Source organism: Cupressus sempervirens, chromosome 2 (genome assembly GCF_028749045.1).
Source record: "Cupressus sempervirens isolate cs-2001-9-10 chromosome 2, ASM2874904v1, whole genome shotgun sequence".
Lineage (NCBI taxonomy): Eukaryota > Viridiplantae > Streptophyta > Pinopsida > Cupressales > Cupressaceae > Cupressus > Cupressus sempervirens.
This window is the reverse complement of record NC_143119.1, coordinates 270,206,284-270,278,372: the sequence shown is the minus strand read 5'-3', so window position 1 is coordinate 270,278,372 and position 72,089 is coordinate 270,206,284.

Sequence of the window (72,089 nt, the reverse complement as noted above, 5' to 3'; positions counted from 1 at the left end):
AGGACTCTCCAATTTGTAAAGTGAAATGACTACACAACCATGCTAACTCATGAAACATGGAAATGCACAACTTCTTCTTAGTTTCTGGACATCTTAAGTAAGGATTTGGTGTGAGAAATATTAAAAATTTAAATTAAAACTCACAAACCTAAACCTAAAATCTTTGCTCAACACTTGAAAACTACTCGGTACATGAAGGTGCCGAGTGCCAGTTTTGATCGGCACTTGCTCGGCACTTGAAGGTGCTGAGTCATAGATTGCTCGGCACTTGATGGTGCCAAGTGAAAAGCAATAGTTGCTGAGTAAGATCAGCACACAAAGGAGAAAGCTCAACACCAATGGATGCCGAGTGAGCTTGCCTCACAAAGGAAATGCTCGGCACTTGAAGAGCTTGACACACACAAATGTAGTAGGTGCCAAGTGTTCTATTTCAACTAAAATATTATAACTTATAAAAATTCAACGTGAATGCTTTCACCATTAAAACCAGAAACCCAAAGCTTTAACCTTTCAAACAAACTTGTCAAATACAATGAATAGAAGAGGAAGATAGATTCAAGTATGCATGCTTTCTTTCTAATCAATCTTTCATTAAACTATTACAAAATTTGGGAGCATTCGACTTCAACCAAAAAACCCTAAAATAACCCTAAACTGATAATACTTCAAACTTTAATAAACTTTTAAACTTGCAGCTCTAATGGCTGGATACAATGGTGCCTGGAGCAATCACTACTTCAATAGGATGAATCTAACAACAACAAACTTACAAAGTGAATAGGGGAAACACATGCAACTGCAGGCACAAAATTCTTTCCTTCTTCCTTCTCTACTCAGCTCTGCAACTTCTCTCTGATCTACTTGATCTATCTGAATGAATGAATAATCATTCCTTTTTTTACATTCTATTTTCCCCCTCTTTTTCTAATTTGAAAAATCTCACCTACCCGTATTAATGTTTCTGTCTATTCTGGACGTCAGGGGGGTAGGTGAGCATTTGGCTCCAAGGAGAAACATATGCTACCATAATAAATATTCCAACACTCCCCCTTTGTCCTGAGCCAAACAAAACAAGGATCACAACAGATCCACATCAACTACACCAAGACACTCTCTTAGGTGTACAAAAATTCCAATGCCTAAAGGCTTAGTAAATATGTCTGCTAGCTGCTACATAGACCTACAAAATTCCATCTTGATATCCCCATTCTCCACCAACTCTCTGATGAAGTGATATTTGATCTCTATATGTTTGCTTCTCCCATGGAAGACTGGATTCTTGGACAATGCAATTGATGAGATGTTGTCACAATAAATTGTGGTTCCATCCTCTTGCCTTTCATTCAAATCTGTAAAGATCCTCCTTAACCAAATAGCTTGACATGCTACTACATTTGCTGCTATGTATTCAACTTTTGCTGTAGATTGAGCAACAATAGGTTTCTTCTTGGATGCCCATGAAATTACACCCGATCCCATATGAAACATGTATCCGAAAGTGCTCATCCTATTATCTAAACTTCCAGCCCAATCACTATCAGTGTAACCAACCAACTTGAAATCATAATTTGCAATATATAAAATCCCAAATCCCTTGGTACCTTTCACATACCTTACGATCCTCTTTCTCGCTTGCCAATGGGAATCCTTTGGTGTTTTCATAAATCTAAAAATTAGACTTACTGCATGCATTAGGTCTGGCTGAGTTGCAGTCAAATACATTAGACTTCCAACCATACTCTTGTATAATTTTGGATCCACTCTCTTGCTAGAGTCTTCCTTGCTCAGCTTCAGACCTACTACTATTGGTGTGGGGGCTGCCTTACTGTTCTGCATTTTAAATCTCTCCAAGATTTTTCTTGCATATTTTTCTTGAGAGATGAAGATGCCATTATGCATTTGTTTTACTTCTATGCCTAAAAAATATTTCAAGAGACCTAGGTGTGTCATTTCAAATTCACTTCTCATGGCCTCTTTAAACTTACCAATTAGAGCCTTTTCATTTCTAGTAAAAATTAAGTCATCTACATACAAGACAAAAATCAATACATTACAATCTTCTGCCTTGATGTAAAGAGTGGGCTCACCATTGCTTTTGCTAAAGCCATTTCTCATCAAAGATGAGTCAATCCTACTATACCATGCCTGTGGATCTTGCATGAGCCCATAAAGAGCTCTCTTCAATCTATATACTTTGTGTTCTTTACCTGCAACTTCATAACCGGGTGGCTGCTCCACATATACTTCTTCTTTCAATACATCATTAAGGAAGGCAGACTTCACATCCATTTGAAATACCTTCCATTTGTGTTGAGCTGCAATTGCTATGACAGAATGCATGGTTTCCATTCTTGCAATAGGGGCATATGTCTCATCATAGTCTCTTCCATACTACTATTTGTAGCCCTTAACTACCAACCTTGCCTTATGCCTATCAATCTTGCCTTCAACATTGCATTTGGTCTTGTAGACCCATTTCACTCCAATCAGATTCTTCTTGGGAGGCAATTCAGTTAGCTCCCATGTTTCATTTCTTTCTATGGCATCTATTTCCTCATCCATGGCCTTACACCATTTCTTCTCCTTAATAGCTTCTTCAAAATATATTGGATCACTATGAGAAAATAATGCAAAATTAACACTCTCATCATAATCTTCATACCTTTCATCTTGGTATATCTCCCTAAGACTCTTAGTCTTTCTTGGTAACAGGGAGGAGAGTGTAGGATCAGAATCTTCACTGCTACAGCATTGCCGACTAGCTCGGTCTTCACTGGTACTCAGTACTGACACTCAGTCATGCCTAGAGGAGCTCAACAATGTCTGAATCTACTTGCCTTTTCTTCTATTTGCTCCTTCTTCTTGCTGTTCATCAACATCTTCTTCACTCATTTTTGACACTTTACTTGAAGTGCTTGGTCAATCATTAATTGAACCATACCAAGATTGATTTCAAGAAATTCCACATCTCTTGAAAGAGTCATCTTGTTGTTCAATGGGTCATACAATCTACATGCCTTTGATTCTAAGTTGTATAACTTAGAAAAATTCAATTTGAATGCTTTCACCATTAAAACCAGAAACCCAAAGCTTTAACCTTTCAAAAAAACTTGTCAAATGCAATGAATAGAAGAGGAAGATAGATTCAAGTATGCCTTCTTTCTTTCTATTCAATCTTTCATTAAACTATTACAAAATCTGGGAGCATTTGGCTTCAACTAGAAAACCCTAAAATAACCCTAAACTAATAATACTTCAAACTTCAATAAAAATTTAAACTTGTAGCTCTAATGGCTGCATACAATGGTGCCTAGAGAAATCATTGCTTTAACAGGACGAATCTAACAACAACAAACTTACAGAGTGAATAGGGGAAACACGTGCAATTGCAGGCACAAACTTCTTTCCTTCTTCCTTCTCTGCTAAGCTTTGCAACTTCTCTCTAATCTGCTTGATCTATCTGAACGAATGAATAATCATTCCTTTTTTTACATTCCATTTTCCCCCTCTTTTTTTGATTTGAAAAATCTCACCTACCCGTATTAAGGTTTCTATCTGTTCTGGACGTCAGGGGGGTAGGTGAGCATTTGACTCCAAGGAGAAACATACGCTACCGTAATAAATATTCCAACATTTGGATTACAATTCAAGCTTGTTTATGAGCTCAACCTCAAACAAACTTAGTGCACACCCCAATGTACCGAGCTTGCACAATCATCTTTGCAAGATTGAATTCTTAAAAAGAGAGGAACGTAGATCAGGTTCATACATAGGCATATTATAATATATTGGGTTGATAAAGTAGAGCAGAGCAACATTGTCTATATGGGGCTTTCTCTAATAAAAAATGGCTTGAACTTTGAATAATAATAATACATATATTATTCTTTTTTGGGGGCAAAGTGGTATCTCTGAACGAGGTCCCAGCTGAACAATTTGAAGCAGAGCATGTGAAAAAAGAATTTGTTTAAAATCAAGGCTTAAAGTGCATAGAAAATGGTTGGATTGGACTATAGAAAGTATGAATCCCTTTTAGGGAATTAGTTATAAGCTTCAACATTAAAGAAAATTACTAAGAATAGATGAAAGGATCTTTGCCTTGCTTGGGAAAGGTAAGAGTTATGTACAACTGAGGCTAGACCAAACATCATCACAATTTATCTCCATTTTGTAGCAGTAAAGACATGCCCCTAAAATTTACTGGGTTGGACATTGAAGGTGGACTATTTCTAATCTACAAGATTTTGTTAGCATTCTTAATTCCTCCATCAAAAAATTCCTTTCATAGTCGTATGAGGAAGCAATAATTTACTCATGCCAGACATTGAGTTTGTCAATGATGCCCTACTGAACCTCTTGAAGACCAACATCAGGCCTTACTATAATGTCTAAGGAGAATCTCAATGTGGAAATGAAAAAAATATGAACCTTACTAAAATTGATCAGATTGTAAATGTACTTCAGACTTTAAGAAAGAAAAAAATGAGGGTTTTAAGAAAGTAGAAGTTTGATGATGAGATACCAAGAATGGTTTAGCATCTTTTCTCGTTAACTCAGGGGTTGCATTGTGTTAAATAACAATAGCAAGAAATTGAAGAATATTCTGATGGAAATTAGGAAGTCTAAACTTAATGGTCAATTGTATCCATCTCTATGACTGTTATAACTAATTTATTTCATTCTCTCCTCTGTCTGTTGTTCCATGAGCATGTCCTAAAGCATCCATTTTCAAATTGACCTAAAAGAAAAGATCTATTAATCTGGAAGCTATAAAATTTCAAGTATTAAACTTCTATTGACAAGTATATGTTATGTTAGCCTAATAAAAGAAAGATAAAAAAATCTTATTACAATTTAAATAGTTCTAGGAAGAACATAAAAAAATAGTGAGTAAAAAATTAATACATAAAGTTGTCCAAAGTTGAGATTGATTGTGAACCAAAAAGTGAGTAGTAGATTACAATATACAAGGATTGTACATCCACAACACATGATCATCTGGATACAAGCACATCAGCCCATTTGATATGATCACTATACGAAACCTCATATTTCAAAAAGAACTATCTAAACCCTCTGAAGACAAAGGAACAATGAAAATATTTCCTATTTGGTAATTATAGCAATGGAACTGGTATTGTTTTGGCATCTGTCATTTTGTGATGTCAGTTAGATAGAATATCGATTCTTTCAGACAATTCTTGTAATGGGTAAAAGCAAAACCTGGATAAAAGATGAGGGTGCTCCATCTCTTTCGCACTATAGACATTTTGATCACATCTCATATTGAAAGCCTCAAAAGTATGTTCGTGAACAGCTCATCAAGGCATTCCACCTGCTCTGCACTGCTTCCTGCTTTCAATCTAGAAATGCTCACCATTTTCAGCTTGCCTAGAACAACATTCTCCAAAGGTGGGAAAAGTATGAAAGAGAGTTTATGACAATTTTTTCTACATCTTAAATGAAAATTTGTATATATATTTAAAAATAATTTTTCAAAAGAAAATAAAAAATTATTAACAGTTAAAAATTTGTTATCTAGAATAGTAACAATAGAATGATAAAATGATATGCGATTAATATTACATTTTAAAATGTACAGCATTAACAAAGTTCAAATTATTGAATAGTAATAAGTTAAGTTGAAGATGTTTGTTATTATCAGCTTGTTCAAAATATTGTCTCCATTGACGGTTACAATTTATTAAATTGTCTAGTCTATAAAATAAATCTGAAGATTTGTATAAATTGTATGTACTTTAATCAATCTAAATAATTGTTGAGTTAAATATTAATAATATAGTAAACTAATGTCAAAACTATATTAAAAATACAAAACATTAATAAAGCTAAAAAACCATTATTGAATATAGATTAAAAACTTATTTTATTTTCTATATGTTATTGTGAGGGTTGAAATCGTGAAAATATGTAATTATCTTAATTTTGTTGTATCTAATATATAAAATAAGGTTTATTTTTGTATGCATGTTGACACTATCTTGCCTCCAAACTTAAAACTCAAAACACAAAAATAAAATAGGGAAAAAATTAGATTTGTAATGAATTAGTAAATATTCTTCATGAAATGCAAACATATAGTTCACAAATTGGGTCTTTTGTTGGTCTCTAACAAACTTACAAACAAAACACTCTCTCTACACTTTCCTTAGTATTATATCCATATGCAAAAATTATTTTATCCATTCCTTTGTCTCCATGACCATCATCTTTTTGCATGTCTTCTTTCTATTTTACTACCTATAATCCACCTTGTAACAATGATGCATTACATATCCCTTCTTCTTAGCTCTCCTCATGAGGTCTTCACTCAAGAGGCAACACAATATCTTGTGTGTTCATATTATGGGGTTTAAATGGGAAAAGTGGGGCAATATATTGCCTAAATGAAGAGAGGGGGCTTATGGGGCATGGGAGGTGAGAGTCCATATAGAAAAATTAGTGTGGGGAATAGTGGGTGGGTATTAGAGGAGAGTAGAGAAAAATTGAGGCAATATTTGTGAAAACTAGCTTGGGATTCCTTAGAACACCACAAATGGGTTTGTTATGTTTCAAGTTCATTATGTGAAACCCCTATAGGTCTCCCCTCTATTCATGACAATGTAGCCAACCCCATTTGATGTCCTTTCCACATACTAGCTCGTCAATTCCTCTCCCTTTAATTGAATGAAAGTGTCACAACCCATTTATCTTAAACTAAAATTGCCACTCTTTTCCTATATCTATGCAAAATGTGAGAACTTGGAAGAGAAGACAAGGGAATTGGTCATATATAAAAACATCATTTTGCATGATAATAAAATCCCTACCATTTGTGATGAGTTGGTGTTAAGGATCATTATTATTTAAAAGTTTGATAATTAGTTCAATATAGAGTGGGTATGTAAGACAGGGGGAAAAAACTTTAGTAGACTAACTCTTTTTCATTCCACTACAATGACATGAAATATTTTTTCTATAGGATCAGTGCTATAATTTTCTAACTACTTATTCAACTTCACTCCTTAAGCACTATTCCTTAAAGTGCAGAAAATGCATTAGAGAAAATAATAACACCCAACTAAAATGGGGGGTGGTACAAGGAGATATGCAAGGAGTTTGAGATTAAAAGGGATGGTGGCTACCGTGAAAATATTTGTTTGTTTTTCCCTCAATAATGACCTCTCAAGAGCTCCAAAATTCTTGAACGGAAGGGGGCTTCTCAACTAATTGAAAGTTATGAATCTCTACCACCATAGTTGATCACTATTGATGGAATAGGATAAGATAGAATGAAAATTTCTTATGAAAGGGTTTGTGGAATTGTATTCCTAGTTTTGGGAAATCAACGCCATGTCTAGGAACATGCTAAAGCATGACGGGAATTAGCTCTAAAGGAGAGAAAAAGGACTCTTGGCATTAAAGGAGGGGACTTATTCTAGGTTTCTATCCTTTCTATAATAGGTTCTAAAAAATATGATTGGAAAAAAAAATAGTCTCATCAATGATAATGAAATACTATTTATTTATTGATGTTGGTAGATTATCATTGAACCTAAAAAATGTTTGGAATAAACAAAATAAAATACATCTTTTTGAAAATGGCACAATTTTGTTTTGGTGATCTAGTAAGCTTCTAGAACATAGAATCCTAGTCTTTATTTGTCAAATCCATTCTAATAATGCATTTCTCTATTTAATTTTGTTGATGCTCCTAAACTAATTATGTTCCTAAATTGCCCTCTACCCTATTATCTAGAGTTCATGAGCATATTGTTAGAAATGTTTTAGAATAACTGGGGAGGCAAGGGGTGAATTAGTTATTCAAGGTCCAGATGTCCTATTCAAACTTTTCACTAAGAATAGTGAGCCCATTCAACCATTCATTCATCCAAGCTTAGACTTATCTAATAAGCAAGTTACTGTAAATCAATATGCAAGTATAACACATAAGAAATCAACACATAATACAGTGATTTACGTGGAAACCCAATTTGAGAAAAACCACCAGTAACATGCTACTCAATTCTCACTCTTCTAAAGTGATGCCCTATGAAAGGCCTACCTTATTAAAGGCTTGCAACACACTATTAAATGTGACCTTGTTAGAGGATTTAACCACCCTGTTAGAAGTGGGCCTGGTTAGAGGACTTTAGAACATTCACTTGGAATGTCACCTTGTTAAAGGATTTACAAATGGCTATTAGGCCAACCTAAGTCCAAAGGATTTTATAATCTAATACAATTGCTAGAGAGTATTAGAAAAATCTTGACCTGACTACAACATACAACTTATCTTGCAAATCTCAGATCACTTCTCAGCTCATACCCTTACCTGGTCTTCAATCTCTGCAACTCTGATAGCTTGCCCTCCTTTCAAGCTTAGTCTCCTTGAGTCTCAATACTCAATGTACCAGTACAATCATCTCTCCATGACCACTCATAGAAGTAGAGCCTCCATGCTCTTCCTTCCCCTGGATGTCTCCCCTTTGACACCCTTTCAACCACTTTGCAGACTTGGCTCTTTAGTAGCAACAATATTAGTAGCTCTTTGCTTTTTGGTCTATGACTTCTTAAATAGAAGTCTTGGAGTTCCTTTTCTCACTCAATTCTTTCATTCTTTAATTTTGATTCGTATGGATTAGGTAGGATTCATTGCATCTAACCCATATTTTGTTTCCTCTAGAAACTTCTTGAATAATCTTTTAGGATTCGCCTAAAAACGGTTTACATAGGATTCTATGCCACTAGCTCATCATCCTTATCTTCCAACTCATTCACAAAATTCAATGAAACCATTATGTTGGCTTAGATTAGGTGAATCTTCATCATTTGAAATAATGCAACAACTTAGCACTATTGAAATACTGGTGCTCAGCACATACTGTGTTACTCAACATCAACTATGTTTTTCTTGATGCTCGACACTTGAAGATCACTTGACACCAACTAGAAATTTTTTGATACTTGAAACCTAATCTTCACTTGACACAGATTAGAATTTCCTATTACTTGACTCCTTCTGATAATTTTCTTGGCTTCAACTAACTTGATCGACACCCACTAAAGATCTTAGTTTAAGCTTTGCAATCAACCTTGTTACAACTTCTTTCTCTAATGTTTCTAAGTGTGACCAACATCTATAACTTTGAATATGTCAACAATACATCATTTAACCAATGTCTTAACTAATCCTTGCACTTCATTACAATATCATAACTCAACCTTTCCTTTAGGTTCTCTTGTTACATCTTGTTGATCAAATCCTCTTCATCAATCAACTAAGTGATAGTACTTGGATCTTATAAGAAAATGTCATTCCTACAAGTAGAAAGTTTGACATCAATGACAAAAAAATGACTGAAATCATTATTTTCCTTTTTTCAACAATTTCCCTCTTTGATCTTCAACAATGAGCTTTTTCAATTAGATTTCCAACAATCTCCCTCTTTGGCATTGATGGCAAACCAAACTGATCAACCATCATACTAAACTATTTAAGCACAGGCTAACTAGGTTAGAATAGTAAGCCAAATGCCAAAAAGTAAATTGTAAATTCACATCTCCTTCTACTTATTCTGATTGCTTCATTTCAACTTCTCCCTCTTTGCTATTGTATCCTCCTTTGTCTTTCTCCCTCTGTGTTGCTCATCTTCTACTGTTCTTCTGATCAACCTTTAATTATTCCTATCAACTTCTCCCTCTTTCTTCTAATTCCTTATCTTCAACACTTGTTGATCAATTTCAGACATCTTCTCCCTCTTTGAAAAAAATGTTAAAGACATATAAACATCTTAGTATGCATGTGTAGCTTTTGCAGGTTCATTCAATTTCTCCCTCTGTCACCTTGCTTGTGACTGATCTAGAATTTCAGCACGCCTACTACTTTAGGCATAAATCCCAAAGTAAACATTCTTTGCATCAATGTGTAAGGTCTTCAATAATCAACTTATTTGATGCAGGGCATATTTTCTTGCACTTAAAGTAGCCTTAGCTAGGGGTATCACCCCTAACTAGCTTTTAAGATACTCAAAAGAATCTTTAGGTAGTGCTTTTGTGAACATATCAACAATCTATTCTTTTGAGCTAACATATTCCATCTTCACTTGCTTGTCTTCCACCAACTCTCTTACATAGTGATACTTGATTGCAATATGCTTGATTTTGGCATGCATTACTGGATTCTTTGATATGTTAATAGCACTCATATTATCACAATAAAGTATCATAGGCTCAGTTACTTCTTCCTTCATACCTTGTAGCAAATGTTTGATCCATACAATATTGGTGCAGTTTATAGTAGCTACCACATATTCACCTTCAGCAGTGGACTATGAGGTGCAACTTTGCTTTTTGCTAATCCATGCAATCAACCTTTTTCCCAAGAAAAGTGCTCCTCCACTAGTGCTTTTTCTATCATCAATATTACCTCCCCAGTCTACATCAGTGTAGGCTCTTAGTTCAAATTTCTCATTCCTCTTGTAGTACAAAAGTCATTAGTTCCTTTTAGGTATCTAAATATTCTCTTTACTGCCATTAAGTGAGTTTCTCTTGGATTTGTAAAAAATTTTGCCACTATTCCAATAGCTAATGCCATGTCTAGTCTACTATGTACAATATATTGTAGCTTTCCAATCATTGACCTATACAATGTCTAATTTACTTCAGCAGATTCATCATTCTTGGATAGCTTATGGCCTATTGCCATTGGTGTGCTAATTGGTTTTGATTCATCCAACCCAAATATTTTGAGTACGTCTTTGATGTATTTAGATTGGGTCACAAATATGCCATGCTTCAATTGATGTGCTTGTAATCCAACAAAGAATTTAATTTCTCCAAACATTGACATCTCAAATTCATGCTTCATTTGATCAACAAAGTCTTTGCATAAACCATCTTTTCCTCTAAATATTATATCATCAACAAAGATTTTTGATATCAAAATGTCTTTACCTTCTTCAGCTTTGATGCACAAGTTGTTGTTGTCATCTGTTCTTTCAAATCCAATCTTCGCAAGATATTTGTGCAATCTCTCATACCATGCTTTGGGTGCTTCCTTCAATCCATAAAGTGCTTTGTGCAATTTGTAGACCATGTCCTTGTTCTTCTCATCCACAAATTCCTCTAGTTGTTCTATGTAGACTTTTTCTTCCAGTATACCATTCAGAAAAGTAGACTTAACATCCATTTGGTAGACTTTGAAACCTTTGTATGCAGCATATACAAGTAATGTTCTTACTCCTTCCATTCTTGCAATAGGGGCAAATGTTTCCCCATAATCCAGTCCTTCTTCTTATGCATAGCCTTTGCAAACTAGTCTGGCTTTATTTCTTGTTATCTCTCCATTCTCATCAAGTTTTTTTTCTAAATACCCATTTGGTACCAATCACATTCTTATTAGCTGCTTTAGGAACTAGAGACCATGTTTTGTTCTTCTCAATCTGATCTATCTCTTTTTCCATGGCTTTATACTAGTCATCATCTTGTAGTGCATCTTTCACTATTTTAGGTTTAGCCTTGCTCAACGGACATGATTCATTCCTCAGTCTATTTCTTGACATTGGTCTGGCACCCTTGTCACTAATGATTTGATCTGTAGGGTGATGTCTTCACAGATACTTGGCTAATCTTAGTTCTTTCCTTCTTTCCATGTCTGATCCTTCAACTTCAGAGTCATTTTGTTCTTCTTCATCTGACACTTCATCATTCCTTTCATGTGTATAGTTTTCAGAGTTAGAATGAGCATTTTTTGCATTCTGTAGCTCAGCTTCTGAATGTAGCTCGACATTCACAAGCTGAGACTCGGCAGATACTAAATTTTGTTACTAATTCCCAGCTTGATTTGCAATATTGTCTTCAATAGTCATTCCTTCATAGAAGTATACAAATGATCTATAATCCTTTGATTGCTTGGAATCACCAACCTAAACTTCTACATGCTCATCAAAGTTTTCATTTGCACTTTTCACAATCTTGTTAGTGTTAGTATTCAAACACTTATATGCTTTACTTCTAGTGGAGTATCCAAAGAATATGCCTTCATCACTCTTTGCATCAAACTTTTCATTTCTAGTATCCTTGAGAATATAGCATTTGCAAAAAAAGACTTTGAAATGTTTAACATTGGGTGAGTGACCATACCATAATTCAAAAGCTATTGCATTCATACCTTTCTTGACTTGAACTCTATTCAGTGTGTAAACTGCAGTACTTACAGCTTCTCTCCAGCATTTTAGTGCAACATTTTTCTCCATCATCAAGGTTCTAGCACAATCAATCACTAACCTATTCCTCCTTTCAGCAATACCATTTTGTGGTGGAGTTCTTGGTGTTGATGTTTGCCTTTTGATACCTTTGTCATTGCAAAATATTTCAAATTCTTTTGATGTAAACTCACCTCCTCTGTCTGACCTTAGGCATTTCAAGTTCTTTCCTATTTCCTTCTCAACTCTGGCCAAATACAACTTAAACATTTGAAATGCATCAAATTTTTGCTTCAAGAACATAGCAGTCATCATCCTAGAATAGTCATCTACAAATAGCATTATATATTTGTCTCCTAGGTAGCTTTTCACTTCTGTTGGGCCACATAAGTCTGTATGGACTAACTTTAGTACTTCATTAGAAGTGTATGTTTTTCTTTTGAAACTATACTTAGTCATCTTCCCTAGTTGACATTGTTTGCACATTGTGTTTTTAGGTTTCTTTAACTTGGGCAACCATCTGACCTTCTTCTTCTTGCTGATGCTGATCAGATTATCAAGTTTAACATGACATAGCCATTTATGCCACAACCACACATCATCAAGTCTAACAACAAGACATGTTGCATCTTCCATATCTAGGTAAAATAGATTACTCCTTGTTTGTTCACCCTTTCCTATCAGCTTTCCATCAGTGTCATAGATCTGGGCAGTTTTGTTTCCAAATTCAAATTTGCAACCTACATTACCTAACTATGATACACTCAACAAGTTTTAGTTCAATCCTTCAACATAGTATGCATTATCACATGAAATTTTCTTTGTGAGCTTAATAGAGCCTTTTTCTTTGATTTGACACAGAGCATCATTACCAAATCTAACACTATTTCCATCATATTGAGTAAAGGTAATGAACTTACTTTTATCTCCTATCATGTGATGTGAGCATCCACTGTCAATGATCCACTTGTCATTCTTGTTCACATAGGTAACTAATGTTGTTGCTTCATCTTCATCTAATTCATCCTTCATGGCTACATAGACTACTTCATCATCATTCTCATTAGAATCTTCTTCAAAAATGTAGCATCTCTTGCCTTTCTCTTTGTAATCCTTGCTATCATCTTCTCTCTTGTTCATGTGCTTGTTTCCTTCTTTATAGTTTTTCTTTTGCAAACATCTTGCAACAATATGACCAACTTCATTGCAATTGAAACATATAATAGGGAGCTTACCTTTGAATTTACCTTTGCCTCTCTGGAATCTCCTAGCCAGTAGTGCTTCTAATTGTTTCACATCTTCCTCATCTATGTTGCTATCACTGGATGCATGTTTTCCTTTCCTTCTCTTCTTACTTGATGTGTCTTCCTCAGTTTCTTTTATTGTCATCTTGGCCTTGAAAGTAGATTCAAGGTTCTCAGGTCTGTAGTTGTCAAAATTGGATAGCTCAAATGTAGTAAGTCTTCCCACTATTCTTTCAAAGGTTAGTTTATTCCCTTGTACACACCTCAACACTTGAATGGCTGAAACTCTAATAACATAGATAGGGAGCAGAGTTCTTATGTATTTGTTGATGGATGTATTTTTTTCCAATTGACCACCTAGACTTCTTATTGCACTTACCACTTCTTTCATTCTTGCAGCATACTGAGCATCATTTTCACCTTCCTCCATTTTCATGTCATCAAACTTTCCTCTTAGACTTTCTCTTTTTGCTTTCTGGACATTTTGATCTCCTCCATAGATTTTTGATAAGGTTTTCCACATTATGAATGCAGTATCACAATCTTTGATGTCATCATATTCTACATAGTTAAGTGCAAAGGTAATTTCCAACATTGCTTGATTGTGCTCCTTCTTTTTTTTCAAATCATCTGCAAGAAGAGGTCCTACTGGAGTTACATGTTCTATTCCAATTGAGGTTTATGCATAGTCTCATATTAATCCAAGGTGCAATCTCATTAGAGTTTTCCATACATCAAAGTTATCTTTTTTGAGCTTAGGAACTTCTCTCTTGGACATCTTGATCTTCCTGCTTTTAGTACCTTGAAACTAAATCAGTAGATAGCTCTGATACCAATTGTTAGAAATGCTTTAGATTGACTAAGAGGGGGGGGAGGTGAATTAGTTATTCAAGGTCTAGATGTCCTATTCAAACTTTTCACTAAGAATAGTGAGCCCATTCAACCATTAATTCATCCAAGCTTAGATTTATCTAACCAGCAAGTTACTGTAAACCAATATGCAAGTATAACACATAAGAAATCAACACATAACACAGTAATTTACGTGGAAACCCAATTTGGGAAAAACCACTAGTAACATGCTACTCAATTCTCACCCTTCTAAAGTGATGCCCTATGAAAGGCCTGCCCTATTAAAGGCTTACAACAGACTATTAAATGTGACCTTGTTAGAGGATTTAACCACCCTATTAGAAGTGGGCCTGGTTAGAGGAATTTAGAACATTCACCTAGAATGTCACCCTGTTAAAGGATTTAAAAATGGTTGTTAGGCCAACCTAAGTCCATAGAATTTTATGATCTAATACAATTGCTAGAGAGTATTAGAAAAATCTTGACCTGACTACAACATACAACTTATCTTGCAAATCTCAGATCACTTCTCAGCTCATACCCTTGCTTGGCCTTCAATCTTTGCAACTCTGACAGCTTGCCCTCCTTTCAAGCTTAGTCTCCTTGAGTCTCAATACTCAATGTACTAGTGCAATCATCTCTCCATGACCACTCATAGAAGTAGAGCCTCTTTGCTCTTCCTTCCCCTAGATGTCTCCCTCTTGACACCCTTTCAACCACTTTGTAGACTTGGCTCTTCAGCAACAATAGTATCAATAGCTCTTTGCTTCTTGGTCTATGACTTCTTGAATAGAAGACTTGGAGTTCCTTTTCCTGCTCAATTCTTTCATTCTTTAATTTCAATTTGTATGGATTAGGTAGGATTCATTGCATCTAACCCATATTTTGTTTCCTCTAGAAACTTCTTGAATAATCTTTTAGGATTCACCTAAAAATGGTGTACATAGGATTTTGTGCCACCAGATCATCATCCTTATCTTCCAACTCATTCAAAAAATTCAATGTAACCATTATGTTAGCTTAGATTAGGTGAATCTTTGTCATTTGAAATAATACAGCAGCTCTGCACTATTGAAATACTAGTGCTTGGCACATACTGTGTTACTCGGCATCAACTATGTTTTTCCTGATGTTCGACACCTGAAGATCACTCGACACCAACTAGAAATTTTTTGATACTTAGAACTTGATCCTCACTTGGCACACACTAAACTTTCCTGTTACTTGGTTCCTTCTGAGAATTTTCTCAGCTTCAACTAACTTTCTCGGCACCTACTAAAGATCTTAGTTTAAGCTTTGCAATCAACCTTGTTACAACTTCTTCCTCTAATATTTCTAAGTGTGACCAACCTCTATAGCTTTGAGTATGTCATCAATACATCATTTAACCAATGTCTTAACTAATCCTTGCACTTTATTACAATATCATAACTCAACCTTTCCTTCAGGTTCTCTTGTTACATGTTGTTGATCAAATCCTCTTAATCAATCAACTAAGTGATAGTACTTGGATCTTATAACCAAATGTCATTCTTACAAGTAGCAAGTTTGACATAAATGACAAAGCAATGATTGAAAATATTCTTTTCCTTCTTTCAATAATTTCCCTCTTTGATCTTCAACAATGAGCTTTTTCTATCAGATTTCCAACATATATAGGTGTCAAAGATTATCTCAAATTTTTCCTAAAAATAAACTAGAAAAATGATAAGTTTATGTCACAATATCTATAATTTTTAATGGGATGTTGGTATTTTAATTTTTACTAGGATAACATAGCCAAATCATTACCTTATAGTTTGAATTATCACCACTTTGGTTGTGTTTTCATTGAATAGTCATGGAATGTTTTGTTAATAGCCTATTTTTTCTCCCTTCTTGAACAAAAATGTAGCTTGTGTTGAAGATTTATGCACTATTTGAATATAGCTTGAAACTCCGGCTCCACCATTTTCCAAGTTTTAGTTCCACCACTTCTCCAAACTCTAGCTCCATTGATTTTTAGTTTGCTTATAGTTTGCATTCAAATTAATCATGGAGGTCTTCCTTGTTTATTAATGCATAGTTAGAAGTTAGTTCCAATAATGTAAGCATAATTATTGTTGGAGATTATGAATTAATCTAGATATATAACATTAGTTATCTCCAATAAAGAGCATGTTGTGCATGCATGTTTACTAAGTAGTTTTTAGTTAATTCTTTAATTTGTTATTTATGGTGGTTGTAGACATTATAATAAATATATAATTTTTATTTCTAATGATATAGAGAAATAAGAATCATTTTGTTGCAATAAGGATTGATAGTGCTCAACAAAATGGAGATCCTTTCTCAAGTTTTTTTTCGTGTTTTGGCAAAGCTAAAAGTAATGTGAATTGTAATACCCCTCTAACCCTAACAATTATAAGTAGAGTTTGTAAAAAATATAAGTACACTTGGGATATGTTAGAAGATAGGGTTACTTATGGTACTGTTTGATTTCACAAATTGCTTAAGTAAGAACTATAAAATTGCATTCAACTAGTGTCACTAGAATATTCAAGCACAATTATGTCTATCCATTAGACAATATTATGGGAGAAATTAAATCAACTAGACTCTTATGATATAAAAAAATTTAGAAACATTTCAATCATTATCAGACACATCCTTAAAACTCTTCTTCGAGCTTTCTAAAAATGTATGTACAACTTGTTTTGCATTAGATATTTGATCATGCTCTAGATAATGTTCTTAGAAAATTGAGTATATGGTTTATTGTTTATTGTTTAATTGGTATCTTGGATCATCCTTTATAGTTTACTTAGAATTATAATTATCATTCTTTCAATACCTTGGTTAGACATATTTTTTATGGCTTCTTTTAATTCATGTTTATGATTTGGTTTTAATCTAACTCCATAAACCCATTGAGCTTTATGCATATGTATGTGTGTGTTTACTCTTCTTGGCATGTCTTATGGATGAGGGAAGGTAATCATAGTCAATCCTATGGGAGATCTAGATGATGTCACACTCATTCTTGCTTGTTTGTCACTATTTTTATATTTGTATTTTCTAAGGCCTCATAGCGACCCATCATAGCTTAGTTGATACAATTATTCTAATACATTATGATTTGATATTTGAGACATTATATTTGATACACTAGATATTTATCCATATTATATATGCCATGTGATGATCACTTTAGTATGCTTTATTAGTGATGTTTATGATGTTTTAGGAATATGCACGCATTTTGATGACCATTTCAATATTTTGAATCAAACTGATGAATATGTTATGGTATTTCAATTATGCAATCAATTATGTGTTATCAAGTGTTGAAATGGAAATTTTTATTAAAATAAGAATGCAGAATGTTCAGTTAATTGATTATGCAATTTTATTTATATATACATGTGATTTTATTGAGCTATTGGTGTTTGATTGAGTGTAAATGAAAGCTACCATGGAAATTATCAGAAAAACAATAAACAATCATATGTGCAAACTATAAAGCCAAGGTTGAATCTAATGAAGAGATTTGAACCTCATTGTTAAGTGATTTAATTCATGATTGTAATTTGTATGTATGTATTAAGTGTTTCATATGTAATTAGTGACATGTCAAATGTCATGTAATATAATTTTATAGTGTCACTTGACACTTGTGATGTATATGTGTAATGACATGTCTACTAAGGTTGGCAATGTAATCATAAACTAGACTGACTTATTAGGAACCTAATTGAACCACTTTGATTAAATATACTTATAAAGTCCCACCAGTTAGGTTATTTGGATTCAAATTTTTCTTGTCACTTCTAGAAGCCCAAAAGTGGTCCTACTGGCCAATTTTAGTGAAATCTAAGTGTCTAACTATTAGGGGTATGGGTTAGGGACATTTCTAACACTACTAGAACCCTCTAGTGGCCTTGGTGACCCTTTTAATTTTTAATTTACCACATGTTGCGAAAATTGAGTAAACTCTTGACTTTCCCCAATCCACACTCCTTTCCAATATTGTATTTATGATAAGGGACATGATGATGGCCAATGGACTTATGTTCGATTCTAATTTTTTTGCTAGTTGGTGGGTGGATTTTTTGAAGGCCTTTTCAGAGGTCCTTTGAGGATTTAGAGGGCATTCACCCACTCTCTACTTTTAGAGACATCAGGGTTTTGGATTTGGAGCAAGGAAAAAGGGATTTGGCTCTTCTCAAACATCATTCTACCATAACACTTGTGAAGGTGGTCACCTTCATTGCCATGGAAATCTTTTTCTTATATGCAAATAGATTAGCATGTGATATATTGTAATATAAGTGATGGGATCTGGGCTTTGATTTCATCCTTGTTTTGTTCACATTTGGATTTTTTGTATGAGGAAATTGTGAAGGGTGTAATGGCATTACTTACCCTTGGATAAGGAAGAAGTGGCCAAGTATGGGGGAAAGGGTTGGTTGGACTCCACAAAAGTGTAGAGTCTCTTCTCATGGAGAGAAGATGGAAGAAATGCAAGGTGTATTGGCCTTTGAATAATAATATTATTGATCTTGTTTTGGGGGAGATAAGGAGAAGAAAGTATGAAAATTGTATGTGAATTCTAGCCTTGGAAAAGACATGTTTCTTGTACATTCCACATTTGGCATCTCCCCTATGGTAGTCCACCTTCACCCCTTTTTCATGGGTTCAAGGTGAATGACATTGTGTAAGCTTTGGATGGGTTTTAATTGTTGTGATTGTGTTATTGTGGATAGCACTTAATTGTCACCAAGTTGGTTATGGTTTCTCCTAGCTCAATGGGTGGTCTTCTTAGAACATAAAATGGGAGGTGATGCTCCATGGTTGGTTTTATGTGTAATTGCAAATTTTGGATAGGTTATTATGATGGAGAAAACTTAGAATTAGAGCATTGATGGTGTTCTTAAGTAATTTGTGTTGGAGACTTCTCCATTGTAATACCTTCTATTGTATTTTGCATTTATGTATTGAAGATGGAGTTGTGCCTTTATGAAGATCTATGAAAGACATAATATGTTGTAAATTCCATAATTGATAATAGGAATGATGTTTTATGGTATGGAAAGATGTATATTATGTGACAATGTTTCATTTGAATTCAATTCAATTCTTATCTTTAAATGCATTGATTTAGCATAATTAGTAAAAGTAGTTATTCTATAAGTTATATCTTGTAATCTTGAATTCCAACAATGAAAGTATTATGGATTGACATTAATAGGATCATTCCATTTCATGAGGAAGTTAAATTAAAATCTTGAATAGTTCCTAAAAGTTCTTGTTAAATATTCAATGTTTAAATTCATACATTCACCTTATAATGCGGTTTAATCTTACCTAGAAAGTCCAATGGTTTACCAATAGATTTAAAATCCTAATTGAATTAAATCGTCACTTAACCTCTCAAGGGAAATCTAAAATACCCAAATAATTAAATCCCTTTAGAAAACACAAAAGTGAGAGAACAAAATATATTTTGACAAAAAAAAACCAAAATGAGCACCTACATGACATTGGAAAATGCATGAGGATAGAATTAAACCCTTCCACAAAGTGTAGAGAATATTCCCATAGGATACTCTCCAATATATTTAATAGATTAAAATATTATTGTTGAAATATTTAACTAAGATTAATATATCAAATGGGGTTATTTTAAAATAAGTGTTTAATCACCCCATCATCACTCTCAAAAGTGGAGGGGCTGACTTTATAAAATGCCCACACACATGCACACATGCACACGCACGCACACACACATGCACGCGCGTGCGTGCACGCACGCACACACACACACACACACACACACATTTATAAGTATGCAACTTGAAATGGGGATGTAATAGGTTGTGGTCCCCACCCCCCTCTTCACATTTCCTTACCCAAATTTGGACTCAAGGTTGCATGGCATTAAAATTTCTTATTTGAAAGCAAAAACATTCTCAACACCTTAAACTTTCAACTTACTTTTATTCACCCTTGGCTTCCCCACCACACTCCATGTCAGTCATGTTTTGAGTTAGGGCTTTCTAGACCTACACACCATGTACCAATGCACGCTCCCATGTTAGACATGATAGGACACATGAGCATGTGAAGGAGGAGGTAGGTTGCATTGCAAAAGAAGGGGTCTTATAACATTAAAGATAAGTGCCTTTAGACCCCTCACACCTTCCTTTTGCCCACATCAAGCCTTAGAAAGTGTACTTCCATAGGAAAACACTCATAAGGCTTGGGTAGTGTGCCCAACCTTGGGGAGCACCAAAGGGATCTTGGGGAAATGGTTGGGTTGGTTGCTAGGTGGCCTAGTTTTGGTGTTAGGTGAGATTTATGCGGTATGAGGGTTAGGGGATGTATGCATAAATATGCGGCCTATGCTAACACACACACTTCAACATGGTCACTATATGCGGATTCATCTTGGAATGAACATCGGATTGTTCATCCAAAAATCAGCCTGCAAAGCGACCTGTTGCCTTCTATCTAAAGGGAATTGCTTGTCAAATATCCTCAGATTCGAGGTGTTTAAGTAACCAGACCCTGTAAGAACGAAGGATTTGAAAGAAAATGCGACTAATCTATATGAGAATTCAGATTAATCTAGAATGGAGTATGCACGTTTAATCTAAGAACATGTAAAAGAAATTATACTAAATGTATGCATATTAAATCTATAAAATGAATATGAAAGTAGGGAGCTCAAATGAATGCAAAATCCAGCAGCAATTTGATGCAAATTCTCATTCAACCTCCTCCCAAAATGAAGAGATGAGGGTCTCTTAAATAGACTTTCTTGGAATCCATCGACGGTTGAGATCGATTTCAATCAACGGTCAGGATTAAAGGTGAAGTTCAGTCATAAAGGAAGATTCCCAAATTAAAGGGAGTTAATTGATTTAATTTGAGTAGAAAAAGGAGTTAACTGATTTAATTTGAGTAGAATAAGGAGTTAACTTATTCAATTTGAGTAGAATAAGGAGTTAACTTATTCAATTTGAGTAGAATAAGGAGTTAACTGATTTAATTCCTTTTTGATCAACAGTGAACTAGAAATTTCCCTTTTTGAACTGAAGAAGGATTTTGGAGAAATATTTAATTTAATAAAATGAGATATGCTCTCATAATTACCTTTTTCATTTAATTAAATAATTCTATTTAATTAATTAGAGGCACTTTTCTTATTTAATTAAATAACTTCATTTAATTGATTAGGAATGACTTCCCATTTAATTAAATAACTTTGTTTAATTAATTAGAAGTAAGTTCTCCATTTAATTAAATAATTTTGTTTAATTAATTAAAATAGGCATATTTATTAAATTAAATAAATTTAATCCCATAGTACATTATTCTTAGGATATAATTTAATTTAATAAAATGAGATATGTTCTCATAATTACCTTTTTCATTTAATTAAATAATTCTATTTAATTAATTAGAGGCACTTTTCTTATTTAATTAAATAACTTCATTTAATTAATTAGGAATGACTTCCCATTTAATTAAATAACTTTTTAAAATTAATTAGAAGTAAGTTCTCCATTTAATTAAATAATTTTGTTTAATTAATTAAAATAGACATATTTATTAAATTAAATAAATTTAATTCCATAGTACATTAGCATTAGGATATAATTTAATTTAATTAAAGTATAAATACTTATTAATTAAATTAAATATTAATCAATAAGTTTAATGTAACTAATATGAGTAAATACTATAGGAATTAAATAATAAGCATGATGAATGTAGATTAGGGTTTTCTGCATCTGACATTTAAGTCAAGTAGCGAGAAGTAGAATAAGAATTTGCCTAGTGAAATAGGACTTAGGATTGATAAAAAATAGACCAGAATTGGTATCATGGCAATGAGCCAATTTTGGGGTATTACATTTTGCCCCTCTTTGAATGAATGTGCGTGCAACATGTTCAATTCAAAGAAAAATTAGAAAGCGTGATTTGAAGATGAGATTGGTTCTGAAGGTGATGACATGGAGACCAATTGATAATCTTTTAAGGACTATCTCTAGAATAGAGCTTAATCCCAAGGAATCCAAGCAGAATGCCTAGATACCTAAAATTGATTTGAAGATGAGATTAGTTCTGAAGGTGATGACACGGAGACCAATTGATGAGATTTTAAGGACTATCTCTAGAATAGAGCTTAATCCCAAGGAATCCAAGCAGAATACCTAGATACCTGAATTGAAATAGATAAGCTTTTAAGGATCATCTCCAACACAAAGCTTAATCCTAAGGAATCTAGGTAGAACACCTAGATACCTAAGTTGAAACAGATAAGCTTTTAAGGATCATCTCCAGCATGAAGCTTAATCCTAAGGAATCTAGGTAGAACACCTAGATACCTAAGTTGAAACATATAAGCTTTTAAGGATCATCTCTAGCATGAAGTTTAATCCTAAGGGATCCAGATAGAACAACTAGATACCTAAGTTGATAAGATCTAATTATGAGTCACAGAATCATCCCTAAAATGAGGCTTGATCCTCAGGAGTCGGGGTTTAGACTGTCCTGATACTTGTCCATTAGACTCATATCAGAAATGTTATAAGATGTGATCAAATGATGAAAAGATGAAGTAGATGACAAGGATGCCAAAAAGAAGGGAACAAAATGCCCCGAGTGATGAGATGGCCCAAGTGATAAGGACATAAGATGGGAACTAGATGCCCCAAGCAATGAGACTCAAAATGAGTTGAAATTTAGTTCAATGATGTAATCATCTTGCCCCCTTGGGAACGAAATCGAAAGATGACACACCAGAAGTATGATGTAAGGAGAGTGATGAAAGATACAGAAGAAATCCAAGGTTTAGTAGAATATAGAAGAGATTAGAATGATTAGAAGAAATATAAAGAGATTAGAATGACTAGAAGATATATAAAGAGATCATAACGATCTTGAAGAAATATGAAGAGATCAGAATGATCAGAAGAAATATAAAGAGATCAGAACGATCTTGAAGAAATTTGGAGAGATCAGAATGATTTGAAGAAATTTGGAGGGATCAGAATGATCTGAAGAAATTTGGAGGTTGATCCGAAGTGATTTCGAGATCCAAAAGACTAAGTTTGAGTTGAAAAGATTCCAAGAATTGCAAAGTATCAGAAAGATTTAGATTGCACAAATTTTTTTAAAATGCATCTTGAGCCACTTAAGTGTGTCAAATTTTGAATTTGATCCCGAAAAATAGGTTAAGAGCAACCAAAGTAGCCAAGAGGGTGATGAATCAATCATTTGTGTAGTTCATGAAAGAACATGATACTTTGAAGAGATCATCAATCCCTCATCAGAGAAGGTGAAAGTAGATTTGCAGTTGAGTCGCATGCTTATGCAAGTGAAGTATGCAATGCAAGACTATGTTAAATGCAACCCTAGGTCTGGTTACCGAGCCTCAATATTTAATCATCACTGAATATAGAACAAAGCTCGTAGGTCATACAATTTCCACTGACATTGCAATCATGGAAATATGAATATAACATACATTATTGGTTTGTCGGGATTAAATGTAAGCATTTGAGGCACAAGAAGCCAAAATGAATAGAATATTTGTCCCTTTTAATGTAGCAAGTTAACATAAGCATCAAAGCATAAATGCTAGGATGACCAGAATGTTGCTTGCATGACAAGCACACCAAACACACGGGAGATCCCTCTTATGCTAAGCATTTAGTATTCATTCTGTCCACAATGACCCTTGCGTTCGTAACCTGAGACAGAAGTGTGCTGGATATACTCACAGTGACCCATATGTTCACTTAATAGGATGAGTATCAGTATGCACTATAGCATGAAGAGTTTACTCCAACAAACAAGGAGAAGAACCAATGTTATTGGCGTATTCGTATAAAAGGTGTCGAGATACACACGGCCATCCAATATGAGATGGAGGCTCTTATAGTGGACACCCCTCTTATAGGAATAAATCAACTTATTGGAACTAAACTGCAAATAGAAAGAAAAGAAAAGATCATGCCCCTAGTCATTACTTCTCTATTCGAAGATGACATCATCGAGTTACTCAAGGAGATATGATAAAGCAAAAAAAAAGAAAACAAAAGAAAAGCTCAGTATATCGAAACAAGTATATCATTTAGTTCAATATTTTCGGGATTGATGTCAATTGTCAATGTCCAGAACAAGTTTGAAAGAAATCTCATTAGTAGGGTGACGACAGTAGGCAGACATAGTTAGAACAACTGGTGACTGAGGTCAAAGAGGAATCTTCATGGTGAAGAACCTAAGACAGACTGAGCGACAGTAGACAGACACAGCCAGGACAATTGGTGACTGATGCAAGAGATTTTCCATAAAGGAATCTGGAGACATAACCCGAGCAACAGTAGGTAGACACAGCTGAAACAACTGGTGACCATTGTGAAAGAGATTCTATGAAGAGAAGATTGAAAAAGTGACACTTGCGATAGTAGGCAGACACAATGAAGACCACTGGTGACTATCACAAATGAGATTCTATGAGAGAATTTTGAAAAAGTGACACTTGCGACAGTAGGTAGATGCAGTGAGGACCACTGGTGACTATCACGAAGGAGATTCTATGAGGAGAATCTCGAAAAGAGTAACACTAAGGGTGAGCTGTGACAAGACTCAATCCATGGATACATGAGTGAGAAAAGCAAGAAAGTGAAAGCATGAAAGAGACTATACAGAATAGCCAGAAGATGCACTGTAAGATTGAGCATTGGGAACAAGAGGCACCTGTTTACCAGGTTTTCACCTTCTTGGCAAGATTTTCTTTTTTTGCTACCATGATGCGTGTTTCTAGGTTTTCACCAATGGCACTTTTCTTATTTTTTTCAAATTTTTTCGTATTTTTCTCTTTTTGATTTTTTTGTATTTTTGATTTTTCACTTTTTTTTGGTGTTACCAAGGTGCCTATTGCTAGTTTTTCATCAGGGTAACAATTTTTTTAGGACTTTTTCTAATTTTTAGGTTTTTTTTTCAGGAGATTACTAGCTCTCAAGAAGGATCGCCTTGATTTTGTTTCAGTGTCTAGCAAGGTGTAGGAAGAGATGTAGTAGCAAGTGAGTGGATAGAAAATGAGTATGAAGTAGTGAATGTTACCCTTAAGGAAAGCCTTCACAAGATTACCCAAGCTAGAGAAAAGGATATAACAATATAAGCTCATGGTGTAATGAAGGGTATCATGTAAGTAATCCAAAAAAATGACCATGTCAAGAGATTGCTAAGAAATGAGTTTTCTTCTTTCTTTCATTGATCAAGACCAAAGGGTTAACTAAATAGGACAAAAAAGTTTGTTATGGAGGTTATGAGTGAATGACTTCGGGAATGAGGACATCTAAAGGATAAGCAAGATCATGATAGGATGTGATGGATGGAAGAATTATGCATGACACCTGTTTATCAGGTTTTCATCATGGTACTTGTCCAAGGTGCCACAAGAAGTCATTTTCACCATAGGACAAATTTATTTATTTTTACTTTTCCTACCAAGGCGCCTGTTTCCAGGTTTTCACCAAGGCACTTTTTTTTCTTCTTTTCTGGATTTTTAGAGTTTTTTAGAAAGAATTCAAGCCTCTCTCAAGTTATATCTCATGCCTATAATAAAGATAGGTTATGATAAGCCAAGGCCATAGCAAGGTACACTCAAAGATGCTGATAAGGTAATGGAGGGGAGATAGTAGAGAAGATATATGGAGGATAAGGTTTTAGGCTATGGATAAGATAAATGGGATGGAACGATAAAAGCTGGAGTGGATAGAGTAATGAAAGGGATGCACAAGGGGAGAAGAAAAAGTGGGCAAGATCAACATTGACACACACCTTGAAGGTTGATAGAATATTGAAGGAAATATGGATGAAATAGTATGAGGTTTAGATGTATGAGGTGGTGGAATAATTTTGGAGGAAGGTGGAGTAGAAGGCTTTGAAATCTTTTTAGGAAGATGTTGGGAAGAAGGTGGAGTGAAAGCCTTTGGAAGCTTGAATGTCAACTTTGATTTGTTTTCAATATTCAAGCCCTTCAAAAGAGACTTGGGAATCCATATAGCTTTTGATTTTTCATTAGATGCTTTGGAATGCATTTCTTCAATAACAGATTTAAGAACCCATACTTTATTTGGTTGAGCTCTTTGAATAGTGGACCTTTGCGGTCTCTTTTTTGTTTTTTTCTTCTTGACATTCACATGTTGATTAGGGGAGACATTGTGAACTTTTGAGGATGGATTCATGCACTTGTGTTTGAGTTGATCATCAAAATTTCTTCCAAAGGACTTGGGACTTGTGGATGAATGAGGCCAATATGACTAGTTTAGATGGAAAGGTGGATGTGAAGAGTTCAAGTATGTGTATCTTTGTTGATCTTGGGGTAAGGCAGGAGGAATGTGTAATGAGCTAGTAGTGGCAATAGGAGATAGAGGAACATAAGGTCCCAATATGGATGGAAGACTTGAAGGTTTTAGTTTAGATGGGTATGGACCAAGGATGGATTTAGAAGATGTGAATGGACCATGAGTATGGATATCAACATCTTTAGAGTGAGCAATATGACCAAAGCCATCAATAGATTTATGAGTAACTATTATAGGAGAAATACCTTTGATAGGAGTATTTAAAGCTTGAGCATAGTTTGGAAGTGAATGTAGCAAGGTAGAATAAGAGAGTGAGGGAACACTTTTCTCTTCAAAAGGAATTTTTGGTAACATAGGAAAAGTATCCTTCTCTTGGTCTTTTGTAATCTCCTTAAGGATGGTGGAAGGAATATCTTGATCTTGCTTAGTAGAGGTGCATGACATGGGAGATGGAGGACTATGTGGCTCTTGAGATGGAGGCACGAGATCTTGGAAGACTTGAAAGGGGATGAAGGAATCTTGGTCTTGATCAACACTTGTTTCTTCATCATTTAAGTGGTCCTCTTGACATGAAGCCAAATCCAAGGATGAGGGAGTATCTGAATCTGTATTCGAATATATTTCTAGAGTCTCCATAATAGGCTCTTGAAGGGACAATGGAGGAATAGTTGGATTGGGAATAATAGGAGGAGCAACACATGGAGGTTTTGGATCTTTTCTTTGTGCAGTATGGGAGAGGTTTGGGAGAGGTTTGCAGCTAAGTTAAGATTAGCTTGAGTTTCCTTTAAAGGTAGTCCTTGAGGGTACACATAGTCAACTGGGGGAGTAGTGAGTTCTTTTGGTGAATATGTGTTGGAAAGATTGGACAATTTAGAAGGTGGATGTATGTTGGAAAAAGTAGAAGTTGTGTTTGAACCGTTACTAGACATGGTTTCATGAGGTTGATCCTTCTTGAGAGTAGAATCTTTAGTAGCTGAGAGCTTAGATTTTTGAATTATACCATTGTCAAAGAGATCTTGGATCTTGTTTTTCGGCTCCTTACAATGGGAAGTTTTATGTAAATTGTGTCTATGATAGACACAATAGTTACTCATAAAGGAAACTCCTGCCAAAGTGAGCTTAGGTAAAGTAATGAGTTTTTCTTCAAGAATTTCTTCCAAGGTTAATTCGTAAGATTTTCCCAAAGGTGTGAAATCATGCTTTGGTTTAGGTTCCCAAGGTTTTTCTTCAAAGATATTTCTAGATTTCTTGGGTGTTTGTGAAGTGTTCTCTGATATCTTGGATTCAAGATCACAAGAATGTGATTTTTGGTTTTCATAGAAGGAAGGGAAATTTTCTCTCAAGGAGAACTTGTTTGATGATGTGTTCTCCTCTTCTTTTAGTCTTTGAAGTTGAGTGCTCATTGATTGGATATGTTGCTTCATGTTTACAATAAGTAGCTCTTCTTCCTCACTAGGAATATTGGATTTAGCACATTTGTTGTTAGCCATTTTGATGTACTATGTTTCAAGTAGTGACAACCAAGTTTTAGAACAATAGTCAAGTTGCCACAGTCATAGACAATGACAAAAAGCAAAAGCTTAGTCAAGGACCACACTAGAACTTAGTCTCAAAAAAAGCAAGATAAGAGTGCAATATACTAAGGTACGAATAGTTTGATTTGAAGGCTAGAACAGCCAAAGATTATGACTATCATGACACGGAGTACAACAAGCACTAAAGGACAAGAGCAAGATAATTGAGAGACAAGACTAGTTAAAGTATGGATCGCAAGTCATTAGCTAAGCAGGATGCCACTATTTGGGACTATTTTTTAGATAGAGAAACAATAAACCAATGCAAAAAATAGACTTGGTACAGAGCACAGATAGCTCTAACAAACTAACTTGATAGTTCAGACTCAAGATCTCATGTGAAGATCCTCTAAAAGGCACATGAGAAAGTACACAAAGCCATGCAAAGACTCAGGATAGCATAAAGATTTCACAAGAGGATGTGCTCTAGGCCATGCGAAGTAGTGCAAGGTTAACTTGGATAGCATAAAGATTTCGCATGGAGATGTGCAATCGTTTGCACGAGAACAAAAGTTTGCAAATGTTTTGACAAATTTTGATCGTTTCAGTAACCAAGCAGATAAACAGGCACATAGAATAGCAAGCAGGTGATTTTAAGCATGTCTGAAAACAATGAGCAAGGGCAAAAGCAACCTTGTGCATGAACAATCAAGTGACTTAGTTTTGTGCTAATCCCTAGGAGAGCTATTTGTGTGTGTTTTCAAAAGGTTTTGCAATCATGCATACATCTCTAGAAAATAAAAGTTGGCCTCTCTAAGTTATTTAGTAATGGTTTGACTCTGCAACTTTTATGACTCACAAGGGTGACCTCCAATCTCGGCGCACCGAGGTTTTGACACAGTCCGAGAAATTAATTTTCAAGAGCTGCTAGGGAGATCTGACAACCCACAATGAACCACAATTGTGGAGATTTCTTCCACAAGGACATTTATATAGCGGTTGTCACTACCATGGCGAAAATGGCTATTACCTCTTGAGGTTCCGTCATCATAGTTTTTCCTGTAGAGGGATTGTATGCTACGGTTAACCCTCTCTAAAGGTGACCAACTCAAAATAGTATACCACAAGGGGACTTAGCTTCCAGATTCAAGGTTTTGACACCTTTTTACCTTTAGCCCAATCAAAGAAGATAGATTAATTCGACACGCTAAACTAAGATTATCTCTTAAAGATCTATGATATCATCTCCCAGTGATCTATCAACCTCTCCGGAGAAAGGATGCTTTAATCAACAAGTTGAAGATTCATCTATCTATGAGATGCTCAAAGTATCCTCCCCACCTACAAGGAATCCGTCTTAGAGAGGAGTTTCACTAGGAACCCACTCCCTCAAGATCCACGAATAGTGTTCACGGGGGCTTAATTACTATGTGTGTACAAATGTCAATTTTTGAAAGCAAATCTATCCAAAAGCAATCAAAGAGCACAAGGTGGTACACTTAACACTTTAACTAATGTGAGGTGAGTCCAAAGATGTGGAATATTCAACCCCTCACACAAGCTAACACGAGTCCACAACTCAGAAACTAGTGAGTTCTAAAAAGCACAAAAGAGTTGCCTTGTGGAGCATTTAACGCTTATTTCCTGTAGACCCCTCCCCTTTAACGTGGTGCTGATCTTGCAACCACAGGGTGGAATGAGGGTCCAGTAGATTAGCGAGTCCAATAACCCAAGATAGCTAATTAGATCTATCACTAGTAACTAAGCCTGCTAGATGAAACTAATATAGATCACAACCTAGTATCAAATTATGCATGTGTTGTAAAATGAGAACATGGAAGGAAATACACACAAGCTTGATACAGGAGATGTTCGTTTTAGCTCCAAATGAATTGTTATCAGCTGAGGAAGGTTACTTGGTGATCCTCGCAACACGCTTGGTAGATTTTACCTGATTTTTAACAATTCTTGTGCTATTTTCAAAGCTAGCAAAAGTGAGATGCATTTTTATTTTTATTTTTTGCTTTCTTTTGTCATATTTGGGTGGCCTTTCTTTCTTCCTTGCTGTTTTCCAAATAAAAAAATTGCAATAAAAATTATTGATTAAAATTCCAAAATTTGCATCATGAGTTAATAATTTTTTTAATAAAAACACATAAAAAAATTATTAAAAATAGAATTATAATCCAAAAAATTTGAAATTTTTACTGTAGTCTAAAGAAAGCCTCAAAAATATTCAATAAAATTTTTGGATCGAAATTATTTGATTTATATCAAGAATTAATTTTTTTATGAAAATAAATTAAAAAAATTATAAAACAATGTTTTTTGCTCAAAAAAATTCGAAATTTTTACTGTAAACTGTGCAGTATTTCAAAAATCTACAATAAAATTTTCAGATTTAAATTCAATGATTTAAGTTGCGAATTTATTTTTTTATGAAATAAATAAAAAAATTACTAAAAATTCATTTTTGATAAAATAAATCCGAAATTTTTACTGTAAATTTTACAACATGTCCCAAATTTACAATAAAATTTTTAGATTTAAATTCGATGATTTGTGTTGAAAAATATTTTTTTTTTATCAAAATACATAAAAAATTTATTAAAAATTCATTTTTGATCAAATAAATCCAAAATTTTTACTGTAAACTGCAGATTGCATGTCAAATATGTAATAAAAATTTCAGATTGAAATAATGAACCGTTTGAAGGATATGATCAAATCTTTCAAGAACCCGAAGACTTTTTTCTTTTCTTTTTTTAACTTTAAAACATGAGAATGAAGAAAAAGAAGAAGAAGAAGAGAAATAAAAGAAGATTAAGAGGGGAAGAGGAAGAAGTTTCTCAAATGCTCATTTTATCATCATTGTTGGATGCCTTCTCGAAGTGTCTTCAAACCTGCAACAAGACAAACCTGCAAAACAAGATATAAATAAAAAACTAAAATGCAAAACAAAAAGAATGAGGCCAGAAAATTGATTTCTAAGCCCCACAGTGGGCGCCAGAAATGTATGTGTTAATATGCGGCCTATGCTAACACACACACACTTCAACACGGTCATTATATGCGGATTCATCCCGAAATGAACATCGGATTGTTCATCCAAAAATCAGCTTGCAAAACGACCTGTTGCCTTCTATCTAAAGGGAATTGCTTGTCAAATATCCTCAGATTCGAGGTGTTTAAGCAACCAGACCCTATAAGAACGAAGGATTTGAAAGAAAATGCGACTAATCTATATGAGAATGCAGATTAATCTAGAATGGAGTATGCACGTTTAATCTAAGAACATGTAAAAGAAATTATACTAAATGTATGCATATTAACTCTATAAAATAAATATGAAAGTAGGGAGCTCAAATGAATGCAAAATCCAACAGCAATTCAATGCAAATTCTCATTCAACCTCCTCCCAAAATGAAGAGATGAGGGTCTCTTAAATAGACTTTCCTGGAATCCATCAACGGTTGAGATTGATTTCAATCAACGGTCAAGATTAAAGGTGAAGTTCAGTCATAAAGGAAGATTCCCAAATTAAAGGGAGTTAACTGATTTAATTTGAGTAGAAAAAGGAATTAATTGATTTAATTTGAGTAGAATAAGGAGTTAACTTATTCAATTTGAGTAGAATAAGGAGTTAACTGATTTAATTCCTTTTTCATCAACAATGAACTGAGAATTTCTCTTTTTGAACTGAAGGATTTTGGAGAGATATTTAATTTAATAAAATGAGATATGCTCTCATAATTACCTTTTTCATTTAATTAAATAATTCTATTTAATTAATTAGATGCACTTTTCTTATTTAATTAAATATCTTCATTTAATTGATTAGGAATGACTTCTCATTTAATTAAATAACTTTGTTTAATTAATTAGAAGTAAGTTTTTCATTTAATTAAATAATTTAATTTAATTAATTAAAATAGGCATATTTATTAAATTAAATAAATTTAATCCCATAGTACATTAGTCTTAAGATATAATTTAATTTAATAAAATGAGACATGTTCTCATAATTACCTTTTTCATTTAATTAAATAATTCTATTTAATTAATTAGAGGCACTTTTCTTATTTAATTAAATAACTTCATTTAATTAATTAGGAATGACTTCCCATTTAATTAAATAACTTTGTTTAATTAATTAGAAGTAAGTTCTCCATTTCATTAAATAATTTCGTTTAATTAATTAAAATAGGCATATTTATTAAATTAAATAAATTTAATTCCATAGTACATTAGCCTTAGGATATAATTTAATTTAATTAAAGTATAAATACTTATTAATTAAATAAAATATTAATTAATAGGTTTAATGTAACTAATATGAGTAAATACTATAGGAATTAAATAATAAGCATGATGAATACAGATTAGGGTTTTCTACATCTGACATTTAAGTCAAGTAGCTAGTAGTAGAATAAGAATTTGGTTAGTGAAATAGGACTTAGGATTGATCAGAAATAGACCAGAATTGGTATCATGGCAATGAGCCAATTTTGGAGTATTACAGGGGATAGTTTAGGTTAGATAGAAGTTAGTTAATGTTAATATAATTTAATGAGTTTAGTAATAGGGTATTTATTATAATAAATGAGTTTTTTTTGGTATAACATGTGACAGTATTATTAATTTTTATGGGGATTTTCATAAGTGATAGTAATAATGTTTTTAGGAATGTTTAGCCTAATATGAGTATTAGTGGATAATACTTGTAGATATTAACCATTATTAGTAATTGATGTTGATATATTTAAAATAAAATTTATATAATTTAAAATTTGAATTTTTAAAGTATTAGTTTGCTATAGTTGGTTTTGGTTCTAGTTAGGGGGTTAAGCATAGGGTTTAGGGTTATGGTTGTTTAGTGAATGTTATGTGTTTAGAGTTTTTAATTTATGATTACATATTTTTTGAATTACATTATTTTATTAAGGAAAGTATTTTTAGCATTATCTTATAATAATATTATGTATTTAATTATTTTGAGATTGCTAATGTTAAAGGTTTGAAGGGTTATTGAAAGGGCCTTATATAGATTACTTGATAGTTGTGTAGGATTATGTGCAGAGTGTAATTGTATATCATAAATGAATTAATGATGAAGTTGTAATGTTTTAATCAGTTCTAAAAGGTGATGTTAATAATTATGATCGAGTACTAAGGTATTGATAGGTTAGCCTACAGGTGCAGATTTGTACACTTAGGAGATTGAACTAGTATAATGAATCAAGTGTAAGGTATCAAATCAAACCTAACATAACTTATGTTACTAATAAAATGTTCCCTAAAATTGATGTCACACCTTATTTAACATGAAAGTATGGTTAAATCAATCAACTTAATCAACCTGACCTAAGTGTTCCTATAGCACTAGGACTTAAGGTTTTGAACCTATGCAATGTGTTGGAATACTGACTTTGCATCCTCATGTAGTGTAATCAAAACTCAATTGTTTCCTAGACCTTGTGACATAAAACTAACCTTGTCTTGTTGACATCCTTATGTAACATATTTTATGTTAGTATGTGCTTAACATTGTTTTGATTGCCTTTATAAAAAAAATTGGTGTGTTTTTTCCCTAATTTTGGGCATGACATTTTGGTATCAGAGCCAGGTTTCAACACTAGGAACCTAAACCCATTATGTTTCAACTCATTTAAATTCAAATTAATATATAGGATGCCTACTATCACATGAGGTTGTCATCAAGGCAGAGGCCATAGTGCTTCCCATGTTGGGATAGAACAGGAGGTTGGACCACCTCCACCATCTCCACCACCACCATGGAACCTTAACTAGGATATTCTAGATGCCCTCCAAAACCTGATTGGGGTAGTCTAGTAGAGATTTCCACCCATAGTACAACTTGAACAACAAATTCCCAAGGGAGAAGCATAGGTACCAGGAGGAGGTGGGGAAGATGCTAGAGAGAGGTGTAGGAGTCCCCTACCAAGGTAAGTTGAGGAATAGGTTGATCATGAGGCTGAGTCAATCCATCAAATAGAGACACCACCTAGTAGATCTCGTAAAGATATCAATAGTGAAATCAGGGAGTTACTATGGTTCCATCCACCATTTTTTTTGGGTTCCATAGATGGTGTAGTAGCGAAGGCTTGGTTATAGATGTTACAACATTTAGGGTCAAATTGCGATGATAATTTGCGATGGCAGTGTAATTTGTGGTCCTTTTCATGTTTGTTTTGTAATTGTCCCCAACTCCATCACAATACCAATATTGGCTTCATAATTGGGAAACTCACATGAGTATTAAAAAAATGACATAAATCATTTCCCATGTTTTTTGATTATGGAGAACTGCATGTGAAAGAGGGCAGAGAGCTTTGAACGAGGGTGGAAAGCTCTAAATTTTGTCATGCCCTTGTCATTGGTGCATTTTATTTCTATGATCTCTGTATTTTGTTTTTGTTCCCTTGCTTTACGATTTCATTTTTTTTGTATCTTTGCATTTCATCACCATGCCCTTGCTCTATGATTTGGTTGTCATGCCCTTGTGATCTCTACATTTCATTTCCATGACCTTGCTCTGTGATTTTGTTCTCATGCCCTTACTCTATGATTTTGTTGCCATGTCATGCCCTTGTAATCTATGTGCTCTTGCTCTATGATTTTAAATTTTTGGCCTAGCTCTGCAATCTATTTAAATGTTCATTTATTTTCCTTGTAAGTAGATATCTCTCTATATTTCCTTCTAAACATGTATATTTAGAGATATTTTTAAGGTGCTTATTACATCTTAGCACAACAGAAAAATTGATCCAATTGCATACATATTCCAGAATACAAATAATAAAATAATAAAACTTACTCAACCTATGCTAAGTGACTTACCTCAAGATCCTCCACAAAAATAATGTAGACTAGGAAAAATGGGAAGAGTTCACAAGAAATTTTACAAAAAACATTTCATAGAGAATATTTTTAGAAAGAAACTAGCCATAACCTAGTTAAATGGGTCTAGTTGCTAACTAGCTAGATTTATTATACATTGTTGTAGAACTGTCATTAGATTAGGTACACTAAACAAACAATCAGTTGTTCTGAGCTAGCAAGATCAAATAAAATTTTCCAAGGTGATAAAATTGCATATGCAAGGAATTGAAAAATAACTTCAGTGAAGAGTTGAGTGTAAGGAGTTGAAGAAGCAAGTTCAACTTCTATCTAAATGCCATAATCACGAGGCTCATTCCCTTATAGAAGCCTCTACCATAATGAAATTACCTCTAAACCATGCATAGGATGTTGAAGTAGTTCCCAACCTTGAAACACTTTTATAAGCATTTGATACTTAGGATTATCATAGGGGGACAATGCTAATACTTGAAGCACTCTTATAAGAATTTGATATTTGGACTGTAAATTCTCAAAGACAGTTGCAAGTGATTCCAATGTCATAGTACCTACCACAACACTTTCTTGGATTCTATCTAGTGGCTCCCATAATATCCTCTATGTTGTTTAGTTGTTGTTTGTGTCATGTAGTCTCTTTCTAAAGCCGCTCTTTCTCCTATTCTTTCTAAAGTTGCTCCTTCTCCTTCACTCACGTGCCTTAAATTTTGATTATCAAACTTCTAAATATCTGCCTCTACCTTATCTAAAATCAACTTCACATTGCATTTTAACTTTGGCATAGGTGTTTGATCATTGATAGCTTTCATTTCAGCATTCAAGTTTTCAAGATTGGTCAACACCCTCACTTGTGGACCTCTCATGTCAAGAACTTTTTGTATTATTTCAACACCATGTTCTTGCTTCTAAGCTAATAGTTCTTTAAGTGCATTTGTTAGGAACCTGTGTGTTCCTTCTGTTTATTTTGTTAGAGTAGTGTTGTTGGACGCATATGCTTTGTAAGTCATCCCGTGAGTATATTTTATTATCCCACATGCATAGGTAGTATTACTTTTCTAGATCGTACTCAGTATATAAGAATAGGTTGAGGCCCTTGATGGGCACGGACGAATTTATTGTATTGAGCTTGCTCAAAGGAGGTTACCCCCTCGAAGTGGCCTGCGATCAGTCGATTCATTCTGAGTTCTGCTATCACTTTGTATTCTGTTATTTCGAGCATTCTCACGATATTGCTATAAGGAGGTTCTTCACATCTGGTATCAGAGCACTCTCTTGGGCTCGCTGGGTGGAAATTACATCAAATTTTTTTTCTGTCGTGGCCTTCAGGTTCCTCTCACTTCTAATATCTCTTGTTATTGCAATAACTCTTTTCAGTTGTTCTGTCTGTGAGTGAATTTTTCTAAGTCGACTGTTCAAAAAAAAAAAAAAAAAAAAAAAAAGAGTAAAAATTTTTCTGTTTTTTAGTCGTAGCTTCCTTGTTTGCTTTCTGTTTCTGCTCATACTTCCGCAGAACGTCTGCAATATCATTTCGCATACTTCCTTCCTTGGCGACCCAACCCCAAATTTTACATATCAAAGCCCTAAATCCCTCATTTATCTAATTTTAGGGTTTGCCCTATCTTTTTCACCTCTCATCCAATCGCCACCAAACTGAGCCACAAGATTCAATTCCTCATTTTGCTCCCTTATCCCTCTTGGACTGTTCGCCTCATTTCGCCTCCCTACCCTTGAAACCCTCATTTTTCTTTTTCCCTTGTCCCTAGATAGTCTCCCACCACCCGTCGAACACCCATTTCCTATATGAGTTTTACCCAAATCCAAGTTTGTCGTAACTAAAAAAGTTTTTGTTTCTCATCTTCTACCCATTCCAAAAAAAAAAAAAAAAAAAAAAAGAAAAAAAAAAACCTTGCTTTATGGTTGTTACGCGTACAGGAGCAAAAATCATGGAAGAGGAAATTGCATCCCTCAAAACCAAACTTCAAGATCTGGATGACAAAATTCTGGGTCTTAACTTTCAGCAGTCAGCCATGAGCCGAAACCATTCAGGAGATACTGGGTCCTCTTCTGGCAATTTTCGTGGACCAAAGCTTGATTTTCCATGCTTCGATGGTTCTGATCCGACTGGATGGATCTATAGGGCAGAGCAGTATTTCAGCTTGCATAATACTTTGGATAACCACAAAGTCCCCCTTGCATCTTTTCATTTGGAACATGAAGCTCTTCAATGGTTCCGTTGGTACATCAAGGCTAATGTAGGCCCAACGTGGAGAGAATTGTGCACCCTCATTTTGGAGCGCTTTGGCCCTAGTTCCTTTGATGATTTCACAGGAGCACTCACTAAACTGCGTCAAACAGGCACTGTAAGAGAATACCAGACAGAGTTTGAAAAATTAGCTAATTACACAGAGGGCTTGTCTGATGAATTCTTCCGTAGTTGTTTTGTCAGTGGTCTGAAGGATGCACTTCGCTCAGAAGTCAAAATGTTTCGACCTACTACAATGATGGAAGCCCTTGGGTTGGCTAAGTTAGCGGAAGACAAGATTAGTGCTCTACAACGCTCCAGATCTAATTTTGTTCCATTCAGAAATACAGGTTCTCACAACCCTCCAGTCATACCAGCTCCCAGAACTACTCCGATCAAGCACTTGTCTGAAACAGAGATGCGAGTCAGGTGAGACAAAGGGCTTTGTTATAATTGTGATGAGAAATGGTCTCGGGGCCATAGATGTGTTCAGCAAAAGCTCTATCTCTTGGATGTGGATTCTCCACCGGAATTGGAAGAATATGTAGATGCTCAGGAAACAGTGGATGATGAGGTTGAGCCTCACCAGCCTGAACCTCCTTCACCAGAAGCTCCACCAGAGATATCTGTCCATGCTTTGGCAGGAGTCACTACTCCACAAACCATGCGGGTCCAGGGTTTCTTCAAGAAGATCCCTCTTACTATACTCATTGATTCTGGTAGCACTCATAACTTCATTGATCCACGAATAGCCAAACAGGCTGATTGCTTTATCCATCCCTGCTCTAGCTTTGAAGTCATGATTGCCAATGGGGGCACTTTACCTTGTAAAGGGAAATGTCGCAATGTGCGTCTCTCGATTGGAGATTATAACATGCGCTCTGACATGTTTGCCTTACCCTTAGGTGGCTGTGATGTGGTTTTGGGTGCCCAATGGTTACGCACTCTTGGCCCCATTCTCTGGGATTTTGCTGAACTTTGGATGCAATTTTCAGCCGAGGGGCACCAACACACTTTGAAAGGCTTACAACCAGGGTCTCTCAGCATCATCAGTTCACACCGTATGGAAAAACTTCTTAAGAAGAATTCACATGGTGTCATCGCTCAGCTCCATTCCATTCAGATGCAGCCATCAGCAGTCTCTAGCACTCCTGCCGATCTCCAACACATTTTGGACAAGTATTCTGGTGTATTTGCTGAACCTGTGGGATTACCTCCTTCTCGTCCAGAGGACCACCGTATTCAGCTCCTTCCTGGCAGTGTTCCGCCCAACATCAGGCCCTACCGCTACCCATTTCATCAGAAGACCGAAATCGAGATACTTGTCCGTGACTTACTGAAGCAAGGTATTATTCGCCCTAGTACCAGTTCCTTTTCTTCTCCAGTTCTGCTTGTTCGCAAAAAAGATGGGTCATGGCGACTCTGCATTGATTTTCAAGCACTTAATCATCTCACTATAAAGGACAAGTTTCCCATTCCAGTTGTTGATGAACTTCATGGGGCTCATTTTTTCTCCAAGTTAGATCTTCGTTCTAGGTATCATCAAATTCGGGTTAATGAGGAGGATATACCTAAAACTGCCTTCCGCACACATGATGGTCACTATGAATTTTTAGTCATGCCCTTTGGCCTCACGAATGCTCCTTCAACATTTCAGGCAGTGATGAATAACATATTTCGACCATACCTCCGAAAATTCATTCTGGTCTTCTTTGATGATATCCTCATATATAGCAAAACTTGGGCTGAGCATCTCCATCATCTGGAGCTTGTCTTGCAACTTCTCTCTGATCATCAACTCTGTGCAAAACTATCTAAATGTGTGTTTGGCCAGGAGGAAGTGGAGTATCTCGGGCATATTGTTGCACACCATGGAGTGCGAGTGGATCCTACAAAAATGGATGCCATGAAAACTTGGCCGCATCCTAAAACTCTCAAGAGCCTTCGGGGTTTTTTAGGGTTGACTGGCTACTACCGCAAGTTTGTCAAAGATTACGAGAAAATTGCAGCACCATTGACAGCTCTGTTAAAAAAGGATGCCTTCTCCTGGACCCCTGTTGCTGAGACTGCATTTGAACAACTGAAACAGGCTATGTGCAGTACACCTGTTCTCGTGATGCCAGATTTTTCCAAACCCTTCACTATTGAGAGTGATGCTTGCGGCAATGGATTGGGTGCTGTTCTCCTGCAAGATGACCATCCTATTGCGTTCACTAGCAAAGCCCTCTCTAGTAAGAATCTAGCCCTCTCTACTTATGAAAAAGAAATGATGGCTATTTTGCATGCTGTACAGAAGTGGCGGCCATACCTCTTAGGGAGTCATTTTTGCATCAGAACCGATCACCAAAGTCTGAAATACTTCCTGGAACAACGGGTATCCTCTCCTACACAACAGAAATGGGTCAACAAACTCATGGGGTATGATTATGAGATCACCTACAAGAAGGGTAAGGAGAATATTGTGGCAGATGCTCTTTCTCGCACATTTGATAATCAAGCTTCCCTTTCCGCTATTTCTATGCCCATTCCCAATTGGTTAGCGTCTGTTCAGCAGGGCTATGACAGTGACTCTTCTTTATCTCAAATCATTCACCAGCTAGCCAATAATCCTTCTGCTATACCACATTACTCTTGGGATGGTGCTTCTCTTCGATACAAGGGTCGGCTAGTGCTTCCTCAGAACCCAGCTCTACATCAGGCTATTTTTTATGAACTCCATGCTTCTCCTTCAGCAGGGCACTCAGGCTTCCTCAAAACTTATGAGCGAGCAAGGAGAAACTTCTTTTGGAAAGGGATGAAACAGACGATTCAACAGATGGTGGCTGAATGTGATACTTGCCAACGCCACAAGGGTGAAACGACCCTCCTTCCTGGCTTGCTCGAACCATTGCCCATCCCTACATGGATTTGGACTGATATTTCTATGGATTTCATTGAAGGGCTTCCTAAATCCGGTGGCAAGACAGTGATCTTGGTTGTGGTTGATCGTCTCTCGAAATATAGTCATTTTTGTGCCCTCAGCCACCCCTATACTGCCTCCTCTGTTGCACAAATCTTCATGGACCAGATATTTCGTCTTCATGGACTCCCTTCTTCCATTGTCTCTGATCGTGATGCAACTTTTACCAGTCATTTTTGGACTGAACTGTTTCAGAAAACTGGCACCAAACTGAAGATGAGTTCGGGCTATCACCCATAAACTGATGGTCAAACTGAAATTGTCAATAAATGCTTGGAAACTTATCTTCGTTGCTTCACTTCCGAACAACAACATCAGTGGGCCAAGTGGCTCCCTTTAGCTGAATGGTGGTACAATACCTCTTACCACACTGCCTCTAAAATGACTCCATATGAAGCAGTCTATGGTCAGGCACCTCCAGTGCTCCTTCCCTACACTCCCAACAGCTCACCAGTCCAGGTAGTTGACATAGTTCTCCGCAGCAGGGATCAGATTCTTCGTACCTTACAGGATAATCTTCACATGGCCCGTAATCGGATGAAACAGCAAGCAGATCAACACCGTTCTGAGCGCTCATTTCAAGTTGGGGATATGGTTTTTCTTCGTCTACAGCCATACAAACAATCCTCCCTAAAGCTGAAAGGGCGTCATAAGCTGGCCCCAAAATTTTATGGGCCTTATAAGGTTCTGCAGAAGATTGGTTCAGTTGCTTATAAACTGGAACTTCCTCCTTCTTCCCGCATTCATCCAGTCTTTCATGTTTCTTGTCTAAAGAAAGTTCTGGGTACCACTGTCAGAGCACAAACTACTCTCCCTGAAATGGATACGGAAGGATCCATTATCCTAGAGCCGGTGGCAATCATTGACCAGCGCACTCGCTAGCTTCGCTCTCGCTCCATCTCTGAGGTCTTGATTCAGTGGCATGGCATGCAACCAGAGGATGCTACCTGGGAACCCCTTCTTCAGATTCAACAACAATTTCCACACCTTACGCTTTGAGGACAAATCTTTTTTCTAAGGGAGAGGGGATGTTAGGAACCTGTGTGTTCCTTCTGTTTATTTTGTTAGAGTAGTGTTGTTGGACGCATATGCTTTGTAAGTCGTCCCGTGAGTATATTTTATTATCCCACATGCATAGGTAGTATTACTTTTCTAGATCGTACTCAGTATATAAGAATAGGTTGAGGCCCTTGATGGGCACGGACGAATTTATTGTATTGAGCTTGCTCAAAGGAGGTTACCCCCTCGAAGTGGCCTGCGATCAGTAGATTCATTCTGAGTTCTGCTATCACTTTGTATTCTGTTATTTCGAGCATTCTCACGATATTGCTATAAGGAGGTTCTTCACAGCATTTTCTTGTAAAATATTAATCTGTTTAACAATTGTAAATTCTTAGAAAGTGCATTATTTTATTTTTTGGTGAAACATTATATTTATATTAATAATAACTAGTTCAAAAAAAGTTCTCAGAGAAAAGAACCAGAAAAAAAAACTTTGGTCATTGCATGATACAAAAAAGTGATGTAGGAGAAGAAATACTGCATCAAGAGAGAGTATCTATAAACACTAATGAATCTAGTACTAGAGATTCCCAGATTGAGAATATAGTAATTACAAAGAGCTCAAAATTCATATGAATATAATTCATTGCTTGGTGCCAGAGAATATAGTAATTAGAAAGTGCATTGTTGTTTTCATGTATGTATCTATATATAATACTGAATAATAATAATGTTTTCATGTATGTCACAATAATAACTAACGTCACCACTAGATCATATAATAATGAAGTAATCAACCTAGCTAATCAACAACTACACCAGTTTAATTGGTGTTTTCAATGTCATAGTACCTAATATAACACTTTCTTGGATTCTATCCAGTGGCTCCCATAATATTCTCTATGTTGTCTAGCTGTTGTTTCTACTATGAAGTCTCTTTCTAAAGCCACTCCTTCTCCTTCTCTTTCTGAATTTTCTCCTCCTTTGATCTCATGCTTTAAATTTTGATTAACAAACTTTTGAATATCTACCTCTACCTTATCAAAAATCAACTTCATTGTGTGTTGTAACTTTGGCATAGGTGTTTGATCATCAATAGTTTTCATTTCAGCATTCAAGTTTTCAAGATTGGTCAACACCCTCACTTGTGGGCCTCTCATGTCAAGCACTTTTTGTACTATTTCAACACCATGCTCTTGCTTCTGAGCTAACAGTTCTTTAGGTGCATTTTCTTGTAAAATATTAATTTTGTTGTACAATTGTAAACTCTTAGAAAGTGCATTGTTGTTTTCATGTATGTATGTATATATAATAATGAATAATAATAATGTTTTCATGTATGTTGAAAAATAATAGCTAACATTACCATTGGATCATATAATAATGAAGTAATCAACCCAACTAATCAACAACTAGACCAATTTAACTAGTGTTTCCAATGTCATAGTACCTACCACAATGCTTTCCTAGATTATATCTAGTGGCTCCCATAATATTCTCTATGTTATCTAGATATTTTTCCTATCATGCTGTCTCTTTCTAAAGAAACTCCCCCTTCTCTTTCTAAATCATCTCCTACTCCTTCACTCTTGTGCCTTAAATTTTTACTATCAAACTTCTAAATATCTATTTGTACCTTATCTAAAATCAACTTCATAGTGTTTCGTAACTTTGGCATAGGTGTTTGATCATTGATAGCTTTCATTTCAGCATTCAAGTTTTCAAGATTGGTTAACAACCTCACTTGAGGACCTCTCATGTCAAGCACTTTTTGTATTGTTTCAACACCATGTTCTTACTTTTGAGCTAACAGTTCTTTAGGTGTATTTTCTTGTAAAACATTAATTTTGTTGAACAATTGTAAGCTCTTAGAAAGTGCATTGTTGTTTTCATGTACGTGTGTATATAATTATATATGTATGTATGTATATGAAAGTATGTATGTATATATGTATATATATATGTATATCTATATATATATGTATATGAATGTATGTATGTATGTATATATGTATGTGTATATATATATATATACAGAAAGATCTTATGGATTGTGGATTATGGATTATAAACAAAAAAGGAAAAGAAAAGATGACATTAATCATTCCTCATTTGTTTTGATTGATTGTGGAGAGTTGTGCATGAAAGAGGGTGGAGAGCTCTGAATGAGGATGGACAACTTTGAATATTGGTGGAGATCTAGGATTTTTTTTTTGTTCCCTTGTAATTGTTGCATTTCATTGTTGTGATGTACTTTTGTGATCTTTATGCCCTTGCTCTACCATTTTCTTCAAGGGGAGAAGAGGTGCCTATGTAAATGTTGTTTTTTTCCTTCTAAACATGCATCTCTTGTTCATATATAATAGCTTTAGTCAAATTCAAGGATAACTCATTATGATGATTGTATGCATATGTGCATGTATGTATGTATATCAATTCACTATGTGAACTACTTTACATGCATACATACACACTTGCATAGTATTTGTGCTAAATTAAATGAATCATTCATGTCATGAATTCACACAAGCAATTGTCCTTGCATTCAATCAAAATTATTCATACCAAACTAAGTATGCAGAAATATGTACTTATAGATTATATTATCTCTTGGTGATTGAGTAAAAATATTGTGCTTTATATCATCCAGGTAATGATCAGATGCATTGACATTAAGTCATAATAGGATCAAGAAGGTGATCTATTTTTGTTACTTCATATGTGTTTTATTGAACATTTTATTTAATATAATTAGTAATACTATAATTATACAACTACAACTAGTACTCTTGTTTATTTTATTTAATCATATATATTTAAGACTATTATTTCTCTTAAAATTAGACTGTATATTTGTTATCACTAAAACACAAATATAGATCTCTAATAGCTATCTTTTTTAATTTCAAGATCTTCATGTTTAATGTGAAGAGTTTCCACTACTAGAAAATGGAATATCTACAATGTGGATCCACATAGCTAATGGATTTTTCCACCAAAATATATTTTTATTATATTTGTTTCCTTCAAAAATATTATAGGTGAATGTTGTTTTGATTTTTCATACATTTAATAATTCGTTTCTTGTTGTTTGAGGTAATTTTCTATTCTAAGATAGAGACGTCTATGATAAGGATAGACATGCCAATTTTGATCATCCTACTTTCAAAGTTGATTCCTTTATCAAATTAAGGAAACTACTTGCAACTAACACCCTAATTTTTTGCAACTTTCCTGATTAGTCATTCACACAACCATCTTCCTCCTACCCCATTATAGCACATAACATTTGTTTGAGGTTTATATCTTAGTCCCTCTTGGTTTTTTAACCTATTTCAAAATGGTTCCATTGGTTCATATGCTCGATAAGTTCAGTGTCTTGGGTAGTTTAGTGGTTTCAATGTTCAAAAGGCTCTTGGCTTGGATCAGAGTACTGAGATTCAAAGGCTCTATAATTTAGATTGAATGGTTCATAACAATTTGTATAGATGCTTTTACATTTCTTCAAGAGAATTTAGGTGTATTTTGGTTCACAATAGTCCTTGCACCACAAATCAAAATCAAAGTTCACAGTTCAAAGGCCAAAGGTTCTGAACATGAAACTAGTGATTCAAATGTTGTTTAAAGATTGATACAAGTATGAGAATGTGTTTCAATCATTGTTTTTTCATTGATGTTAAACTTGTTATTTTCTAGAGAGATAATTACTTAGTTGATCAGAGTACTATCATTTGTTTGATTAATGAAGAGGATTTGATCAAATGAGGTAACAAGAGCATCTAAAGGAAAGGTTGAGTTATGATATTGAAAAGAAGTATAACAATCAATTGAGATAATGATAACATAGTGAATTGATTATCTACTTAAGGTTGCAAAGGATGGATACACTGATTATGTTCAGAAGAACAAGTAACATGAATTGAGTCTACTAAGCTTAAAAAACTACACAGTAGATGCCAAGCAATATTAGTGTAAGCCAAGAAAAAAAATAGTTGGAGCCAAGCATAGTTGAATTTTAGTGTATGCCAAGTGAATTGTAGATAGTACCGAGCTAAGTGGAACTTAGTGGATACCAAGTAAAGTTAAGTAGTTGATGTCGAGCATCAGTAAACTTTAGTTCATGCTGAGTAACGCAGTATGTGTCGAGCAGTAGAAGAAAGTAAATATCAAGTGACATCATTATGAGTTTGATCACGAATTTGATGAATTTGACCTAACAAGTTTGATTTCTTGGACTATGTAAACCATGTTGAAGATAAGCCTAATGAGCTTGTGGCACAGAAATCAAGACAAACCATTTTGAGTCAAACTCAAGGAGGATTTTGAAGGAAGTTTCTAGAGGAAGAAAAATTAGAAAAATGGGTAGATTCAATGAATCCTACCTAATTCTAGAATGGACGATTTTGGTTGAGTAGCAAAATATCTGAATTCTCTTTATAAAGGAATGCAAGGCTAGATGGAATTGTTGGCATATGTGAGATCCTAAAGAAGAAAAGAAGTCTAGGGTGTTGTTTCATATGGTGTCCTAAGGAAAGAGTCTGCTATTGGCATGCACTGTAGGAAGACTTAAGAGGATGAATGCTTGAAGGGTGAATAAGCTATTAGAATGAAGTGAATGGAGGCAAGAAGAATGGAAGATTGAGCAGAGATCTATAATTTGCAAAGTGAGTTGTATTTTTTTATTAGATCAATCCTTACTATTACTCTCTAATAACTATATTAGTTTAGGTAAAATCCTTTGGATTAAGGTTGACCTAACAGTCATTTGTAAATCCTTTAATTGGGTGGCATTCTAATAGAATGGCCTAAAGTCTTCTAACAAAGCTCACTCCTAACATGGTGATTGAAATCCTTTAACTTGGTCACATTTAACAGTGTATATTGTAACCTTTAATAGGGTTAGCCTTTCATAGGGCATCACTTTAGAAGAGTGAGAATTAGTAGCATGTTACTAGTGATTTTTCCCAAATTGGGTTTCCACGTAAAATCCTAGCATCATATTTGTGAATGATTTTGTCATGATTCATGTTTACATTTTTGCAAAGTGGTTTTGACCTAGGACAATAATCTGCAAGTTTATGTTTTGAATGATCTAATGGATGCATCCAAGGTTTATAAGAAGAAGTTATATGCATGATTTTTGTTAAGCACAAGTAAGTTTCATTGGGAGCTTTTGGACCTTGGATAACTAATTCACCACCACCGCCCCCCCAACCCCCCCCAATTATTCTAAACTATTCCAACATCAAAGTGTTGGATCATCAATTTGAATGTATAGTTCAACGGTTAGAGTTTGACAATTCTAAGTAGCCCATACCATTTCAGAAGACCAAGTCCAATGATTTGTATCTAGCAATTTGATGATATAGAAATTCAATATGGAGGAAGATATATTGGCATCACAAACAAATCATCCCATATCCATAAACAACATCTAATCTTTTGTAAGTTTCTCTCCTCTAGAAATGCTTGCCATTTTTAGCTTGCCCAAAACAACCTTCTCCAAAGGCAGGAAAAGTATGAAAGAGAGTTTAGGACAATTTTTTCTACATCTTAAATGATAATTTGTATATTTATTTAAAAACTATTTTTCAAATTTTTTATTTTTTTTATTAACAGTTAAAAATTTGTTATCTAGAATAGTAACAATAGAATGATAAAATGATATGAGATTAATATCACATTTTAAAATGCACAACATTAACAAAGTTCAAATTATTGAATAGTAATAAGTTAAGTTGAAGATGCTTGTTATTTTCAGCTTGTTCAACAAACCATTTCCATAGGTGTGAAATTACAAGGAAGACATTTATAATTTATTAAAATGTCTAGTCTATAAAATAATTCTAAAGATTTGTATAAATTTTATGTACTTTAATCAATCAAAATAATTGTTGAGTTAAATATTAATAATATAATAAAGTGATGTTAAATCAATATTTAAAATAAAAAATATTAATAAAGCAAAAAAAAAAATTATTTTTGTTTTCTATATGTTATTGTGAGGTTGAAATCATGGAAATATTTAATTATCATAATTGTGTTGTATCTAATATGTAAAAATTGGGTTATTTTTGTATGCATATTGACATTATCTTGCCTCCAAACTTAAAACTCAAAATGTGAAAATAGAATAGGGAAAAACTTAGATTTTCAATGAAGTAGTAAATATTTTTCATGAAATGCAAACATATAATTCATAAATTGGGCCTTTTGTTGGTCTCTAAAAAACTTACATATAAAACACTCTCTCTTCATTTTTCTTTGTATTATATCTGTGTGCAGAAATTGTTTTCTCTATTCCTTTGCCTCCATGACTATCATCTTTTTCCATGTCTTCTTTCTATCTTACTACCTATAGTCCACCTTCTAATGATGATGCATTTCCTATCCCTTCTTCTTAGGACTCCTCATGAGGTCTTCACTCAAGAGGCAACACAATACCTTGTGTGTTCATATTGCGGGGTTTAAAATGGGCCAAGTGGGGCAATATATTGCCTAAATGAAGATAGGGGGTTTTTACAGATGGGAGATGAGAGTTAATATAGAAAAATGAGTGTGGGGAGTAGTGGGTGGGTATTGGAGGAGAGTGGAAAAAATTGAGACAATATTTGTGAAAACTAGCTTGGGATTCTTTAGCATGCCAAAAACAAGTGTGTTATGATTCAAATTCATTATGTGAAACCCCTATAGGTTTCACCTCTTTTCACAACTATCTAGCCAACCCCATTTGATGTCCTTTCACATACTAGGTCATCGATTCCTATCCCTCTAATCCAACGAAAGTGTCACAACCCATTTATCTTGAACTGAAATAGCCACTCTTTTCCTATATCTATGCCAAATGTGAGAGTGCAAGTGGAGATGTGGGCATTGGTAATATATAAAACACCATTTTGCATGAAAATTAAATATTTATCATTTGTGATGAGTTGGTGTTAAGGATAATTATTATTATTTAAAAGTGTAATAAATAGCTCCATATACAGTGCGTATGTAAGATGAGGGGAACAAACTTTAGTAGACTAACTCTTCTGCATTCCACTATAACAACATAAAAGATTTCATCTATAGGGTCAGTGCTAACATTTTCTAACTACTTATTCAACCACAACCTCCTTTAACATCATTCCTTAAAGTGTTGAAAATGCATTAGAGAAAATAATAACACCTAACTAGAATGGGGGATGATACAAGGAGATATGGCAAGGAGTTTTAGATTAAAAGGGATATCGGCTACCATGAAAATATTTTTTTTTTCCCCTCATTAATGACCTCTTAAGAACTCCAAAATTCTTGAAGTGAAGGTGGCTTCTCAACTAATTGAAACTTATGAATCTCCACCATGATAGTCGATCACTATTGATGGAATAGGATGAGATAGAATGAAAAATTCTTATGAAAGGCTTTATGGATACTGAAATTGTATTCCTAGTTTTGGGAAATCAACACCATGTTTGTGGACATACTAGAGCATGACGATAATTGACTCTAAAGGAGAAAAAAAGGAATTATGACATTAAAGGAGGAGAAAACTTATTCTAGGTTTTTATCCTTTCTATAATAGTTTCTTGAAAATATGATTGGAAAATGAAATAGCCTCATTGATGATAATGGAATAGTATTTATTTATAGATGTCCGTAGATTTTCATTGAACCTAAAAAATGTTTGGAATTGAGAAAATAGAAAACATCTTTCTAAAAAATGTTACAATTTGGTGACCTAGTAAGCTTCTAGAACATAGAATCCTAGTCTTTATTTGTCAAATCCATTCTAATAATGCATTTATCTATTTAAGTTTGTTGATGCTCCTAAACTAATTATGTTCCTAAATTGCCCTCTATCCTATTATCTAGAGTTCATGACCATATAGCTATCAAAGATTATCTCAAAATTTGCAAAATTTGCACAAAAATAAATTGGAAAAATGTTAAGTTTATGTTACAATATCTAGTATTTTTAATGAGATGTTGGTATTATAATTTTGACTAGGCTAGCATAGCCAAATCATTGCCTTATCATTTGAATTATCACCACTTTGGTTGTATTGTCATCAAATAGTCATGGAATGTTTTGTTAATAGCCTAATTTTTCCCCCTTTGTGAACAAAAATGTAGCTTGTGTTGAAGATTGATGCACTATTCATAGAGCTTGGAACTCCAACACCACTATTTTTCCAAGTTCTAGTTCCACCACTTTTCCAAACTCTAGCTCCACCATTTTTTTAGTTTTCTTATAGTTTGCATTCAAATTAATCATGAAGGTCTTCCTAGTTTATTAATGCATAGTTAGATGTTAGTGTTAGCCAAAATGCCCTCTCGCCAAAAAATCAAATTCAAATAATAATTCATTTAAAGGTCACCTAGGATTTTTTATGAAATAATTTAAAAATTGGCTATATTTATTATTTCATATTATGCCTTAGGAAATTTTAAGTTGTGGCCATGCAATTCACGTGGTTATGGGTAGTTAAGTGCTAACTAAGGTTAGAATGGTGAAGGCGTGTTTGCTTTATTTTTTCCTGATCACATAGTTATATTAACACACAATGGCTTAAGTTGTGATAGCACAAAAAGGGCAAGCCTTTAGTTTTTTAAAGATACATTTCACAACATTAGATCTCTCAGATCTATGGCCAATGCATGGTTGCAGTAGGTTAAGAAGTAGCTAAGGTTTGAGATGCGATCAAGAAATTGCCTTGTGTTTCACTTAGTCATAAGGATAAAACCTAGACATGAGATTAAGGTGGAAAAGGTGTGATTTCCTTGTGTTTGCTCAGTTGTAAGGATATGAGGTGAGGCTCAAATTAAGGTGGTGATGGTACAAATGTGGTCAGGACCTTAGTCTTCATAGGGTCATAGTAGTTAATAAAGAATGTTAAGAGTGGGTTGTGAAGCAATGATAATCAATGGGTTGCAGTTTCACAAGCAAGAATTATTATTGAAGAAAGGTGGTGGCGAAGCTACAATCATGAGAGGTCAAAGACAAAGTATAAAGTTAAATTACTGATAGAGTGGTAAAATGCTAAGAGATGTTTGGTCCATGTGGCAGGGCTTGATAGATTACTCTAGTTGACCAAATAACATGACTTATTTGGCAATTTGATGATAATAGAAGTAGCTTCTTGATGATGAATCTGATCTTTTTGATCTCCTACAACCACTTTCATCATTCCCTAGGTCTAATAAATACAAAGAGATGCTCCACCACCACTGATTGATCCATCCATTCAGTCAGAAAGTTAATGACCATCATTCCTGACATCTTAGAGCTTTGTTTGCTGAGGAAGTGATATTCTCATATATGGATTTGCATTGTGATTAGACCTTTCTAGATTTGCAGTTATTATTCTCTGTAGATTTGATTGTAGTGGTTGAATTTTGTCTTACGATGGAAGTTATCTAAGTTATGCTTGCACTATAAAAGAAAATGTTGTGCTCTTTCTTAGTTTCGGATCTTCTCTATTTCTCTAGTATTACCTTGGCATACTATTGGAAATTCCCTCTTAGCCTTTGAATTATATGACATCTTGTCTTATCTCCTTCAGCTATCAATATACTATACAAGCTTTGTCTTCCTTTCTTCGATGTATTGTAGATATCTATGATATGTATTTCTACATCTCTATTGGCCCGTGAATGATAAGAAATGAAGCATCTTTTCCTTATGTCACTTATGTGGTTGTCTGATTTGTATGTGGTTAATAGGTTTTAAAGAAAGTTTGAATATGTATATCTTTAGACTTTCATGATAATGGTATTATGCATGTATGGGTAGAGATTGGCCTGAACACCCTATTTTGTTACATCACCTCTTTAGAATAGATTAGGTAGTTACTTTCATGCATTCCTTCTCCCTTTTCTCTTCAAGAATAGTTTAAGTGCATCCTAATAGTAGAGGAAGCCAACCTTCTCTAGAGACTCAACCTCATAGTTCAAGTCCCATTTCTCGAAGGTTGTTTCCATGTTTCACAAGGTTGTCCTTAGGCAAAAAACTTTGGACAAGAGTGAAATCTTTTGTGACAACAGTTAGCTCTTATAATGCATGCATAAGTCTTGTTGGAGATTCTAAGTTAATCTAGATATTTAACATTAGTTATCTCCAATAAAGAACATGTTGTGCACGTGTGTGATTTACTAAGTAGTTTTTAGTTAATTCCTTAATTTTTTTATCTACATTGGTTGTAAAAATTATAATAAAATTATAATTTGTATTTATAATGATACACAGAAATAAGAATCATTTTGTTGCAATAAGGATTGATTGTGCTCAAAAAAATGAAGATCATTCCTCAAGTATTTTTTTCTTGTGTTTTGGAAAAGCTTAAAGTAATGTGAATTGTAATATACCTCTAGCCCTAACATTTATAAGTAGATTTGAGAAATAATATAATACACTTTGGATATGTTGGAAGATAAGTTTACTTCTGGTACTCTTTGATTTCACAAATTGCTTAAGTAAAAACTATAAAATTACATTCAACTAGTGCTACTAGAATATTCAAGCACAATTATGCTTATCCACTAGACAATCTAGTGGTGGAAATCAAGTCAACTATACTCTTATGATATTAAAAAAAAATAGAAACATTTTGATCCTTATTGTATGCATCCTCAAAACTCTACATAGATCTTTCTTAAAATGTAAAAAACTTGTTTTTCATTAGATATTTGATCAAGCTCTATATAATGTTCTTAGAAAATTGAGTATATGGTTTATTGGTATCTTGTATCATCCTTTATAGGCTACTTAGAATTATAATTTAGTGTTATTCTTTCAATACCTTGCTTAGACATATTATTTATGGATTCTTTTAATTCATGTTTATGATTTGGTTTTAATCTAACCCTATAAACCCATTGTACTTTATGTATATGTATGTGTGTGTTTACACTTCTTTGCATGTCTTCTAGATGAGGGAAGGTAGTTGTAGTCACTCATATGGGAGATCTACATGATGTCACACTCATTGTTCCTTGTTTGCCACTATTTTTATATATGTATATGTATTGTATCTTGTTGATCGGTGATGTAGGTGTGTGTAGGTACAAGACATTGACTTCACCTAGTTACACAAGTCTGAGCTTGCCTCAAAATCCTCAAACCAATTTTTGTGAAAAGGGAGATGGAACCATGATCCATATAGGAATCCATATATCCTTAGATATCTAGCAGGAATTTAGTCACCTATTTTGAGGATTTGTTTTTTATCATTTCTTTTGGATGGTTTGATCAGTGGATGCTTCTATTTAGAATGATGTGTTCATGATCTAGATATTTGTATTTTTACTTATTTTGTCTATGATATTTGTTTGGTATAATTTTATAAGCATATATGGGTGTACACATGTTATATAAATATGCATAGTTGCATAGTTAATGTCTTTAATTTTTTGTGAATGTTGTAAATTGTATGCGACTGATTAATTAATACACCTAGATATAAAGAGAAATTTAATAGAATGTAAAAAAAATAAAAAAATTAAAAGGATTAAAATAAAAAAGAATAAATATTTAAAAGAGAAGTAAATTCCCTAACATACAAGGGATGGTTATATTATGCATCTGATAGAAAAAGGCAAAAGTGATATGTATTACCCATGTGGAAGAATAAAAGATCAGAACATAAACTCAATGATGGGCTTAAAAATGGGTTATAAAGCACTAGAGAGGATGTTTACATTATCTTTGGACCATTTATCCATTGTATACCCCTAAAATGTCTTTAATATACCTCTAATAAGCCCAAACAACTTGTAATGTGGTAGTTAATTACATAAACTAAAGCAATTTCAAATTTTAAAATTATTTTTATTTTAAAGGGTGGTGTCTTTTCACCTAAAGGGGTATGAAAGCTATTCAAGAGCATATATGTGTGTGTGTGTGTGGTGTAATATATATATATATATATATATATATATATATATATATATATATATATATATATATATATATATATATATATATATATATGAAGGGGGAGGATAGTAGAAAGTTAGGAGAGATATTGATTGTACTTTTGATGATATTTTTATAGAGAAAAATTAATGATATGTGAGGGAGGGTTTAGGAGTATAATTTTTTAAGGATTTGTAAGTTTCTTTCCTTTTGGGGAGAGAGTTATATGTGAGAGTTCCAAGGGATGAGAGAGGGTTTTATTGTTTTGGAATTGATTCTTCTTCTACCATGGAGATTTATCCACTTGGAATAGGTCTAAATGATGCATCTCAAGTTGGATTTATTTTTCTCTCTTTGTCTCCTTGGTCCTACTTCAATTGAATCTTTGTAGGACTTGAAGTATGGACCAAACTTATTGATTGCATTATTTATCTAATAAAACATAGATCTATTTATATGTTCTCATTATGTATTATATATGTACATTAAATTTCTATAGTTAATTAAATTTTTTGAGCTCCTTTTTCTGAAAATAGATATGTATTTTCCTAGTATTTAGCCACTACTTTTTTGGAGATATGTTAGTTTTTGTTAAGGTATTTTTGGTAAGTAGAGGCATGGAATATTGTATTATGTTATCTTCCACGTGTTATTTTCTTTTCTTTCTTTTACATACTACATGTTTATATTTTAAGTTTTGGAATTATATATTCTTGATTTAGGGGTACTTACATGCTCACAATTGTTCTTTAAGACACCAAAGACATGTCAAATTATTATGTAATATATACCTTTTATATTTAGCATTGTATATAATGAAGTTGTGACATTGTATATTCCCTTGTGTTTAGAAGATTATAATGATAATATGCATGATGAATAAAATAATCATATACTCTTTATCAAGGTATTTTTTAGTGGCTAATACTTGAAAATTGGCTAATTTTAGAAAAAAAATTCCTAGTAATTTGGCTAATAATTTAGTATTTGATACAACCTAAATCGCCATATTTTTATAAAATTTAGTTCTAGAATATTTAAAATCACTTAATAATTTATTTTATTAAAAAAATTAAACTCAAAGATTCGCCACAATATTTGATACACGATTAGATTTCAATCACCTAAATATTATATACTAATGGAGAAATTAAATTGAATTAACCAATAATTATCATAATTATTAGTTACTTTAAGGATATATCACCAATATTTAGTTTTCACTATTGATTTAAAGTATATGTAATGATTCTCATAATATTCCATGAGGTAAAAAAATGTTCAATTTTGATTTGTAATATTTCATGGTGATTAATGAACTTCCTATTATTATTGAGATTCGTCAATATTTTATACAGAAAAATTATGATTCAAAAATAATTGCCAATATTAATCATATTTAGAATAAAAAATTGAAAGATTCACCAATCAAAATAATTTTGTCTTTTCAAAATAATGAAAGGTTCTCCAATACTTTATATCTTGTTTTTGAGGTGACTTTCTTAAAGTTTACCCTGCTCTTTATAATTTTGTCAAATGAATGATCAAAGTAATTAGTGAATGGAATATGATTTGGTAAATATGTATGGTTGCTGATTTAGATCTATTTAATGTGTCAGTATTGCATGTTAAGTAGATTCATCTAATTTATAAATCTTAATTTATTAGCTTTGAATTTAGAAATGAAATTTGTTTAGAATTAATAAATAAATATTTAGGAAATACTATCTAAGTGTATGTTACCACACCCTAACTTTGACAAGAATAGATTTAAAATAGCTTGATCAAAAGTGGATAAGTCCTATATGAGATCTAAGATTTGAAAGTGACATACAGACATAAATATAGGGATGAATATTGAATCGAGTAAGAAACCATGATTAGACATATACTAATAGATGACTTAAATTATTTAAGGAAATGTTAAGGGAAGTTAAATAAGAAACACTTAAGAAATACATTTTGAGTTGGATGAGTAAAAAGAATTCCTAAATTTGGAAACTAAGAAATGCATTTAAGGACAATGTTTGGGAACCTATTAGGAATGTTACATTGATGATTAAGTTTAATTAGCAAGAAAAATATGTTAAAAAAACAATCCACAAAACATAGTAGTTTTTATAATTGTCCATCTGGGTTTCCTAGCGAGGCATTAGACAAATGATGTTTGGTATTTGGATTTGGAGTGTTCTAATCATGTGTCTAGTAATAAGGAGATATTTTAAAAGCTTGATGATGGTTTTACATAAAATATTACCCTTGGTAAGAACAATACAATGGAGATTGTGGCCAAATGAGCCATGGATTTCCTAACAAAGGAAGGTACAAAAAGTGTTCAAGATATTTATTATACTCCAAAGTTGAAGAATAATTTATTGAGTTTTGGGTAGCTATGTGAGAAAAACTATAGAGTGGTATCTGAGAATATAAATTGCACTATCTATGATTAGATTGAAGAGATGAATAAACATGCTATCTATTAGTGACCTTCTTAAAAGAAACCATTAATTATATATGAAGCATTTCATATATTATCATCATTGGCCTCCTTAAAAGTAGCCATTAGGTATATAAAGAGTATTCCATATATTATGGATTATCAAAGACCTTTTCCAGAATTTATAAGTCAAAAACATCTCAAATGGGCTTATTCCAAATCATTGCAGATATATCCCAATGGAATATTGCAATGCATGAGTGGCATAAATAAATGGCTCAATATAGCTTATAGGAGGTACCCATTTTTCCTACTATTTGGAATTATCACAAAGCTCTAATCAGAATCATTCCTACTAAGGCATGAATACAAATCATCCCAATACCAACAATAATAAAAATTGCAATACTCATATTTAGCTTTATGTTAAGAAATCCTATACAACCAATAATATAAGGAAGGTGAAACATGATAGAAAGAAAGAACAAGGAAGATATCCTCTATTACAACTTTGACATTACTGACAACTATTCCCAACACAACCTTTTGCATGAATACAATTAACAACAAAATTGTAACCTTAACTCTCACTTTCACAAAAAGGTTTAAAAAATGAAAAAAGGGAAGGCTCAAAAGTTATGAATGGTATATAGGTTGGCCACTCCAAATCAAATACATCATATAATCGATAACATGACCATTGTTTGTTCTTCATATGGTATACTGTGACAGAATTGTGATCACTTGAAAACCATATGTCACCACTGCTTGCATGAACCTCCCATATGGAAGAGTTATGCTCATGTTTTAAATCTAACTCCCATTCTCAAATTCATGGCTTGTGTTATTTAATACTTCCACTATACCCATATCAGTAGGCATTACAACCATTGGCACAAGTACTGCCAATCAGTATTACCACCATACTCATATTAGTTGGATTTTCCACCATACCAATGAAGAATAAGTCTCCATCAAGATTCTATTATTACATTATGATATAAACATTTCCATGGTTAGAGTCATCAACATCTCATAGAAGCTAATCATAAAACACATCAGAGCTCTAATCCAAAATCTTCATGTGGTCATGCCCATAAAAAGGATCACTAGTAGTGTCTATTTCTCCATTTAACTAACTAATGAATGTTGTCTTCTAGAAAAACTTCATTCAAGTATCTTTTTCAACCTTTCTTTTATCATGCAAGCTTTGGTTTTCTCCAATTGTAGAGGTAGCAAAAAATTCATGCATATCCTCATGTGATTCTTCATTTTCCTTGTGTAATGCATCAATGTCATTGTTGTCACCAAATTCCTCACAATTGTATAAATGAGACTTTAACTTTTCTTCATAATTATTATGCTTGAATATATTATCAACCAATCTACATTTCACAATTAAAGGAAAACATTCTAAATTATGAACAACCAATGAAATAGATGTGAAAGGTTGGGGTATTTAATGCATCTCCTTAGTACATGAAATCATATTTTTCTTAATGAGACAAAATATTTTTATCATGCCAGTGCTCCTTTACCATGACCAAAACATACTAAAACATGTTGTAGATCAAATCTTGCAAACCTATGTCTAAAAGAAGATTGCTTACTTCAATATTTGCACAATTATTTGGTATCATAAATCTTGTGGCAAGTGGATCACTACTGATGTCATCTAGGATTTCAAAGATGTCAGTAATCACATGTAGTATCTCTATTAGGGTGTCATCATCATATGGTGCTTGAGAAGTCAAGATTCTCAAAATCTCATTTAGATATGCTACAACTACCAACTTGATTTCCTTGTCATAGTGTCTCAAGAAATTGGGTTGTATTAAGGTGACCTTAATAGGAGAAAGAATCCTCTATATAAGTATTGAAGGCAATTAGTCCACTTTACACAAGCATACTTTACACAAGCATACTTCTATATAGAGGAAGGTCAATACCATTATTGAGTTCCTTTTCTATATTTTGTAGTGTCTTCAACCACTACTATTCATCGTTGTTAGATGCCATAGTGTGATCCAAATACCAAAATATCTCAATCAAACCAACGGGTTGGCATTTTTACCAATTTTGATACCATTGCAATGTTCTTGATGGTAATCTTGGCCTAACATACACACAATTGTTCAAGTACTATTAAAGGTATTTTACTTTCCTTCCTTAGCATAGACATGATCCCTCATGTTACCATGTATCCTAGAAAATTTGGTGTAGGATATTTTTCCTACCCTACAACCCTTAGAGCAACTGAATGCCCCAACACTTTACTATATGAACCAATTTAGTTACTCTCTTACACTCACGGTAGGACCTAGATGAATTCCATTCAACACAATTATAAGTGTACAACCCCTAGCATCAATAATCTTGAACAATGATTATATCTTCACCCCTCAAATATTTCATTCGAACAATAGTCCTCCTCCTATATCATGCATAAATACATATGGCACCCAAACCACCATACAATGGATTATGATAAATGTATGATTAAAAAGTATGACTGTATGATCGCTTTAGTCTTGCAGAAAATCAAAGGTTGTATAACCTTACTTGCTCTCCCTCTATATAGTTACACTATCATTGATTTACACAAGTATTAAATGGATACATGAAATATTAGTTTGATGCACCAAGACATAAGATTGGGAACTTGCACAAGCAAGAGGAAATCATATTAATAATGCTAGCACTCAAGATTACATAATCTTGGGATAAATGTCAGATATCAATGTTTATTACAAATTTTTCTTTGAAGAAGACTTCAAAACTTTGGAGCACATAGTGAAATATCAGAATGATATTTCTAATAATAGACTAGGTTGGGTTCTAAAAACAAAAACTATGATCATAGACTAGGGAGGATCTTTCACCTTTGAAACTACACATAAACTACCTTTAGCCTCTAGGTGGTGGAAATACAAAGAAGATACAAATTCCACAACACCGTCCTACACTACCAAACTCAACCTTATAAAGGGATGTGAGGCTTACAAATAAGCTGACATGAATTTATTATTTTATTAGTTGGGTCTATTTATTATTAATTAATTAATGGTTCATTTATTATGTTATTTAAATTCTAGGACCATTAATTTTTATAACTTAAGTTCTAGGACCATTCATTTATACTTTATTAAAATTGGGTACATTACATTCTCATATATATGTCACTTCAACATATAATACAATTTTTCATAATTCCAAACCTTGAATATGGCAGTAAGTTTCTCATTAGTCCCTTATAAGATACATATTCTTTATATAATCATTGCATTTTTCATTTAATTTATGTTCTAAATGGTTTCAGATATTATAAACAATGGTTTTAAACTAAATGATGTCCTAGATAATAATTTCTTCTATTTCTATTTCATGATGCATTAGATTCAAGTAGCATATATGAATGTCATGATAAATTTCAATTGTATCTAGAATAGGTGTAATTGTTTTGATTATGTAAAAACAAGTTTTAAAGGACCCAAAACCTTTAACAAAGTAACAAAGTAGAACTTACTAAAGAGTTCAGAAAATAAACGGCCTCAATGAGAAAATAATTGTTTATCGAGCACATGTATTTATTCATATTCATATGTATTTTTATAATATGAGTATACATACTTACCTAGATATCAACATTTGATAAGAGTACTATGAAATATTTTAATGGAACGTTGGCACAAAATCACTGTCAAAATTACTAGGATAGTATAATTGAACAAGGAGCAAGTTAGAGACAATGTCATCCAATGAGTCTAAGACTATCCCAAATTGAATGAAAGACATTAGTGAACACACCCCCTCCCCATGATCCTAATAAGGACCTAGCTCATCTAAGGTTGTGCTAGTCAATTCTAGTGAACACTTACCAGTATTTTGTAATCCAGTTAGTCATTGACTACAACCATATCACTTCCCCCTTTCAGGTTGATATCTTTCCCCCTTAAGTCAATCATGCATCTAGTTGTCCAAAATAGAAGTAGCCAGTCTAAAATCATGGTATTATAATATTAACAATTATGCATAAATGCTCGATAAACAATTACACCTATTCTACAATTAGTTAAGTAATTATAGAATAGGTGTAATTGTTTATCGAGAATTTATGCATAATTGTTAATATTATAATACCATGATTTTAGACTTGCTACTTCTATTTTGGACAACTAGATGCATGATTGACTTATGGGGGAAAGATATCAACCTGAAAGGAGGAAGTGATATGGTTGTAGTCAATGACTGATTGGATTACAAAAGATTGGTAAGTGCTAACTAGAACTAACTAGCACAAACTTAGATGAGCTAGGTCCTTATTAGGATCGTGGGGAGCGGGTGTGTTCACTAATGTCCTTCATTCAATTTGGGATAGCCTTAGAGTCATTGGATGACATTGTCTTTGATTTGCTCCTTGTTTGACTATAGTATACTAGTAATTTTGATGGTGATTTTGTTGCAATGTTCCATTAAAATATTTCATAGTACTCTTATCAAATGTTGATATTTAGGTAAGTATGTATACTCATATTATAAAAATACATATGAATATGCATAAATACATATGCGTAAAATAAATGGATATGGTACCATGGTTTGGAATTTGATAAGTATATGCAAATGCATAATTATATGTAAGAATATTACAAACAAGATCTCTTGGTGAGCTAGAGTCCCTACTTTTGAGCTTAGAATGCGAAAATATTGTATTTTTTGAAAATGTATTTTCCAATTAGAGTGTCAATTGCTATTGATCTATTATTTCTTTTGTTATTAATTAATTTTTATTTAAATAAAGTCGACATTTCTTGTAAAATTTGGAATTGGTAAATTTATAAAATAATTTTTTAATGAAATATTAGAATGAAAATAATTTTTTTAATGAAATAATAGATGTTTAGAAAACACTAATCAAAAGTTCCCATTTCTATGACCTTGTGAGAATATTTGACTTGTAAGTTTGGAACGGCTAAATAAGCAAGTCATATATCTATTTAACTATTGGCCCTAAAATTGACTTGCCTTAAGCTTTCACAAATGCATAATAATTTACACTCATTTAATGAACATAGATACAAAATAGAAACAATGTACAAAATAGTCAAAATAAAATTCATAAAGCCACACTTAGAATTTACTTATATTTTATGTATATTTCAAATCATTCCAATATTTTGAAACTTAAAAATTAAATTTATCATCATACTGATTGGATTAGAATATAATAAGATCTGAACATTTACAACAATGTGAACATTTTCTATTTTAAATAAATTTGAACTTTTATTCCTTAATTGAAATCGCACAATTGTATTCATTAGATTATAAATCATCAACACATGATTTTATTCAAAATATTTATTCTATATGGAGGTTCGGGCCATTTTATATGTTGTGGAATAGTGTTGTCTGCGGGGATGGCACAAGATTATCTATGAGTCTGATTCCCAAGTGGTGGTGAACTTGCTTTCCTCACAGGATCTTGGGGATGTTAGTTGGCAGCTACTTATTGTCATTAATCAAACTCTTCTCTTATGTACCTCTCTTGAGTTCATTAGGTTTACTTACATTCCTCATGAACAGAATAGAGCTAATGATTGTTTGGCCAAATGGGCTTTTGGTCATGCTCTAAGTTGGAATATTATGGATTGGGGGAAGCTTCCCCTTAAGTTGTTACAAGAATTTGATGAACTTGTTGCTCAAGATAGAGCTCCTTGTTGAGCTCTCCTTGTTGTAATCCTTTTTGTTTTAATAAAAATTTACCCATCTTTTTCCCAAAAGTTAATGTTGATCAAACATGATATTGGGGGAGTGGCTCATTGCATTTCTGGTGAAGTTAATTTTTTCTTCTCAGTTCACAAGAGTGACCATACTAACAATCTCATGGAGGTTTAGGCCATTTTATATGCTGTGGAACAGTGTTGTTTGCTGGGATGGAACAAGATTATCTATGAGTCTGATTCCCAAGTGGTGGTGAACTTTCTTTCCTCGCAGGAGCTTGAGGATGTTAGTTGGTAGCTGACCACTATTGTTAATCAGAATCTTCTATTATGTACCTCTCTCGAGTTCATTAGGTCTACTTTTATTCCTCATGAATCAAATAGAGCTACTGATTGTTTGACCAAATGGGTTTTTGATCATGCTCCAGGCTGAAATATTATGGATAGGAGGCAACTTACCCTTGAGTTGTTACAAGAATTTGATGAGCTTGTTGCTTAGGAAAGAGCTCCTTGTTGAACTCTCCTTGTTGTAATCCTTTCTATTTTGAAATTTTTTTACCCCTCTATTTCCAAAATATTTATTCTATTAATTGAAGAGTTCAATTTTATGAAAACTTGATACGTCTTAATTTGTATGTAGTGAAATGAAAAAAGAATATAATAGCCTTCTCCAACATGTAGCTTCCTAGCGCATACATTAAGAGCCCTATACCACGTATCTAGTGTACACATAATATTTTTGAGGTCCTTATGGGACATCCCTAACTTATCTGTTTTATATGAAATTATGAAATTGAATTTTTGGTGACTTTGTAGATTTATTCAGAATGCATCTAGGTTTGGTAGAGAACACTCTAAAGTGAGTAGGATTAGGTTGCAAAATTACTATGAGAGGAGAAGGTAATTTTCTTCTCGAAATCCATGTCTATCTCCTTGCAAATTATCCAAACCTTGAATCTCTTGCGTTTACAAAGGTCAAGAAAATGTACACAAATAAAGGAGGTGCCTACCATTATTAACTATTGGTTGCATCTTAATCTTCAAAGATCATAGTTTCCAATGGCTTGTAGATATTGTCAGTGGTTGAGAAAGAAATGCCTTTATTTTGTGTGTCCAAGCCTCTACCTACACATAGTGTGTAGGGGTAGACTACACATAAAGACCATGGGGTTGAAAAGGCAGAGCCTGCACAAAGTGAAAGTTGGTGTAGATGGACTCTGGGCACTCGTAGAATCCAGACATAGGAGTTTTATAAGTATGAAATGACAAAGTTCCTAGTTAACTCTAATCACTACATAGTGAGGGATGAAGAAATTTGGGTAATGTGAAATGAAAATGATATTACCTTTCAACATTGGAAAGAAAAATAAAACCCAAATCTGATTGCCTATGTTTCAGCAAAGGCTTGTTGAATCACAACAATTTGCCCAGCTACTATGTAGTTTTAAAATTATCCATCAAGGAGGAGAAAAATAGGAAATTCTTAAATTCATAAATCTTTTCTTCTATATTTTTAAGAACAAAATTAATAGCTAACCTTTTTTCATCATTTGAAAATAGAAAATTTGGCACATACTTGTAGATGTCAATTACCTACAACTCAAAATGCTAGTTGGCAACATAATAAGTGAAAGGCCCTCCATCATTGTTATCAAAGTTCAATGTCGGTAGTTCTCCATAACCAAATCAATCACACCTTTTTGCCACCGACTTTTTGAAGTTCTATGTGAAATAAATGCATCTACATCCTATCTTCACTATTTCTTATTTTTGGTAATATTTTTTTTAACAAAATCAATAAATCCCCAGCAAAAACTGTTTCAGGCAATTAGAAATTCAAATTTGACATTGGATAATTATATATTTTTAATCTAACTTTAGAAACTTTGTAATATGATGTTCATTTGCTAAAAAAAGAAATAGGCAGGGACTAATACATATGCAAACCTATATATTCTTATTAGTCCCTCCCTTAATATAAGGCAGGGAACTTATGTTTTCGTTTGCCCCCCTCAACTATTAATTTTTTTTGGAGATAAATGCAATATGCTAAGGTTTTGAAAGGTGATATTAAATAAATCAATTATGATTTGTTATTTCAAAATTTTTGATTGGTTTAGACAGAATTTACCGGGGTTTATGCTATTTTTGTCAATTGGAAAAATCTAAAAAATATTAAATACAATAGCAATGGTCATTGATAGCAAATTAATTGATATGATATGTTGTCTTATCTTTGCTAGCTAAGCTATCTTCCATGAAGTGTTGTTCCATCATATTTGATAGCAGTTGTCACATCATCTTTCACATCCTTGACACTCCTCCCACTGACAATATAGCTCTTGTAGTTTTTAATTTAGTTTTTTAGTGAGTTGGGTTGCAAAAATCAAGCCAACAAAACACATTTCTTGGCTTGCAAAATAATGAGCTAAATGCATGGCTTAGTTGGACTTATCCTTGGTCTAAAAAGATGCCTCTTTATGTCACAAATTTGCAATAAATCTTGGAGGATTTTCTAGATCACAAATTTAATCCCTCTCAAAGACAAAAACTTCTACTGAAGCTAAAATAATAAATAGGGGCATCTCAAATGAGGAAGAAAAGAAAGCATGCAAAAAATTTATTACCGAGTCAAAACTAAATGAGGAAAGAAAGGTTGCCAGAAATTTAGTGATATATTCTTAATTATTTCAATTTTCATTAATATAAAAACTTTTATATAAACTTATTTAATTTTATTATTATAATTAATTCATACATTTTGTCCATTCAATTGATTATTTTATTGTATAGACTTTTCAAAAAGTTAAGCATATCTTGTAAACAAATTATTTAAATTTTTTAAAAAAAATTAATTCTTACTTTAAATAAATTGATTAAATTAATTATAAAACTTTCTTTCTTCAATAAATTTTATAGTTTGTTTATTATATTTTTACTTTTAGATAGCTTTTCAAAAAAAATCAAGTTGCTTCTTTAATTAGAAATAGTTGAAAAAAATACTATAAAAAGTAAAATCAAATATTAGATCAATTTATCACATACATGTAATTATTTATTATTTGATAAAAAATTAATTAATATGGAGATATGTTTACTACTACAAAGAGAACTAAAATACCTAAACTACTTAAAGTTCCTCTTATATTATGTCTTTCTCATTATTCCCAATCCTTTATAAGGCAAGACTCAAGCTCTACAAGAGCTCTTGTTAATAAGATATTTGATTACTCTAAAAAATTTAATCAATATATACTAATTATTAGGTAGTTGATATTAAAAATAGTTAATTACTCGAGCAATCAGTAATTAAGTGACCTCTTAGAGAACTTTGGTTTTAAAAATTATACAATGGCATACATGGAATGCCACCAGGTGGAATAAAAAATATATATTTTAAGTAATTCTAGACCTAATGCACTTTCCAGATGCCAAGTTATCAATTAGATTTCTCCGAGAAGAAATGAAAACTATATGCAATTTTCTTAAGACAAGATCAAATAATCAATGCAAGACAATGATTTGAGATTTCTCACCAAATGCACTTTCCGCATGCTAAGCTAACAATAAATGTCAATAGAAGAAACAAGATCACTATCCATATTAGCTAAAATGGACTATCGAGACAAAGGAACCAAAAAAAATTCTCATAGTGCCAACAACATCCATCACAATCCAACTAGAGGCAAAAAATAAAAATAAAAAATAAAAAATTGTAACTCTAAAGACTGTTAGTGTAGTTTTTTATTTTTCCTATTTTGCTAGGTTTTTACCTACACTTTTAATAATCTCGCTTAGGTTAATAAAGCATGTCTTATTAGGTGAATGGTTGTGAGGTGTCACCTTCCTACATGTGAGCATCCATTAGCTATTTTGGGAAGATACTTTGCTATCTTTATTCCGATAGATGGTTGCTCCTCATTGGTTGGTGTTGCCACCTCCTCCCTCTTCCTAGCCTATATAAGCATACTACCTGGCTTGTATTTGTATCTCTTGTTTTTGCGTCCTCTTAATGCTATTTTGCTTTCAGCATTTGTATTACTCTCTTGGAGACTAACGTTATGATGCTATTTTGATTTTGTATCATTTGCATTCATAGTTTAGATATTTACTCTTTGCACTAGTTTTCTGATTTATTAATCTTATCAGATTCTAACAAAGACTAGGATAGGCACATCTTCAAGCTCATAACAAGAAGAAGAAAAAATACCCATAAACATCTCCAAGCTTCTCCAAGAAGTGGAGCAAAACCTTTCCATCAACCAAAACACAACCATCACACCTCCAATCACCATTGAACACCCACAACTGAATAACACCCACAACTGAATAACAGAAAAGCAAACTTTAGGTGAGACATCGAACCACCAAAGCCCATTGATCCCTACATAACTGCGAACAAAAATACTACCACCACCACCCAGGGTCAACTAAGAAAAGGTTCCTCCGAATGATTGGTCGAGAAACCCTTGGCCGTGCCTCCAAACCAGAGAGAGGCTACAGCCAAAGCCTTCATCATCAAGGAGAAACCTTGACAACCAAGTAGTCACTGCAAGAAACAAAACCCATCCAAAACCCCAGCCTTCACCAATACCAAAACCCAGATTCGCAAAGAATCCCCAAAACAGGGCAAGGAACCGTGCAAGAGCAGGACAATAGCTAGCAACGCACACAATCACAACGGCACAAGAATGAAGCAATCTGCAGCCATACCAGCCACAAATCGGGCCTCTTCCACATGCTAAACATCCTTGTATTCTTCCCCAACACCATTAGGCTGTAACAAGAGCAACATAGTCCAAACAACAGGAGCACACACAATTCCCACTCAAAGTCTCGACATCTTCCTCAGCACAATTACAAGCCCAAACGAATCTTTGCCAAATTAAATGGCTTGTGCAAAATAAAATGTCTTCCCAAAACTAGGTAGCTGATTGAATCCAAGATGAGATCAATCCCAGAACAGTGTCTAAAGAGAAGAAAAAACTCTGTCCACACTCTACAAAGAAATGGAGTGACTTCCTTCCTCTGCAACAGAATAAACTGCTCCAACCATTTTCCTATCATCTTCCTCATCCCCCTCTGCATTAGTGTTTGAATTTCCCCCTTGTTATTAGGCTTGCATCTAGAGAGTTTTTATCTACTTGTTTATTAACTTACAATCCAAAGAAACGATATGAAATGTTATAAACTTGAAATCCAAAGAACTGATATAAGAAAGTAATAGGAAGAAACATCACATGAAAAAATATGAATGCAAAAAATATACCCAGATAAAATCTAATTAGAAAAAGAAAGCTCTGTCAAACAATCCAAATCAATAAAGGAAATATAGGGGAATTTCCTTCATGAAGACCCTCTGGAACATCTCACAGGACTTAATAATGCATCTTTAACTTCAACTAAGCCCATTACGCCTGTAACATTATCAGTTACTTAAAAAGCTAATTCACTTCTCTAATTAAACCTGGCTTGAACTTTGAGTCATCATAATATATATGAATTCATTTTCTTCTCAAAATGGCATCTCTGAATGAGGTCCCAGTTGAAGGTAGACAATTTCTGACCTATGCAAACGTCAATTGTGGCTACAGGTATTCTGCACTCCTCTCTTATTAGATGAGCATTACATATTTTCCAATTTTACTATGGTTCCCTATTTTCTTTTGAATTGTACTGGTTGCTAACTACATTCCAAATTCTAACTAAAATCAATTGAAAATAGTCCACTAATCTGTTGGTTTTAAATTCTTATAGAAGTTTTTAGGCCACCAATGAAACATGGGCTAATATTGTGAAATATATTTTCACCTTCATTTACGCTTTCTCTTTCTATAAAAGTCTTGAAAACATTGATTGTTAGAAAGTAGAATGGAGTTGAAAATATTGATTGTTAGAAAGTAGAATAGAGTTATTGATTGTTTAGTCAAATGAGCTTATGATCAAATGTATGTTTGACTCCAATAGATGAACATATTTCTCTGTTCACAGACATGACCTAAGAGTCATGAACATCTTCTTGATCGTTAATCGCACATTCTTGCTGATGATGATAGCCAGCTTTTCCTACCATACGATTACTTGGAATCTTGCGCATTTTCCTTATTACAGATCCACATTGAAAATGCTGAACAACAAAATACTTGGGTTAAGCCTTAAAAAGATGGAAGAGATGAATAAACAAACTGTCTATCAGTGACCCCCTTAAAAGCAACCATCAAGTATATAAAGAGCATTTCATACATTATCATTATTGGCCTCCATGAAAGCAATTGTGAACACAGGAAAATATCTTCATAATTTTAGTATCACTCTCATGATAACGAGCATGCGAAAAAACAAGGACAAATTATAACATAGCAAAGATCTTCATGACAACACCACAATTTTAAACCCCTGCAATACGATTTATGCTATCAGCTGTCTTATTGATTTAGTTTTTCTAAACATTTAGGTCAAGATAAAAATTTCCAAATGATATAGACAGATTAAAAGAAGCCTATGAACAAAAAAAAATTTAATTTGATCAGATCCTCTTCAGAAAACAATACATTTGATCAACCTCTGATGTAAATTTTCCATAACTATGGTTAAAAATGTGTTCAAAACTTGCAGTACTCTTATCAATTCCATAGAAGACTATTGTTTAATGGCTTATTAAAAAACACTTACAGAATTCACAGGTCAAAGACATCTCAAATGGGCTTATTCCAAATCATTGCAGATATATCCCAACGGAATATTGCAATGCATAAGAAACTCAAAAAATGACTCTATGTAGCTTACAGAGGGTACCCATTTTGCCCCAAATGCCATCACTGCACCATTAGTGCTGTAATATCAACACCAACAACAACAAAAAATGGCAATAAATTGTGCAAGGAAGGTAAAACATAGCAGGTTTGAATGATAGAAAGACAGACAAAGAAGCCATCCCCTGTTACACTTTTGACAGCACTGACAACTATGCCCAACCCAAACTTTTGCATGAATGCAAACAACAACAAAATTGTGATACTAACTCCTACTTTCACAACAAGGTTTTAAAACGACAAAAGAGAAGGCTCAAAAGTTACAAACGGTAGAAAGGTTGCCCGCTTCAAATCATATGCTTCATGTACTCGATAACGTGACCATTGTCTGTTCTTCATATGGTATACTGTGACAGAATTGTAACAGGCTGAAAACCATACATCACCATTGCTTGCATGAATCTCCCATAAGGAAAATTTACGCTCATGTGTTAAATCTAACTCACGCTCTCTAATCCACAGCTTGTGCTCTGTATCCAGTATCCAGAAAACAAAATGCCCCTCACCATCATCCGATGCACAAACTAATAGACTTCCCTCCCGTTCAATGAGGTGAAATATATATCCTACTGAGGCAGGAACGAAAACAGAAAAAACCCATTGATCTTGATTCACATCATAACCCATAATCATGCCTAAACTATTAACCCCATCTTCACACGAGCGCTCTAAATCTCCAAACCCTTCTAATTCTTGGGCATCTTTGATTTTCACTTCAACAACCACATAAATGACACCATTAAAGAAAACATGTATTAATAGGTAGATGTGGACCCTTTTTCCAAGAATTTAAATGAGAATCAAACACCTGGGTGTATGGGTGCTTCTCAGGCTCACCAAAAACCATCACAAGTTTTGGATGATCCTGTGAATAACAGATTTCAGCAGTATATAAATCCATCATATCCTCTTCAAAAGGCCTCGGCAATTCTTTCAAAAACTTGGTGACAGGGTTGTAAACCCACAACACAATAACATCAAACTCGTCTTGATGAAAACAGATCAGCCCATATTATGTGGCAACTATAGCAGCCTTCCCTTCTTGAAAATAAGTGTCTAAGCCCTCCAAAGAAAAGGGAACAATGGAAAGGTCACCAGTTTGCGAATTGCATGAACGAAACGGGTGCTGTACTTCTAGTGTGAGAATGAGACAGGATAGTGTCTCCTTGGGACAATTCTTGAAATGGGTATAAGCAAAACCTGGCTCAAAAATGAGGGTGTGCCATCTCTTTCCCACTGTGGACATTCTCAGCACATCTCTTGTTGAAAGCCTCGAAAGTATGTTTGTAATTAATTCATCAAGGCATTCCACCTGCTCTGCCCTGCTTATTGCTTTCAATCTTGTAACTAGCTCGTTAAGAGATTCCATCTGCTCTGCACTGCTTCTTGCTATCAATCTGACCATGCTCGCTCAAAACGAACGTCTCCAATGAGAGAAAATGTATAAGTAATGAGTTCCACAATTACGTTGTTTCAATCTTAACATGGAGGACGAATCTTTTTACGTCTTCAATCATTTATATATTTATCTTCAAAATATATTTTTATTCAATTAAAACTTATTATTAAAAAATATCTTAATAGAATGTTTAAATCTTACATTATAAAATACACAATATTAATAATAATTTTATATTAAACTTATTAAATATAGATAAATGTTATTTTAAAAAATATATTATTGTAAGGAATGAAATTGATAATTAAATTATTTAATAATTTTAATATAGTTATTTCTAATATAAACAATAAGGACATTTCTTTTTCTACATCTTAATTAATTGAAAAATGTATAGATAATAACCTACATAATTATTTTTTCATTTTTACATAAATTATGGATGAGTGGAATCAAACAAAATCAATGAATACACTAGCATTTGAAATAATTTTCTTTCCAAGTTCAATAATTACAAATTTGGTCGATGGCAAAAATTAAGCATATCAACATTTCTCCACAAATGTTGAAGGAAAACAGGAGTGTGATAAGAACTACAAGAATCAACACACTCCTAATATCAAATTTCTAGATCTATAACATGTAAAATTATTATTATGATACATTTTTTATAGTTTGCCTCAAAAAAGTAAGGAATGTAGGGATTTATTTTTATATATTCATTCATAGAGACAATTGTTGCACATTGCATAATCTGAGTCCTACATTTTCATTTCCACTTTTTCTATTCTTGAATCCCTACATTTCTTAATAGATTCCCCTTATGATTGACTTTTGATAAGAGGCAAATGTATGCACCTTTTAGAAGAGGTCACATTACATCACTATGAATTATTCACATTCACTCATCAGCCATGCATTTAACCATACTATGGGTAAATATTTTAGTCTCTATCACAAATAGGTGTGGACATAATTTTTATTTTTATGACAATCATCTTTTCTTTTGAAGAGTTAATGATGATTGCCAGGCTACTATTTTGGGAACTCTTCAATGAGTTACTTCTAGGGGAACTCGATATAGAAATGGTAAGTATTGATGTCAACCTAATAATTCCCTACACCAAGGATTACTTTCTAGTTTGTTGTGGAGGTCGATAAATTCAAAAGACGTCTACTCTCACAATTGGGTCTGTGAATATCTTTGAGTAGAGGAAACAATTTTTTTACATGAATTTAAATTTCTTGCCCAAAGTTTCCTAGAGCTAAATTTTAATGGAGGGGTTGGATTAAGGCATATTTAAGAGAAGAGGGGATAAAAAGTGAAGACAAGGGAAAATAATTTGTGCTCAAAATCATTGAATACAAAGTGATGTTTGGAATAGAGGTATAAGATTGCCATGTCATGAGCCACATGGAAATGTTGGAATGTAAGCCTCTCTACCACATAAGGATTTAATGACACCCCTTACTAACTCTTGAAAATTTGTTTCTTCTAATATTCTCTTTTATGGAATGTAGAGAGAAATCATATAGTTAAGGTATGCATTTCTAGTTAGGACCTTAGTAATATGGAATCCATCTAATGGATCAAGCTATGTAGATACTCATAATAATCTCACCTTTATGACCCTTAATGACCTTTCTCATTTAAATCTTGTATCATATGTTTTAGAATTTGGTAATCATTTTTTTTTATAATCCTTGTTTCTATGATTCGCACAGTAACCTAAACCATTCCACCATGTCGGTTTTACTCGTGGTTCATAGTCTCTCACTTTAAGAAGTTTGATAAGTTTATGAGAACTTAGCTTCCTTAAAGTGGATTTGAGGATTTCACCTGATAGAATGAATTGTCTTCTTTTAGGTACAAACTATTGTCTTGGCCTTTATTGCTCAATAGTTTGATTACTTAATTGAGGGCTTCTTGGTCTACTTCTTAAGTTTAAGAGAGGTTGAGATGGTTTGACATTTTTTCTATCCACAAATCCATCATAACAACATTTTTGTTCTTGGTTCAAAATTAGGATTTCCATAGGTGTTTTTGTTTGTATTTCTTTTGGTTTGAAGGAAAAGAGCCAACCCCATAAAGTTTTAATTCTCCCTTCTTGACCAAAGATTCTTCAATTTTTATTCCATTCTCTATGAGCTTATTGAAGTTGGGGGGATATTACAATTTCAATCTATAGTCCATTTAAATACTCAATTATGAAAAAAGATATACATCTTTTATTGTCTAGGAATAACACATGGATACTTTTTAAAGAGTTTTCTCAATCTTTGCAAAAATGTGAGAAAGGTTTATACATTTGTTTATCTAGCATTGCAATGATCTAGTACGATTATCTCATGTCTAATCATGTTATAAGAGTTTTGAGTTATCAATTTATCTACAAGCTTACCAAATGATTTGATACTGATTGGAAGTTTTGAGAATGATTCTATAGCTTGTCCTCCTAAGCTTATTGGAAACAGTCTCATCAAGTAAGTTTAATTGTAAGCCACCTCATTGTGCATAGTGTGAGGTTCCCTATGATCTAGAGGATATGTGGTCCC